At 43.1% G+C, this 72,089-nt stretch overlaps 4 protein-coding genes across 6 annotated transcripts; 1 reads left to right on the top strand and 3 right to left on the bottom strand.

Moving 5' to 3' along the window:
• Window positions 1-3,314: 3,314 nt before the first annotated feature.
• Window positions 3,315-5,844, bottom strand: LOC123725222 (deoxynucleoside triphosphate triphosphohydrolase SAMHD1). 2 transcript variants are annotated; one of them, XM_045690333.1, is made up of 7 exons: window positions 5,822-5,844; window positions 5,565-5,680; window positions 5,151-5,290; window positions 4,929-5,024; window positions 4,662-4,766; window positions 4,427-4,564; window positions 3,315-4,230 (listed from the first exon to the last, which is right to left on the bottom strand). In XM_045690333.1, the coding sequence occupies exons 1-7, from the start codon at window positions 5,827-5,829 to the stop codon at window positions 4,198-4,200; spliced, it is 636 nt and encodes a 211-aa protein (XP_045546289.1). In that variant the 5' UTR covers window positions 5,830-5,844; the 3' UTR covers window positions 3,315-4,197. The 2 variants fall into 2 exon arrangements, with proteins under 2 accessions (XP_045546289.1, XP_045546290.1); XM_045690334.1 differs by having other exon boundaries at window positions 5,172-5,290.
• A 13,586-nt stretch (window positions 5,845-19,430) lies between these two features.
• Window positions 19,431-21,957, bottom strand: LOC123725221 (deoxynucleoside triphosphate triphosphohydrolase SAMHD1). 2 transcript variants are annotated; one of them, XM_045690331.1, is made up of 7 exons: window positions 21,935-21,957; window positions 21,678-21,793; window positions 21,266-21,405; window positions 21,046-21,141; window positions 20,779-20,883; window positions 20,544-20,681; window positions 19,431-20,348 (listed from the first exon to the last, which is right to left on the bottom strand). In XM_045690331.1, exons 1-7 carry the CDS (start codon window positions 21,940-21,942, stop codon window positions 20,316-20,318), a joined length of 636 nt encoding a protein of 211 aa, XP_045546287.1. In that variant the 5' UTR covers window positions 21,943-21,957; the 3' UTR covers window positions 19,431-20,315. The 2 variants fall into 2 exon arrangements, with proteins under 2 accessions (XP_045546287.1, XP_045546288.1); XM_045690332.1 differs by having other exon boundaries at window positions 21,287-21,405.
• A 7,141-nt stretch (window positions 21,958-29,098) lies between these two features.
• Window positions 29,099-31,766, top strand: LOC123725123 (uncharacterized; the record flags this gene model as incomplete). Its single annotated transcript, XM_045688927.1, has 2 exons — window positions 29,099-30,054; window positions 31,577-31,766. Coding segments are annotated over 2 exons (1,146 nt in total), but the record flags the coding sequence as incomplete, so codon positions are not given.
• Window positions 31,767-35,569: 3,803 nt separating this feature from the next.
• Window positions 35,570-60,996, bottom strand: LOC123725220 (deoxynucleoside triphosphate triphosphohydrolase SAMHD1-like). The gene is given in 12 exon segments (XM_045690330.1): window positions 35,570-36,485; window positions 36,681-36,818; window positions 36,916-37,020; window positions 37,183-37,278; window positions 37,405-37,544; window positions 37,819-37,934; window positions 43,852-43,943; window positions 44,086-44,194; window positions 58,850-58,899; window positions 58,901-58,924; window positions 58,926-58,952; window positions 60,852-60,996. Coding segments are annotated over 12 exon segments (1,047 nt in total). The 5' UTR covers window positions 60,969-60,996; the 3' UTR covers window positions 35,570-36,452.
• Between the last annotated feature and the right edge of the window lie 11,093 nt (window positions 60,997-72,089).

The raw sequence follows: 72,089 nt of genomic DNA, 5'->3' as shown, positions 1-72,089 counted from the left end.
GTTTTTCCATGAGAGAAGTGGTTCTTTGCTGCCCTTCGCCTTCTTCACAACAATTGAACCGCTCTCCTTGAAGTTCTTGATGATCCGATAAATGGTTGATTTAGGTGCAATCTTACTGGCAACAATATCCTTGCCTGTGAAGCCCTTTTTGTGCAAAGCAATGATGACGGCACGTGTTTCCTTGCAGTTAACCCTAGTTGACAAAGGAAGAACAATGATTCCAAGCACCAGCCTCCTTTTGAAGCTTCCAGTCTGTTATTCAAACTCAATCAGCATGAGAGAGTGATCTCCAGCCTTGTCCTCGTCAACACTCACACCTGTGTTAACGAGAGCATCACTGACATGATGTCAGCTGGTCCTTTTGTGGCAGGGCTGAAATGCAGTGGAATTTTGGGGGGAATTCAGTTCATTTGCATGGCAAAGAGGGACTTTGCAATTAATTGCAATTCATCTGATCACTCTTCATAACATTCTAGAGTACATGCAAATTGCCATCATACAAACTGAGGCAGCAGACTTTATGAAAATTTATATTTATGTCATTCTCAAAAGTTTTGGCCACAACTTTATATAGACCAACGAGTGGCCATTGCTGTGGTGGGAGAACTAGGAGATTCAGTTTCTATAATCTCCCTCTCTCTCTCTGCTCTGATAGAAACGAGCCTGCAACTCTTATCTCTCCAGCAGTTGCACTTAATCATTTATTTCCTTATAGAATCATAGCCCCGCAGGAAGGGTGCTTGAGTTGGTGCAGCACCCGATACATTAAAATACATTTGCCTAAGTGATAGATTACTTCTGTCTGTTCAGAAAGAAATGAAATCATTCAGATTACTACACCAGGAGTAGGCCTGTAATTTAGCCAGAGAGGATCAATAGCTTATTTAAAAAAATAGCTGTGGATTGTGTGTAGCCCAATCACAAGGCATGCCTACAAGTTGGGAACATGTGGCAAATCTGTCAGTGATGCAGCTACAACAGGGCTTTCGCAATATTTCAAATACAATTGCAGGTTGGAAAGCAAATGGATCCTGCTGAAAAGAGAAGATTATTCTGTCTGTAGGCTACCAAGTTATCAACTTCCAAATAGGCCTATTGAGCGAGCAGCATTGTTAAGGTAAGGGTTAAGGTTAGGGGTTAACCTCTATGGGACCGGCGGGACGAATTCGTCCCACCTACGTAACAGCCACTGCCAGCCTGTGGCGCGATTTTCAAAATCTTCAAAATCCTATTACTTCAATTTCTCAAACATATGACTATTTTACAGCCATTTAAAGATAAGACTCTCGTTAATCTAACCACACTGTCCGATTTCAAAAAGGCTTTACAACGAAAGCAAAACATTAGATTATGTCAGCAGAGTACCAAGCCAGAAATAATCAGACACCCATTTTTCAAGCCAGCATATAATGTCACCAAAACCCAGAAGACAGCTAAATGCAGCACTCACCTTTGATGATCTTCATCAGATGACAACCCTAGGACATTATGTTATACAATACATGCATGTTTTGTTCAATCAAGTTCATATTTATATCAAAAACCAGCTTTTTACATTAGCATGTGACGTTCAGAACTAGCATACCCCCGCAAACTTACGGGGAATTCGCTAACATTTTACTAAATTACTCACGATAAACGTTCACAAAAAGCATAACAATTATTTTAAGAATTATAGATACAGACCTCCTCTATGCACTCGATATGTCCGATTTTAAAATAGCTTTTTGGTGAAAGCACATTTTGCAATATTCTAAGTACATAGCCCAGGCATCACGGGCTCGCTTATTTAGACACCCGGCAAGTTTAGCACTCACCATAATCATATTTACTATTATAAAAATGTCATTACCTTTTGTTGTCTTCGTCAGAATGCACACCCAGGACGTCTACTTCAATAACAAATGTTGGTTTGGTCCAAAATAATCCATCGTTATATCCGAATAGCGGCGTTTTGTTCGTGCGTTCCAGACACTATCCGAAATAGTAAAGAAGTGTCGCGCGCTTGACGCAATTCCTGACAATAAAATTCAAAGTATTCCATTGCCGTACGTCGAAGCATGTCAACCGCTGTTTAAAATCAATTTTTACGTCATTTTTCTCGTAGAAAAGCGATAATATTCCGACAGGGAATCTCCTTTTCGGCAAACAGAGGAAAAAAATCCCAAAGGCGGGGCGGTCGGGGTCACGCGCATAAGCTAGTGTCTCTTGATGGGCCACTTGAGAAAGGCGATAATGTGTTTCAGCCTGGGGCTGGAATGACGACATTCTCTTTTTTCCCGGGCTCTGAGAGCCTATGGAAGACGTGGGAAGTGTCACGTTAGAGCAGAGATCCTTAGTAAATGATAGAGATGGCAAAGAAGTTCCAGAAATGGTCAGACAGGCCACTTCCTGTAAAGGAATCTCTCAGGTTTTGACCTGCCATTTGAGTTCTGTTATACTCACAGACACCATTCAAACAGTTTTAGAAAATTTAGGGTGTTTTCTATCCATATGTAATAAGTATATGCATATTCTAGTTACTGAGTAGGAGTGGTAACCAGATTAAATCGGGTATGTTTTTATCCAGCCGTGTCAATGCTGCCCCCTAGCCCTAACAGGTTAAGGTTTAGGGTAGGAATGTCCCAAGGAACCCAGACAGCACTGACCCTCTCACAACGGGATGGAATGCATAGTATAACCTAAGATGAACGACTCAAGCCGTTTACCATAGACCCCCCCCCCAAGGTCTCGGTCTGTGTAAGTGTTAGCACACAGGGATACCTCTGCGGGTCAGGGGCAATAAGCAGACCAGAGTGGCCCCGCCCCGATCAGAAAACATTGAGTCGGATGTCTCAGCTTCCTCTTCCGTCTCTGGTATAAGGAGCAGCAGTAATTCCACTGAGGAATAATAACTGGAAACTGCGTCCAAGATGCCTGACCATTGTTTTCAAGGTAATCTACTCACTTTCGCATGCCGATTTATGGAACGTCTATATCCAGGTTACATCTGGTTTACGGCTGAGAGTTTCCTTTTGTGAGGTGGAGACTTCGCAAACCGGAACTCCCAATTTCTAATAGGTATGGACCCAGAACTAAATCACGCAGCTGATCAAATAACGCAAGATTTTTGTTCTGGGTTAACCGAGATTTGTTTTCTGTTCACCCCTATAATGGTTAAATTGAGGATTCAGGATGCTAGAGCTGTCTTCTACACAAAGTTCTAAGGAAACAGAACTCAGATAGCCAGGCAGAGAAGAGGGTTGTATTTCGCAGATGTGGCCGGTTACATTCTGTATTACAAAACCCTTCAAAAAGTGAGACTCTCCACCTCATTAGTCTTTCATTCAAAATTATATTATTTATTTAAAACAAAGTGCATAACTTAAATCAACAAACATGTCTGTCTGATCAACAGCTGTGGGCTCATCGAGGCAGACTTTAGGGTAATCATTGTGTTCATGTTGCTTAAATGAAGATAACGAGACTCCCAAATGATACCAAACACTAGACAGATAGCTGCTTGCCTCAGTAGGGTACATGGATGAAAACAAAGATAATATGATAACTTAACATTGTTTGTCAGTTAAAGTGGTGTCTTTTCGGAAGATAATTAAGCTACATTGTACCCTGATCTTTGATCTGTATGTGCTTAGCCAACTCCTACTTTAGTCTAGATACTGTAGATATGCATGACCAGGCTAACTATGGTAGCTGGGTATATAACAACTAAAACAGCGTAGAAACCATGCATAAAAGAAAGACAATGCCCTGAAACACAAACAACGGTTACCTGTTTGTTTGCATGTTGATCAATATAACACCAAGGATAAGTTCCCATTCAGCTTTGGGAGTATTACAAGGTAAAGCATGATTGTCCAAAGAGTAACTTCCACCAGGATGGATAAATATGTAAAAGTCGTTGCTTGGCTATCTGAAAGAGCCATGTGTGATAGTGGCACGTCAACATGCATAGCCTGGGAGAACAGGTATGTATACTCACATACTCCTACACTTCTCTTACCATGAAATAGCATAACGTTAAGATAACCAAACCTAAAATGTACGCTTGAAATAAAACATCAAAAGTAAATAAAAGAAAGACTACATGATCTAATCCCTGGAAAACTGAATCAGAGTGAACAGAACCCTGAGTAAAGAGACTTCTTCTGAAAGCCTGACTCATTTTCTTGAGGTGGTGGTCACCAACCCCTGGTCCTAGGTGAGCTCTGGTGTAATCACATCTCCATCCTAAACAAATGTGAACACAAACACACAGGGATACCAGTGTCAATTTTAAACATAGGAAAAATACTCTGTGTGGTGCAGGTAAGATAGTGATAGCTAGCTGGCTTGGCCTTGCACTGTCATCTTCCCCACACAATGTAAAAAACGCTAAAAGCTTGAGATAAAATGATATATAAAGGAAAGAGCGAGGCCTCCTGACCTGAGGTTTGGAGAAGTTCATATCCATACACCACTGGGCAAAGTTCTTCTTAGCTGCCTCCATGGTCCTCTCATCAGTCTTCTTACAGTAGACCCTGATAAGCTGCTCAGCAAACCTTTCTGGCAGCAGCTTGGACACCTACAGGAACAACAATTGCCTTATATCATGTTTCCAAGCTCCAAAAATGATTGGATAATTCTAAAATAGGTATACGTAAGTGCATTGAAGTAGTGACCTGGTCCTTGCTGATCTGGTAAGCTTTGGTTGGGTCGTTCTTACAGTAGAAACGCATGTTGTTGATGGGGTTCTTCTCCTTCATACCCCAGTCCATGTTGATGATCTGATGGAGAGAAAGATAGGGGGTAGAGATGGACATGCAAAGAGATACCTATTTTCAACAGAGCAACTGGTAACAAAGGGTTACCTATAGAGAAGGCGGGGGGGCTATGGTAAAATGTATTCAATCAGTTCCCTGATTGAGGTGAAAAGACTGGACACTCACATGGACAACAAAGTCCTCTGGCTGCAGAGTAACATGTTTAAGGTCATTCCGAGGCCTGGACCTCGCCACACAGCCTGCCCACTCCAGGAGCTTTTTCTGGGGGAAGAGAAGACGAGGATGAGAGGCACATAATATGAATCTCGTAGAAAGCTCTGCTAGTAAGCCCTGGAAGGATATCCTCTCTCCAAACACACGCACACACACGCACACGCACACACACACCTGTGAAACCTCCACGCGCACCTCAGTCTGGGTCTGTCCCACACACTTGTAGAGGCGTCTGCAGGTGATGTTTTGAAGGATCTCTCTGGCCTCAGCCAGCTTAGAGGACGACGAGTACAGAATCTGCTCAAACATATTGTCTACAGGGGAAGGGAGGAGAAAGGGAGAGAGACAGGTGAGAGGGAGAGACAAGGTGATAAGGAGCGTGGGAAGATGAGAGGTAATCATGCAAACCAAACCCAGCAGTAATTGTATGGACAGGAATGTACCACACAAAAAAAACAGGTATGGCAAACCCAGCCTGTTTGGACAGCCTTGACGCCTGGCATAAAACTCTCAAAGCTCTGGTTGTCTGGGTAAGTAGAACAGACCAGAGCCATTGTACACTTTATATTTCTATGGGGTTGAACGGACCAGTGAGTTTAGTGTAGGCCTCCATGTCGTCTATTGCTGCGGAGATGGTGAACATCTTTCCCCCTGAACCTTGAATCTGGATGTGGGGGTTCGCCTTGATAAAGGCCTCTGTGATCCTGAAAAAAGACAATATAACATCTCATTTTCAACATATAACATACAGCAGAAAAAAAACTCAATTTCTGAGAACCTGTATGAATGAATAAAAGATAGGAAATAAAACAGATACACAGTACCAGTCAAAAGTTTGGACAAACCTACTCATTCCAGGGTTTTTCCCTTTGTTTTCTACTTTGTAGAATGATAATGAAGACATCAAAATTAAGAAATGTTAAACAAATCAAAATATATTTTATATTTGAGATTCTTCAAAGTAGCCGCCCTTTGCCTTGATGACAGCTTTGCACACTCTTGGATCCTGGGGTAAACGTTGAACATTGTTATACTCAGAGTATAGGAACATTAGTTACAAAGGAGACATGAGGGATGCCATAATGAAGCTTGGGAGGGACTGAGTGCAGGGAAACCAACCGTGACAGTACTGACAAGGGTAGAAACCGCTGAAGGTTCATATGACTTAGTTCCCTGCTTAGCGAGAATGACGCAATGTTTAGAGATGAGGAGGAGACTCCACCCAAAGTGGGGTCTGAATACCACCACGGGGGAAGCCATGTCTGTGTCTGAATTACAGCTGTAACGACCCTTTGGGGAGAATTCAACTTGGTTAAGCTTCTCTAGTGTCCGTGAGTTACTTACTCTGAAAAATTAGAACCTAACAGTAGTCACCTAGACTGCATTTCAAATAAAAAAGGTGTGCCTTGTTAAAAGTTCATTTGTGGAATTTCTTTCCTTAATGCGTTTGAGCCAATCAGTTGTGTTGTGACAAGGTAGGGGTGGTATACAGAAGATAGCCCTTTTTGGTAAAATACCAAGTCCATATTATGGCAAGAACAGCTCAAATAAGCAAAGAGAAACGACAGTCCATCATTACTTTAAGACATGAAGGTCAGTCCATCATTACTTTAAGACATGAAGGTCAGTCCATCATTACTTTAAGACATGAAGGTCAGTTCATCATTACTTTAAGACATGAAAGTCAGTCAATATGGAAAATGTCAACAACTTCAAAAGTTTAACCGTCAAGCGCTATGATGAAACTGGCTCTCATGAGGACCGCCACAGGAAAGGAAGACCCAGAGTTACCTCTTCTGCAGAGGATAAGTTCATTAGAGTTAACTGCACCTCAGATTGCAGCCCAAATAAATGCTTCACAGAGTTCAACATCAACAGTTCAGAGGAGACAGCGTGAATCAGGCCTTCATGGTCTAAGCGCTGCAAAGAAACCCCTACTAAAGGACACCAATAAGAAGAAGAGACTTGCTTGGGCCAAGAAACACGAGCAATGGACATTAGACCGGTGGAAATCTGTCCTTTGGTCTGATGAGTCCAAATTTAAGATTTTTGGTTCCAACTGCCATGTCTTTGTGAGACGCAGAGTAGGTGAATGGATGATCTCCTCATGTGTATTTCCCACCATGAAGCATGGAGGAGGAGGTGTGATGGTGCTTTGCTGGTGACACTGTCTGTGATTTATTTAGAATTCAAGGCACACTTAACCAGCATGGCTACCACAGCGATATGCCATCCCATCTGGTTTACGCTTAGTGGGATTATCATTTGATCTTCAGCAGGACAATGATCCAACACACCTCCAGGCTGTGTATGGGCTATTTGACCAAGAAGGAGAGTGATGGAGTGCTGTATCAGATGACCTGGCCTCCACAATCACCCGACCTCAACCCAATTGAGATGGTTTGGGATGAGTTGGACCACAGAGTGATGGAAAAGCAGCTAACAAGTGCTCAGCATATGTGGGAACTTCTTCAAGATAGTTGGAAATGCATTCCAGGTGAAGCTGGTTGAGAGAATGCCAAACGTGTGCAACGCTATTATCAAGGCAAATGGTGACTACTTTGAAGAATCTAAAATATATTTTGATTTGTTTTACCATTGTTTGGTTACTACATGATTCCATATGTGTTATTTCATAGTTTTGATGTCTTCACTATTATTCTACAATGTAGAAATAGTAAAAAACCCTTGAATGAGTTGGTGTGTCCAAACTTTTGACTGGTACTGTAGGGCTCCCGAGTGGCGCAGCAGTCTAATGCACTACATCTCAGTGCTAGAGGCGTCACTACAGACCCTGGTTCGATTCCAGGCTGTATCACAACCGGACGTGATTGGGAGTCCCATAGGGCGTCGGGCAATTGGCCCAGAGTCGTCTGGGTTTGGCCGGGGGTAGGCAGTCATTGTAAAGAAGAATTTGTTCTTAACTTAAAAAAACGTACAAAGTTATGGAAACTCGAGTAAAGTGTATTTAACCTCTTAGGGCTAGGGGGCAGTATTTACACCGCCGGATAAAAAACGTACCCGATTTAATCTGGTTACTACTCCTACCCAGTAACTAGAATATGCATATACTTATTAGATATGGATAGAAAACACCCTAAAGTTTCTAAAACTGTTTGAATGGTGTCTGTGAGTATAACAGAACTCATATGGCAGGCAAAAACCTGAGAGATTCCTTTACAGGAAGTGGCCTGTCTGACCATTTATTGGCTTTCTTTGACATCTCTTTCCAAAACAAAGGATCTCTGCGGTAACGTGACACTTCCCACGGCTCCCATAGGCTCTCAGAGCCCGGGAAAAAGCTGAATGTCGTCATTCCAGCCCCAGGCTGAAACACATTATCGCCTTTGTCAAGTGGCCGATCAGGGGACAGTGGGCTTAGGGGCGTGCACTGGTCGCCCCCATCTTTCTTTTTTTTCCTCTGTTTACCGAAACGCAGATTCCCGGTCGGAATATTATCGCTTTTTTACGAGATAAATTGCATAAAAATTGATTTTAAACAGCGGTTGACATGCTTCGAAGTACGGTAATGGAATATTTAGAATTTTTTTGTCACGAAATGCGCCATGCTCGTAACCCTGATTTACCATTTCGGATAGTGTCTTGAACGCACGAACAAAACGCCGCTGTTTGGATATAACGATGGATTATTTGGGACCAAACCAACATTTGTCATTGAAGTAGAAGTCCTGGGAGTGCATTCTGACGAAGAACAGGAAAGGTAATAACATTTTTGTTATAGTAAATCTGATTTTGGTGAAGGCTAAACTTGCTGGGTGTCTAAATAGCTAGCCCGTGATGGCTGGGCTATGTACTTAGAATATTGCAAAATGTGCTTTCACCAAAAAGCTATTTTAAAATCGGACATATCGAGTGCATAGAGGAGTTCTGTATCTATAATTCTTAAAATAATTGTTATGCTTTTTGTGAACGTTTATCGTGAGTAATTTAGTAAATTGTTAGTAAATTCCCCGGAAGTTTGCGGGGGGTATGCTAGTTCTGAACGTCACATGCTAATGTAAAAAAGCTGTTTTTTGATATAAATATGAACTTGATTGAACAAAACATGCATGTATTGTATAACATAATGTCCTAGGGTTGTCATCTGATGAAGATCATCAAAGGTTAGTGCTGCATTTAGCTGTGGTTTGGGTTTATGTGACATTATATGCTAGCTTGAAAAATGGGTGTCTGATTATTTCTGGCTGGGTACTCTGCAAACATAATCTAATGTTTTTCTTTCGTTGTAAAGCCTTTTTGAAATCGGACAGTGTGGTTAGATAAAGGAGAGTCCTGTCTTTAAAATGGTGTAAAATAGTTATATGTTTGAGAAATTGAAGTAATAGCATTTTTAAGGTATTTGAATATCGCGCCACGGGATTAGACTGGCTGTTGCGTAGGTGGGACGATTTGGTGCCACCTACCCTAGAGAGGTTAAAGCAGGTGCTTCCACACAGGTGTGGTTTCTGAGTTAATTAAGCAACAAACATGCTGGGCAGGCCATTATTTTGGCTACCATGACTATGTCCCTTTAGGATAACAATGCCTACTCGGCTCCATCATTCATTGAATCAGATGACTAATTTATCACAAAACCCACTGATATTGACAACTACTTTCATTTATTTTTCATTGGCAAGATGAACAAACTTAGGGGTGACATGCCAGCAACAAACGCTGACACTACACATCCAAGTATATGTGACAAATTATGAAAGACAAGAATTATACTTTTGAATTCCTTAAAGTGAGTGTGGAAGAGGTGAACAAATTATTGTTGTCTATCAACAATGACAAGCCACTGAGGTCTGACAACTTGGATGGAAGATTACTGTGGATAACAGCGGATGATGTTGCCACATCTTCAATTTAAGCCTACTAGAAAGTGTGTGCCCTTAGGCCTGGAGGGAAGTTAAAGTCCTTCCGCTTCCTAAGAATAGTAAAGCCCCCTTTACTGGCTAAAATAGCCGACCAATCAGCCTGTTACCAACCCTTAGTAAACTTCTGTAAAAATAGTGTTTGACCTGATACGTCCCACCTAGCCCATAGAGGTTAACGTCTCTATCTTAGTACATACATTTCACACTTACTTCAGTAACCAGTTAGGGTATAAAGAAATAAAGACAGGTGTTCATATTTAATATAAGCAATATTTAGTATACTTATCGATGTTATGGATGAGCGCGGTTGTTTGTTCTGTTCCTCTCTCTCTCCATCTCTGTAGCTTCCAGGTATGCTGGATAAGGACCCGAGCTAAGGGAATTGGGCTTACTTTGTAGTGCCTGTCCGGAATGGCTCATTAATGTAAACGGGCATATTGGAAGACACTGTCAGTAGTGATGTAATTTTGTAAATGTTATATTGTGATGTTGTTTCATAAACGTGTTGCAATGTATATATTTTGGTATGTTTAGATAAATGGAAACTGTATGTTGAATAGGTAATTGCTTAATTAATTAGTGTTAATTGTTCTGAGGGGAGGGGCTACCCCTACAAAAGGAGCCTCTCTTTCAGTTCATGGGGAGGCATTTTGGATTGAGCTGTGGGTGGGGCAGCTTTGTTTTTAAGCTGTCCCATAAGGTATATGTTTGATGGCAGTACTGTTGTTTTGTTCCGGAATCACTATGTAAATAAACACCTTTGCACAGAAGAACTTTTGCGGCTCCGCCATCTTTTTATTTTTTATAGAGGTTAGGTTTTCCAGTTTAGCCTTCTGGCCTACTCTACGTGACATATGGTGGCAGCAGTGGGATGGCGCACCGCAAATCAGTGAATTCCAACAAGAGAGGTAAAGGAATGCGTACAGGATTGCGTTCACAGCAGCAGCATCAACTGTCATAAAAGGTAATTGAAGTTGAAACTGGGTGGAATACCATGGAATCTTCTGGTGAAGAGGTTAATTATGAGAAACTAGGAGCCCGACCAAGGGGCCAAACACAACCAGAACTGTTTGAACTACCGGTTGAGAAGAGGGACGAAGACCTCAAGCAGGAGTTTCGGGGCCTACGCCAATCTATCCTCACAGCTCCTCACCAAGCGGAACTCGTCAGTGAGAGCCCAAGATTGGGTCTGCCAACACCAGGACGACAAAGGCTCGACGCAGCAGGGACTTCAACTCCACAGCAGGATCCCCAAGCAGTAATGAGGCCAGCCCCAGCACCAGGAGACCAGTCCAGCAGTGTTAACCTCTTGGGGCTAGGTGGGACGCTAGCGTGCCACCCGTGGTGCACTCCATCAACAGCAGGTGCATTTCAAGAGCGGCAAATTTGAATCCAAATAAATGTCAAAATTCAAATTTTTCAAAAATACAACTATGTTACACCATTTGAAAGATAAACATCTCCTTAATCTAACCACGTTTTACGATTTCAAAAAGGTTTTACGGCGAAAGCATAAATTTAGAGTATGTTAGGACAGTACATTTACAAGAGTTGTGTGTAATGTTTTGTCAAGTCAAAGACAGGGTCACCAAAACCATAAAACCAGCTAAAATGATGCACTAACCTTTTACAATCTCCATCAGATGACACTCCTAGGACATTATGTTAGACAATGCATGCATTTTTAGTTCTATCAAGTTCATTTTTATATCCAAAAACAGCGTTTTACTATGGCATTGATGTTGAGGAAATCGTTTCCCTCCAATAACCGGCAGTCAAGTCAGCGTCACAAATTAAATAATTAAAATTAGAAAACATTGTTAAAATATTATATTGTCATTTAAAGAATTATAGATTTACATCTCTTGAACGCAATCAACTTGCCAGATTTAAAAATAACCTTACTGGGAAATCACACTTTGCAATAATCTGAGCACTGCGCCCAGAAATATACGCGTTGCGATACAGACTAGACGTCATGTTGGGGAGATCTAAAATCGAAAATACTATGTAAATAATCCATTACCTTTGATTCTCTTCATCAGATGTCAATTCCAGGTATCACAGGTCCATAACGAATGTAGTTTTGTTCAAAAAAGCTCATCATTTATGTCCAAAAATCTCCGTCTCGTTAGCACATGATGTAAGCCAGCCGGACTTCTCGTCATGAACGAGGGGAAAAAATATATTTCCGTTCGTTCAAACATGTCAAACGTTGTATAGCATAAATCATTAGGGCCTTTTTTAACCAGAACATGAATAATATTCAAGGTGGACGAATGCATACTCTTATATAACGTATTGGAACGAGGGTACCCAACATGAAGTAGAGCGCCAGGTGTCTAATGGGACATCACCGTTCCATGGCTCTTGTTCGGTCAGATCTCCCTCCAGAAGACTCAAAACACTTTGTAAAGGCTGGTGACATCTAGTGGAAGCAATAGGAAGTGCCAAAATATTCCTAAACCCCTGTGTTTTTCAATGGGATAGGTTTAAAGTCAATACAACACATCAGGTATCCACTTCCTGTCAGAAAATGTCTCAGGGTTTTGCCTGCCAAATGAGTTCTGTTATACTCACAGACACCATTAAAACAGTTTTGGAAACTTTAGAGTGTTTTCTATCCATATATAATAAGTATATGCATATTCTAGTTACTGGGTAGGATTAGGTAACCAGACCAACAGGTTAACCTGTTAGGGCTAGGGGGGCAGCATTTACACGGCTGGATAAAAAACGTACCCGATTTAATCTGGTTACCACTCCTACTCAGTAACTAGAATATGCATATACTTATTACATATGGATAGAAAACACCCTAAAGTTTCTAAAACTGTTTGAATGGTGTCTGTGAGTATAACAGAACTCAAATGGCAGGTCAAAACCTGAGAGATTCCTTTACAGGAAGTGGCCTGTCTGACCATTTGTTGAACTTCTTTTCCATCTCTATCATTTACTAAGGATCTCTGCTCTAACGTGACACTTCCCACGTCTTCCATAGGCGCTCAGAGCCCGGGAAAAAACAGAATGTCGTCATTCCAGCCCCAGGCTGAAACACATTATCGCCTTTCTCAAGTGGCCGATCAAGAGACACTGGCTTATGCGCGTGACCCCGACCGCCCCCGCCTTTGGGATTTTTTTCCTCTGTTTGCCGAAAAGGAGATTCCCTGTCGGAATATTATCGCTTTTCTACGAGAAAAATGTTGTAAAAATTGATTTTAAACAGCGGTTGACATGCTTCGAAGTACGGTAATGGAATACTTAGAATTTTATTGTCACGAATTGCGCCAAGCGCGTGACACTTCTTTACTATTTCGGATAGCGTCTGGAACGCACGAACAAAACGCCGCTATTCGGATATAACGATGGATTATTTTGGACCAAACCAACATTTGTTATTGAAGTAGCTGTCCTGGGTGTGTATTCTGACGAAGACAACAAAAGGTAATGAAATTTTTATAATAGTAAATATGATTATGGTGAGTGCTAAACTTGCCGGGTGTCTAAATAGCGAGCCCGTGATGCCTGGGCTATGTACTTAGAATATTGCAAAATGTGCTTTCACCAAAAAGCTATTTTAAAATCGGACATATCGAGTGCATAGAGGAGGTCTGTATCTATAATTCTTAAAATAATTGTTATGCTTTTTGTGAACGTTTATCGTGAGTAATTTAGTAAAATGTTAGCGAATTCCCCGGAAGTTTGCGGGGGTATGCTAGTTCTGAACGTCACATGCTAATGTAAAAAGCTGGTTTTTGATATAAATATGAACTTGATTGAACAAAACATGCATGTATTGTATAACATAATGTCCTAGGGTTGTCATCTGATGAAGATCATCAAAGGTGAGTGCTGCATTTAGCTGTCTTCTGGGTTTTGGTGACATTATATGCTGGCTTGAAAAATGGGTGTCTGATTATTTCTGGCTTGGTACTCTGCTGACATAATCTAATGTTTTGCTTTCGTTGTAAAGCCTTTTTGAAATCGGACAGTGTGGTTAGATTAACGAGAGTCTTATCTTTAAATGGCTGTAAAATAGTCATATGTTTGAGAAATTGAAGTAATAGGATTTTTTAAGGTTTTGAAAATCGCGCCACAGGATAGCCGTGGCTGTTACGTAGGTGGGACGAATTCGTCCCGCCTAGCCTAGAGAGGTTAACGTTCATCTTCCAGCATTCCTGAGGAAGGAGCCAAAGATGCCCTCATACCAGCAGGGGGAGGACATTGAAAACTACTTGCTGAGGTTTGAGCGAATGGCCAAGACGTGGCAGTGGCCGGAGGTAGAGTGGGCCTGCAGGCTTGTCCCATTGCTCACGGGCAAGGCCTTAGAGGCTTACACAGCAATGGATGAGGGGCTGTCCAACGTCTACAAGGGCTTGAAGGAAGCGCTGCTGGTGAAGTTCGACATCTCCTCGGAGACCTACCGTCAACGCTTTAGAGCTGCATCGACGCCATCGGGTGAGTCACCGACAGAGACGTACCACCGCCTCAAGGGTCTCTACCGATGATGGGTTCAACCAGAGGAGAAGACACAGGACGAGATCGGTGAGGTCATCATCCTCGAGCAACTTCTACAAGTTCTACCACACGACATTCGAACCTGGGTTCGAGAGCACGAGCCCAAGGACGGGCTTATGGCGGCCAAGCTTGCGCTGCAGTACCATAATGCACGTAAAGGGGGCCCACCACGACCTGCAGCACCCGCTCCAAGGAGTCTCCGAGACACAAGGGACATCAGAGATACCCGAGATGGTGGAGGTAACTCTGGGGGTTATGTGTCTGGGAGGAGGGAGGTAAGGGATTATGCAGTTCGCTCTGATGGGAGGGGTCTGACCTGTTTTTACTGCCGACAGCAGGGGCACAAGGCTTCAATGTGTCCGCTACGTAAATCCAAGCTCTCAGGTTACTGTTATGTGCCCAGAGAGGGGGATGGTGTTCAGAATAGACAGACTGGGGAAGGGTCAGTCTTGGTACCTGTAAAAGTGAATGGTAAAAGTCTTACTGCAATGATTGACACCGGCAGTTCCCTGTCGTTGATCAGAAAATGTAATGTACCTGTTAATGACATTGATTACGGTCACCAGACACTGATCCAATGTGTCCATGGTGACCAGTCACAGCAGCCCACAGCTGAACTCACAGTGGAGATTCAGGGTCAGAAATACCTCCTCAAAGTTGGGGTAATGGAGAAGCTACCTTTTGAGATGATTTTGGGGAGGGATGTGCCTGTACTCTCTGATCTGTTGGGAAGTGTGGGGGGTCAGCTATATGAGCAGTCAGTTTGCCAGTCTGATGTTCAGGTGTCATGTTCAGTTGTCACTCGTGCACAGGCCAAAGCTGGTTTACAACCTCTGCCTGACTTGTGTGATAGTCTGTGTGAGGGGGGAACCAAAGGGCCCAGAAAGTCACGCCGCCAGCGGCGTCTTGAGAAGTATGTGGGAACCCCTGTACCTGTTGCTGATGTGTCTGGGTTAGAAGTGCAATGGGAAGTTCCACAAAATTTTGCTACACTGCAGAAGTCTGATGCAACCTTGAAAGGTTTATTTGATAAGGCCTTAGCTGGGGACAGCCAATCTTCATGTGGGGGAATATACACAGTAGACAACCACATACTCTACCTTGGGTCAGAAGCAGATAGCAGGAAGTTAGTGGTGCCATCTACATGTAGACCACTTGTTCTCAACCTTGCACATACAGTTCCATGGGCAGGCCATCTAGGGCAACATAAGACCTATCTTAGGCTAGGCTCCCGTTTCTTTTGGCCCTCCATGTATACTGATGTACAAACATACTGCAAAACATGCCCCACGTGACAGAAAACCAGTGCTGTCCGTAGGTCTGACCGGGCTCCTCTATGTTCACTGCCAGTTATCTCTACCCCATTCAAGAGAATTGCAATGGACATTGTTGGACCCGTGGGAAAGAGTAGTGCAGGTTACCAGTATATATTGGTGATCTGTGACTATGCCACCCGGTTCCCAGAAGCCTTCCCACTCCGTTCCATAACCACTCCAAAAATAATCAGTGCTCTTGTTCAGCTCTTTTCTCGTGTAGGAATCCCAGATGAAATCCTGACGGACCAAGGCACAAACTTCACTTCACGACTGATGGTTCAACTCCACCGACAGCTGGGCATTAAAGGCTTGAGGACCACTCCCTACCATCCCCAAACGGATGGGCTTGTAGAGAGATTCAATCAAACGCTCAAGAATATGCTGAGGAAGTTTGTGGCTGACACTGGTAAAGACTGGGATAAGTGGTTACCCTTTCTGCTTTTTGCTTACAGGGAGGTGCCTCAGGCATCGACAGGTTTCTCACCATTCGAACTCCTCTATGGATGGCCAGTGCAGGGACCACTGGACCTGCTGAAGAAGTGCTGGGAAGGTTCCCCAGTAGCTACCTCAGGACAGGGGATTGTCCAGTACGTTCTCCAGATGCGGGACAGGCTGGAGCGGTACCGAGAGGAGGCTAGGGCAAACCACCAGAGGGGGACCGCAATGATGATACACAACCAGGACATCCCGTGGTCATTTTTATGGTGGGTTGCAACTTGCAGAATCCTTCCAAGGTTGAACCCACCAGATGGGGACTGTCATGACTCTCCTGACAGTGGAACATTATGACTGCTGAATATTTTTTGAAGGTAAGATGGACCCCTAAGCTCCACTCTACGTTTAATTCAAAATGCCTATTTCTTTCTAAATCAATTTTTTCAAGTATACATTCTTTCCATTGCAGGACAAGGATTGTCCTCACTTTCAAAAATTCCCAAATTGCTTCAACTTGCATTTCTGATTGACTGGCAAGTTTCACCATCCAATTATTTTAGATCTATAGGAGTGCAAGTTTCACCATCCAATTATTTCAGATCTACAGGAGTGCAAGTTTCACCATCCAATTATTTCAGATCTATAGGAGTGCTAGTTTCACCATGGGGTGAACTAGCCTAGGCAGCCGATAGCAGTGCTTCATTTTTGCTGGATCCTGCCAGCACAGGATCCAGCAGCACAGGATCCAGCAGCACAGGATCTTGTCAGCACAGGATCTTGTCAGCACAGGATCTTGTCAGCACAGGATCTTGTCAGCACAGGATCCAGCAGCACAGGATCCAGCAGCACAGGATCCAGCAGCACAGGATCCAGCAGCACAGGATCCAGCAGCACAGGATCCTGCCAGCACAGGATCCAGCACCTCTCAGTTTTGGACTGATTCGTTCCGGAAACCATTTGCCAGGATTTGCCTCTTGAGCATTGACCACAAGTTCTCAATGGGATTAAGGTCTGGGGAGTTTCCGTGCCATGGACCCAAAATATCGATGTTTTGTTCTCCGAGACACTTAGTTATCACTTATGCCTTATGGCAAGGTGCTCCATCATGCTGGAAAAGGCATTGTTCGTCACCAAACTGTTCCTGGATGGTTGGGAGAAGTTGCTCTCGGAGGATGTGTTGGTATCATTCTTTATTCATGGCTGTGTTCTTAGGAAAAATTGTGAGTGAGCCCACTCCCTTGGCTGAGAAACAACCCCACACATGAATGGTCTCAGGATGCTTTACTGTTGGCATGACACAGGACTGATGGTAGCGCTCACCTTGTCTTCTCCAGACAAGCTTTTTTCCGGATGCCCCAAACAATCGGAAAGGAGATTCATCAGAGAAAATGACTTTACCTCAGTTCTCAGCAGTCCAATCCCTGTACCTTTTGCAGAATATCAGTCTGTCCCTGATGTTTTTCCATGAGAGAAGTGGTTCTTTGCTGCCCTTCGCCTTCTTCACAACAATTGAACCGCTCTCCTTGAAGTTCTTGATGATCCGATAAATGGTTGATTTAGGTGCAATCTTACTGGCAACAATATCCTTGCCTGTGAAGCCCTTTTTGTGCAAAGCAATGATGACGGCACGTGTTTCCTTGCAGTTAACCCTAGTTGACAAAGGAAGAACAATGATTCCAAGCACCAGCCTCCTTTTGAAGCTTCCAGTCTGTTATTCAAACTCAATCAGCATGAGAGAGTGATCTCCAGCCTTGTCCTCGTCAACACTCACACCTGTGTTAACGAGAGCATCACTGACATGATGTCAGCTGGTCCTTTTGTGGCAGGGCTGAAATGCAGTGGAATTTTGGGGGGGAATTCAGTTCATTTGCATGGCAAAGAGGGACTTTGCAATTAATTGCAATTCATCTGATCACTCTTCATAACATTCTAGAGTACATGCAAATTGCCATCATACAAACTGAGGCAGCAGACTTTATGAAAATGTATATTTATGTCATTCTCAAAAGTTTTGGCCACAACTTTATATAGACCAAGGAGTGGCCATTGCTGTGGTGGGAGAACTAGGAGATTCAGTTTCTATAATCTCCCTCTCTCTCTCTGCTCTGATAGAAACGAGCCTGCAACTCTTATCTCTCCAGCAGTTGCACTTAATCATTTATTTCCTTATAGAATCATAGCCCCGCAGGAAGGGTGCTTGAGTTGGTGCAGCACCCGATACATTAAAATACATTTGCCTAAGTGATAGATTACTTCTGTCTGTTCAGAAAGAAATGAAATCATTCAGATTACTACACCAGGAGTAGGCCTGTAATTTAGCCAGAGAGGATCAATAGCTTATTTAAAAAAATAGCTGTGGATTGTGTGTAGCCCAATCACAAGGCATGCCTACAAGTTGGGAACATGTGGCAAATCTGTCAGTGATGCAGCTACAACAGGGCTTTCGCAATATTTCAAATACAATTGCAGGTTGGAAAGCAAATGGATCCTGCTGAAAAGAGAAGATTATTCTGTCTGTAGGCTACCAAGTTATCAACTTCCAAATAGGCCTATTGAGCGAGCAGCATTGTTAAGGTAAGGGTTAAGGTTAGGGGTTAAGGTTTAGGGTAGGAATGTCCCAAGGAACCCAGACAGCACTGACCCTCTCACAACGGGATGGAATGCATAGTATAACCTAAGATGAACGACTCAAGCCGTTTACCATAGACCCCCCCCAAGGTCTCGGTCTGTGTAAGTGTTAGCACACAGGGATACCTCTGCGGGTCAGGGGCAATAAGCAGACCAGAGTGGCCCCGCCCCGATCAGAAAACATTGAGTCGGATGTCTCAGCTTCCTCTTCCGTCTCTGGTATAAGGAGCAGCAGTAATTCCACTGAGGAATAATAACTGGAAACTGCGTCCAAGATGCCTGACCATTGTTTTCAAGGTAATCTACTCACTTTCGCATGCCGATTTATGGAACGTCTATATCCAGGTTACATCTGGTTTACGGCTGAGAGTTTCCTTTTGTGAGGTGGAGACTTCGCAAACCGGAACTCCCAATTTCTAATAGGTATGGACCCAGAACTAAATCACGCAGCTGATCAAATAACGCAAGATTTTTGTTCTGGGTTAACCGAGATTTGTTTTCTGTTCACCCCTATAATGGTTAAATTGAGGATTCAGGATGCTAGAGCTGTCTTCTACACAAAGTTCTAAGGAAACAGAACTCAGATAGCCAGGCAGAGAAGAGGGTTGTATTTCGCAGATGTGGCCGGTTACATTCTGTATTACAAAACCCTTCAAAAAGTGAGACTCTCCACCTCATTAGTCTTTCATTCAAAATTATATTATTTATTTAAAACAAAGTGCATAACTTAAATCAACAAACATGTCTGTCTGATCAACAGCTGTGGGCTCATCGAGGCAGACTTTAGGGTAAACATTGTGTTCATGTTGTTTAAATGAAGATAACGAGACTCCCAAATGATACCAAACACTAGACAGATAGCTGCTTGCCTCAGTAGGGTACATGGATGAAAACAAAGATAATATGATAACTTAACATTGTTTGTCAGTTAAAGTGGTGTCTTTTCGGAAGATAATTAAGCTACATTGTACCCTGATCTTTGATCTGTATGTGCTTAGCCAACTCCTACTTTAGTCTAGATACTGTAGATATGCATGACCAGGCTAACTATGGTAGCTGGGTATATAACAACTAAAACAGCGTAGAAACCATGCATAAAAGAAAGACAATGCCCTGAAACACAAACAACGGTTACCTGTTTGTTTGCATGTTGATCAATATAACACCAAGGATAAGTTCCCATTCAGCTTTGGGAGTATTACAAGGTAAAGCATGATTGTCCAAAGAGTAACTTCCACCAGGATGGATAAATATGTAAAAGTCGTTGCTTGGCTATCTGAAAGAGCCATGTGTGATAGTGGCACGTCAACATGCATAGCCTGGGAGAACAGGTATGTATACTCACATACTCCTACACTTCTCTTACCATGAAATAGCATAACGTTAAGATAACCAAACCTAAAATGTACGCTTGAAATAAAACATCAAAAGTAAATAAAAGAAAGACTACATGATCTAATCCCTGGAAAACTGAATCAGAGTGAACAGAACCCTGAGTAAAGTGACTTCTTTCGAAAGCCTGACTCACATTTTCTTGAGGTGGTGGTCACCAACCCCTGGTCCTAGGTGACCTCTGGTGTAATCACATCTCCATCCTAAACAAATGTGAACACAAACACACAGGGATACCAGTGTCAATTTTAAACATAGGAAAAATACTCTGTGTGGTGCAGGTAAGATAGTGATAGCTAGCTGGCTTGGCCTTGCACTGTCATCTTCCCCACACAATGTAAAAACGCTAAAAGCTTGAGATAAAATGATATATAAAGGAAAGAGCGAGGCCTCCTGACCTGAGGTTTGGAGAAGTTCATATCCATACACCACTGGGCAAAGTTCTTCTTAGCTGCCTCCATGGTCCTCTCATCAGTCTTCTTACAGTAGACCCTGATAAGCTGCTCAGCAAACCTTTCTGGCAGCAGCTTGGACACCTACAGGAACAACAATTGCCTTATATCATGTTTCCAAGCTCCAAAAATGATTGGATAATTCTAAAATAGGTATACGTAAGTGCATTGAAGTAGTGACCTGGTCCTTGCTGATCTGGTAAGCTTTGGTTGGGTCGTTCTTACAGTAGAAACGCATGTTGTTGATGGGGTTCTTCTCCTTCATACCCCAGTCCATGTTGATGATCTGATGGAGAGAAAGATAGGGGGTAGAGATGGACATGCAAAGAGATACCTATTTTCAACAGAGCAACTGGTAACAAAGGGTTACCTATAGAGAAGGCGGGGGGGCTATGGTAAAATGTATTCAATCAGTTCCCTGATTGAGGTGAAAAGACTGGACACTCACATGGACAACAAAGTCCTCTGGCTGCAGAGTAACATGTTTAAGGTCATTCCGAGGCCTGGACCTCGCCACACAGCCTGCCCACTCCAGGAGCTTTTTCTGGGGGAAGAGAAGACGAGGATGAGAGGCACATAATATGAATCTCGTAGAAAGCTCTGCTAGTAAGCCCTGGAAGGATATCCTCTCTCCAAACACACACACACACGCACACGCACACACACACCTGTGAAACCTCCACGCGCACCTCAGTCTGGGTCTGTCCCACACACTTGTAGAGGCGTCTGCAGGTGATGTTTTGAAGGATCTCTCTGGCCTCAGCCAGCTTAGAGGACGACGAGTACAGAATCTGCTCAAACATATTGTCTACAGGGGAAGGGAGGAGAAAGGGAGAGAGACAGGTGAGAGGGAGAGACAAGGTGATAAGGAGCGTGGGAAGATGAGAGGTAATCATGCAAACCAAACCCAGCAGTAATTGTATGGACAGGAATGTACCACACAAAAAAAACAGGTATGGCAAACCCAGCCTGTTTGGACAGCCTTGACATGGCATAAAACTCTCAAAGCTCTGGTTGTCTGGGTAAGTAGAACAGACCAGAGCCATTGTACACTTTATATTTCTATGGGGTTGAACGGACCAGTGAGTTTAGTGTAGGCCTCCATGTCGTCTATTGCTGCGGAGATGGTGAACATCTTTCCCCCTGAACCTTGAATCTGGATGTGGGGGTTCGCCTTGATAAAGGCCTCTGTGATCCTGAAAAAAGACAATATAACATCTCATTTTCAACATATAACATACAGCAGAAAAAAAACTCAATTTCTGAGAACCTGTATGAATGAATAAAAGATAGGAAATAAAACAGATACACAGTACCAGTCAAAAGTTTGGACAAACCTACTCATTCCAGGGTTTTTCCCTTTGTTTTCTACTTTGTAGAATGATAATGAAGACATCAAAATTAAGAAATGTTAAACAAATCAAAATATATTTTATATTTGAGATTCTTCAAAGTAGCCGCCCTTTGCCTTGATGACAGCTTTGCACACTCTTGGATCCTGGGGTAAACGTTGAACATTGTTATACTCAGAGTATAGGAACATTAGTTACAAAGGAGACATGAGGGATGCCATAATGAAGCTTGGGAGGGACTGAGTGCAGGGAAACCAACCGTGACAGTACTGACAAGGGAAGAAACCGCTGAAGGTTCATATGACTTAGTTCCCTGCTTAGCGAGAATGACGCAATGTTTAGAGATGAGGAGGAGACTCCACCCAAAGTGGGGTCTGAATACCACCACGGGGGAAGCCATGTCTGTGTCTGAATTACAGCTGTAACGACCCTTTGGGGAGAATTCAACTTGGTTAAGCTTCTCTAGTGTCCGTGAGTTACTTACTCTGAAAAATTAGAACCTAACAGTAGTCACCTGGACTGCATTTCAAATAAAAAAGGTGTGCCTTGTTAAAAGTTCATTTGTGGAATTTCTTTCCTTAATGCGTTTGAGCCAATCAGTTGTGTTGTGACAAGGTAGGGGTGGTATACAGAAGATAGCCCTTTTTGGTAAAATACCAAGTCCATATTATGGCAAGAACAGCTCAAATAAGCAAAGAGAAACGACAGTCCATCATTACTTTAAGACATGAAGGTCAGTCCATCATTACTTTAAGACATGAAGGTCAGTCCATCATTACTTTAAGACATGAAGGTCAGTTCATCATTACTTTAAGACATGAAAGTCAGTCAATATGGAAAATGTCAACAACTTCAAAAGTTTAACCGTCAAGCGCTATGATGAAACTGGCTCTCATGAGGACCGCCACAGGAAAGGAAGACCCAGAGTTACCTCTTCTGCAGAGGATAAGTTCATTAGAGTTAACTGCACCTCAGATTGCAGCCCAAATAAATGCTTCACAGAGTTCAACATCAACAGTTCAGAGGAGACAGCGTGAATCAGGCCTTCATGGTCTAAGCGCTGCAAAGAAACCCCTACTAAAGGACACCAATAAGAAGAAGAGACTTGCTTGGGCCAAGAAACACGAGCAATGGACATTAGACCGGTGGAAATCTGTCCTTTGGTCTGATGAGTCCAAATTTAAGATTTTTGGTTCCAACTGCCATGTCTTTGTGAGACGCAGAGTAGGTGAATGGATGATCTCCTCATGTGTATTTCCCACCATGAAGCATGGAGGAGGAGGTGTGATGGTGCTTTGCTGGTGACACTGTCTGTGATTTATTTAGAATTCAAGGCACACTTAACCAGCATGGCTACCACAGCGATATGCCATCCCATCTGGTTTACGCTTAGTGGGATTATCATTTGATCTTCAGCAGGACAATGATCCAACACACCTCCAGGCTGTGTATGGGCTATTTGACCAAGAAGGAGAGTGATGGAGTGCTGTATCAGATGACCTGGCCTCCACAATCACCCGACCTCAACCCAATTGAGATGGTTTGGGATGAGTTGGACCACAGAGTGATGGAAAAGCAGCTAACAAGTGCTCAGCATATGTGGGAACTTCTTCAAGATAGTTGGAAATGCATTCCAGGTGAAGCTGGTTGAGAGAATGCCAAACGTGTGCAACGCTATTATCAAGGCAAATGGTGACTACTTTGAAGAATCTAAAATATATTTTGATTTGTTTTACCATTGTTTGGTTACTACATGATTCCATATGTGTTATTTCATAGTTTTGATGTCTTCACTATTATTCTACAATGTAGAAATAGTAAAAAACCCTTGAATGAGTTGGTGTGTCCAAACTTTTGACTGGTACTGTAGGGCTCCCGAGTGGCGCAGCAGTCTAATGCACTACATCTCAGTGCTAGAGGCGTCACTACAGACCCTGGTTCGATTCCAGGTTGTATCACAACCGGACGTGATTGGGAGTCCCATAGGGCGTCGGGCAATTGGCCCAGAGTCGTCTGGGTTTGGCCGGGGGTAGGCAGTCATTGTAAATAAGAATTTGTTCTTAACTTAAAAAAACGTACAAAGTTATGGAAACTCGAGTAAAGTGTATTTAACCTCTTAGGGCTAGGGGGCAGTATTTACACCGCCGGATAAAAAACGTACCCGATTTAATCTGGTTACTACTCCTACCCAGTAACTAGAATATGCATATACTTATTAGATATGGATAGAAAACACCCTAAAGTTTCTAAAACTGTTTGAATGGTGTCTGTGAGTATAACAGAACTCATATGGCAGGCAAAAACCTGAGAGATTCCTTTACAGGAAGTGGCCTGTCTGACCATTTATTGGCTTTCTTTGACATCTCTTTCCAAAACAAAGGATCTCTGCGGTAACGTGACACTTCCCACGGCTCCCATAGGCTCTCAGAGCCCGGGAAAAAGCTGAATGTCGTCATTCCAGCCCCAGGCTGAAACACATTATCGCCTTTGTCAAGTGGCCGATCAGGGGACAGTGGGCTTAGGGGCGTGCACTGGTCGCCCCCATCTTTCTTTTTTTTCCTCTGTTTACCGAAACGCAGATTCCCGGTCGGAATATTATCGCTTTTTTACGAGATAAATTGCATAAAAATTGATTTTAAACAGCGGTTGACATGCTTCGAAGTACGGTAATGGAATATTTAGAATTTTTTTGTCACGAAATGCGCCATGCTCGTAACCCTGATTTACCATTTCGGATAGTGTCTTGAACGCACGAACAAAACGCCGCTGTTTGGATATAACGATGGATTATTTGGGACCAAACCAACATTTGTCATTGAAGTAGAAGTCCTGGGAGTGCATTCTGACGAAGAACAGGAAAGGTAATAACATTTTTGTTATAGTAAATCTGATTTTGGTGAAGGCTAAACTTGCTGGGTGTCTAAATAGCTAGCCCGTGATGGCTGGGCTATGTACTTAGAATATTGCAAAATGTGCTTTCACCAAAAAGCTATTTTAAAATCGGACATATCGAGTGCATAGAGGAGTTCTGTATCTATAATTCTTAAAATAATTGTTATGCTTTTTGTGAACGTTTATCGTGAGTAATTTAGTAAATTGTTAGTAAATTCCCCGGAAGTTTGCGGGGGGTATGCTAGTTCTGAACGTCACATGCTAATGTAAAAAGCTGTTTTTTGATATAAATATGAACTTGATTGAACAAAACATGCATGTATTGTATAACATAATGTCCTAGGGTTGTCATCTGATGAAGATCATCAAAGGTTAGTGCTGCATTTAGCTGTGGTTTGGGTTTATGTGACATTATATGCTAGCTTGAAAAATGGGTGTCTGATTATTTCTGGCTGGGTACTCTGCAAACATAATCTAATGTTTTTCTTTCGTTGTAAAGCCTTTTTGAAATCGGACAGTGTGGTTAGATAAAGGAGAGTCCTGTCTTTAAAATGGTGTAAAATAGTTATATGTTTGAGAAATTGAAGTAATAGCATTTTTAAGGTATTTGAATATCGCGCCACGGGATTAGACTGGCTGTTGCGTAGGTGGGACGATTTGGTGCCACCTACCCTAGAGAGGTTAAAGCAGGTGCTTCCACACAGGTGTGGTTTCTGAGTTAATTAAGCAACAAACATGCTGGGCAGGCCATTATTTTGGCTACCATGACTATGTCCCTTTAGGATAACAATGCCTACTCGGCTCCATCATTCATTGAATCAGATGACTAATTTATCACAAAACCCACTGATATTGACAACTACTTTCATTTATTTTTCATTGGCAAGATGAACAAACTTAGGGGTGACATGCCAGCAACAAACGCTGACACTACACATCCAAGTATATGTGACAAATTATGAAAGACAAGAATTATACTTTTGAATTCCTTAAAGTGAGTGTGGAAGAGGTGAACAAATTATTGTTGTCTATCAACAATGACAAGCCACTGAGGTCTGACAACTTGGATGGAAGATTACTGTGGATAACAGCGGATGATGTTGCCACATCTTCAATTTAAGCCTACTAGAAAGTGTGTGCCCTTAGGCCTGGAGGGAAGTTAAAGTCCTTCCGCTTCCTAAGAATAGTAAAGCCCCCTTTACTGGCTAAAATAGCCGACCAATCAGCCTGTTACCAACCCTTAGTAAACTTCTGTAAAAATAGTGTTTGACCTGATACGTCCCACCTAGCCCATAGAGGTTAACGTCTCTATCTTAGTACATACATTTCACACTTACTTCAGTAACCAGTTAGGGTATAAAGAAATAAAGACAGGTGTTCATATTTAATATAAGCAATATTTAGTATACTTATCGATGTTATGGATGAGCGCGGTTGTTTGTTCTGTTCCTCTCTCTCTCCATCTCTGTAGCTTCCAGGTATGCTGGATAAGGACCCGAGCTAAGGGAATTGGGCTTACTTTGTAGTGCCTGTCCGGAATGGCTCATTAATGTAAACGGGCATATTGGAAGACACTGTCAGTAGTGATGTAATTTTGTAAATGTTATATTGTGATGTTGTTTCATAAACGTGTTGCAATGTATATATTTTGGTATGTTTAGATAAATGGAAACTGTATGTTGAATAGGTAATTGCTTAATTAATTAGTGTTAATTGTTCTGAGGGGAGGGGCTACCCCTACAAAAGGAGCCTCTCTTTCAGTTCATGGGGAGGCATTTTGGATTGAGCTGTGGGTGGGGCAGCTTTGTTTTTAAGCTGTCCCATAAGGTATATGTTTGATGGCAGTACTGTTGTTTTGTTCCGGAATCACTATGTAAATAAACACCTTTGCACAGAAGAACTTTTTGCGGCTCCGCCATCTTTTTATTTTTTATAGAGGTTAGGTTTTCCAGTTTAGCCTTCTGGCCTACTCTACGTGACATATGGTGGCAGCAGTGGGATGGCGCACCGCAAATCAGTGAATTCCAACAAGAGAGGTAAAGGAATGCGTACAGGATTGCGTTCACAGCAGCAGCATCAACTGTCATAAAAGGTAATTGAAGTTGAAACTGGGTGGAATACCATGGAATCTTCTGGTGAAGAGGTTAATTATGAGAAACTAGGAGCCCGACCAAGGGGCCAAACACAACCAGAACTGTTTGAACTACCGGTTGAGAAGAGGGACGAAGACCTCAAGCAGGAGTTTCGGGGCCTACGCCAATCTATCCTCACAGCTCCTCACCAAGCGGAACTCGTCAGTGAGAGCCCAAGATTGGGTCTGCCAACACCAGGACGACAAAGGCTCGACGCAGCAGGGACTTCAACTCCACAGCAGGATCCCCAAGCAGTAATGAGGCCAGCCCCAGCACCAGGAGACCAGTCCAGCAGTGTTAACCTGTTAGGGCTAGGGGGCAGCATTGACACGGCTGGATAAAAAACATACCCGATTTAATCTGGTTACCACTCCTACTCAGTAACTAGAATATGCATATACTTATTACATATGGATAGAAAACACCCTAAATTTTCTAAAACTGTTTGAATGGTGTCTGTGAGTATAACAGAACTCAAATGGCAGGTCAAAACCTGAGAGATTCCTTTACAGGAAGTGGCCTGTCTGACCATTTGTTGAACTTGTTTTCCATCTCTATCATTTACTAAGGATCTCTGCTCTAACGTGACACTTCCCACGTCTTCCATAGGCTCTCAGAGCCCGGGAAAAAACAGAATGTCGTCATTCCAGCCCCAGGCTGAAACACATTATCGCCTTTCTCAAGTGGCCGATCAAGAGACACTGGCTTATGCGCGTGACCCCGACCGCCCCGCCTTTGGGATTTTTTTCCTCTGTTTGCCGAAAAGGAGATTCCCTGTCGGAATATTATCGCTTTTCTACGAGAAAAATGTTGTAAAAATTGATTTTAAACAGCGGTTGACATGCTTCGAAGTACGGTAATGGAATACTTAGAATTTTATTGTCACGAATTGCGCCAAGCGCGTGACACTTCTTTACTATTTCGGATAGCGTCTGGAACGCATACGAACAAAAACGCCGCTATTCGGATATAACGATGGATTATTTTGGACCAAACCAACATTTGTTATTGAAGTAGCTGTCCTGGGTGTGTATTCTGACGAAGACAACAAAAGGTAATGAAATTTTTATAATAGTAAATATGATTATGGTGAGTGCTAAACTTGCCGGGTGTCTAAATAGCGAGCCCGTGATGCCTGGGCTATGTACTTAGAATATTGCAAAATGTGCTTTCACCAAAAAGCTATTTTAAAATCGGACATATCGAGTGCATAGAGGAGGTCTGTATCTATAATTCTTAAAATAATTGTTATGCTTTTTGTGAACGTTTATCGTGAGTAATTTAGTAAAATGTTAGCGAATTCCCCGGAAGTTTGCGGGGGGTATGCTAGTTCTGAACGTCACATGCTAATGTAAAAAGCTGGTTTTTTGATATAAATATGAACTTGATTGAACAAAACATGCATGTATTGTATAACATAATGTCCTAGGGTTGTCATCTGATGAAGATCATCAAAGGTGAGTGCTGCATTTAGCTGTCTTCTGGGTTTTGGTGACATTATATGCTGGCTTGAAAAATGGGTGTCTGATTATTTCTGGCTTGGTACTCTGCTGACATAATCTAATGTTTTGCTTTCGTTGTAAAGCCTTTTTGAAATCGGACAGTGTGGTTAGATTAACGAGAGTCTTATCTTTAAATGGCTGTAAAATAGTCATATGTTTGAGAAATTGAAGTAATAGGATTTTTAAGGTTTTGAAAATCGCGCCACAGGATAGCCGTGGCTGTTACGTAGGTGGGACGAATTCGTCCCGCCTAGCCTAGAGAGGTTAACGTTCATCTTCCAGCATTCCTGAGGAAGGAGCCAAAGATGCCCTCATACCAGCAGGGGGAGGACATTGAAAACTACTTGCTGAGGTTTGAGCGAATGGCCAAGACGTGGCAGTGGCCGGAGGTAGAGTGGGCCTGCAGGCTTGTCCCATTGCTCACGGGCAAGGCCTTAGAGGCTTACACAGCAATGGATGAGGGGCTGTCCAACGTCTACAAGGGCTTGAAGGAAGCGCTGCTGGTGAAGTTCGACATCTCCTCGGAGACCTACCGTCAACGCTTTAGAGCTGCATCGACGCCATCGGGTGAGTCACCGACAGAGACGTACCACCGCCTCAAGGGTCTCTACCGATGATGGGTTCAACCAGAGGAGAAGACACAGGACGAGATCGGTGAGGTCATCATCCTCGAGCAACTTCTACAAGTTCTACCACACGACATTCGAACCTGGGTTCGAGAGCACGAGCCCAAGGACGGGCTTATGGCGGCCAAGCTTGCGCTGCAGTACCATAATGCACGTAAAGGGGGCCCACCACGACCTGCAGCACCCGCTCCAAGGAGTCTCCGAGACACAAGGGACATCAGAGATACCCGAGATGGTGGAGGTAACTCTGGGGGTTATGTGTCTGGGAGGAGGGAGGTAAGGGATTATGCAGTTCGCTCTGATGGGAGGGGTCTGACCTGTTTTTACTGCCGACAGCAGGGGCACAAGGCTTCAATGTGTCCGCTACGTAAATCCAAGCTCTCAGGTTACTGTTATGTGCCCAGAGAGGGGGATGGTGTTCAGAATAGACAGACTGGGGAAGGGTCAGTCTTGGTACCTGTAAAAGTGAATGGTAAAAGTCTTACTGCAATGATTGACACCGGCAGTTCCCTGTCGTTGATCAGAAAATGTAATGTACCTGTTAATGACATTGATTACGGTCACCAGACACTGATCCAATGTGTCCATGGTGACCAGTCACAGCAGCCCACAGCTGAACTCACAGTGGAGATTCAGGGTCAGAAATACCTCCTCAAAGTTGGGGTAATGGAGAAGCTACCTTTTGAGATGATTTTGGGGAGGGATGTGCCTGTACTCTCTGATCTGTTGGGAAGTGTGGGGGGTCAGCTATATGAGCAGTCAGTTTGCCAGTCTGATGTTCAGGTGTCATGTTCAGTTGTCACTCGTGCACAGGCCAAAGCTGGTTTACAACCTCTGCCTGACTTGTGTGATAGTCTGTGTGAGGGGGGAAACAAAGGGCCCAGAAAGTCACGCCGCCAGCGGCGTCTTGAGAAGTATGTGGGAACCCCTGTACCTGTTGCTGATGTGTCTGGGTTAGAAGTGCAATGGGAAGTTCCACAAAATTTTGCTACACTGCAGAAGTCTGATGCAACCTTGAAAGGTTTATTTGATAAGGCCTTAGCTGGGGACAGCCAATCTTCATGTGGGGGAATATACACAGTAGACAACCACATACTCTACCTTGGGTCAGAAGCAGATAGCAGGAAGTTAGTGGTGCCATCTACATGTAGACCACTTGTTCTCAACCTTGCACATACAGTTCCATGGGCAGGCCATCTAGGGCAACATAAGACCTATCTTAGGCTAGGCTCCCGTTTCTTTTGGCCCTCCATGTATACTGATGTACAAACATACTGCAAAACATGCCCCACGTGACAGAAAACCAGTGCTGTCCGTAGGTCTGACCGGGCTCCTCTATGTTCACTGCCAGTTATCTCTACCCCATTCAAGAGAATTGCAATGGACATTGTTGGACCCTTGGAGAAGAGTAGTGCAGGTTACCAGTATATATTGGTGATCTGTGACTATGCCACCCGGTTCCCAGAAGCCTTCCCACTCCGTTCCATAACCACTCCAAAAATAATCAGTGCTCTTGTTCAGCTCTTTTCTCGTGTAGGAATCCCAGATGAAATCCTGACGGACCAAGGCACAAACTTCACTTCACGACTGATGGTTCAACTCCACCGACAGCTGGGCATTAAAGGCTTGAGGACCACTCCCTACCATCCCCAAACGGATGGGCTTGTAGAGAGATTCAATCAAACGCTCAAGAATATGCTGAGGAAGTTTGTGGCTGACACTGGTAAAGACTGGGATAAGTGGTTACCCTTTCTGCTTTTTGCTTACAGGGAGGTGCCTCAGGCATCGACAGGTTTCTCACCATTCGAACTCCTCTATGGATGGCCAGTGCAGGGACCACTGGACCTGCTGAAGAAGTGCTGGGAAGGTTCCCCAGTAGCTACCTCAGGACAGGGGATTGTCCAGTACGTTCTCCAGATGCGAGACAGGCTGGAGCGGTACCGAGAGGAGGCTAGGGCAAACCACCAGAGGGGGACCGCAATGATGATACACAACCAGGACATCCCGTGGTCATTTTTATGGTGGGTTGCAACTTGCAGAATCCTTCCAAGGTTGAACCCACCAGATGGGGACTGTCATGACTCTCCTGACAGTGGAACATTATGACTGCTGAATATTTTTTGAAGGTAAGATGGACCCCTAAGCTCCACTCTACGTTTAATTCAAAATGCCTATTTCTTTCTAAATCAATTTTTTCAAGTATACATTCTTTCCATTGCAGGACAAGGATTGTCCTCACTTTCAAAAATTCCCAAATTGCTTCAACTTGCATTTCTGATTGACTGGCAAGTTTCACCATCCAATTATTTTAGATCTATAGGAGTGCAAGTTTCACCATCCAATTATTTCAGATCTACAGGAGTGCAAGTTTCACCATCCAATTATTTCAGATCTATAGGAGTGCTAGTTTCACCATGGGGTGAACTAGCCTAGGCAGCCGATAGCAGTGCTTCATTTTTGCTGGATCCTGCCCAGCACAGGATCTTGTCAGCACAGGATCTTGTCAGCACAGGATCTTGTCAGCACAGGATCTTGTCAGCACAGGATCCAGCAGCACAGGATCCAGCAGCACAGGATCCAGCAGCACAGGATCCTGCCAGCACAGGATCCTGCCAGCACAGGATCCTGCCAGCACAGGATCCAGCACCTCTCAGTTTTGGACTGATTCGTTCCGGAAACCATTTGCCAGGATTTGCCTCTTGAGCATTGACCACAAGTTCTCAATGGGATTAAGGTCTGGGGAGTTTCCGTGCCATGGACCCAAAATATCGATGTTTTGTTCTCCGAGACACTTAGTTATCACTTATGCCTTATGGCAAGGTGCTCCATCATGCTGGAAAAGGCATTGTTCGTCACCAAACTGTTCCTGGATGGTTGGGAGAAGTTGCTCTCGGAGGATGTGTTGGTATCATTCTTTATTCATGGCTGTGTTCTTAGGAAAAATTGTGAGTGAGCCCACTCCCTTGGCTGAGAAACAACCCCACACATGAATGGTCTCAGGATGCTTTACTGTTGGCATGACACAGGACTGATGGTAGCGCTCACCTTGTCTTCTCCAGACAAGCTTTTTTCCGGATGCCCCAAACAATCGGAAAGGAGATTCATCAGAGAAAATGACTTTACCTCAGTTCTCAGCAGTCCAATCCCTGTACCTTTTGCAGAATATCAGTCTGTCCCTGATGTTTTTCCATGAGAGAAGTGGTTCTTTGCTGCCCTTCGCCTTCTTCACAACAATTGAACCGCTCTCCTTGAAGTTCTTGATGATCCGATAAATGGTTGATTTAGGTGCAATCTTACTGGCAACAATATCCTTGCCTGTGAAGCCCTTTTTGTGCAAAGCAATGATGACGGCACGTGTTTCCTTGCAGTTAACCCTAGTTGACAAAGGAAGAACAATGATTCCAAGCACCAGCCTCCTTTTGAAGCTTCCAGTCTGTTATTCAAACTCAATCAGCATGAGAGAGTGATCTCCAGCCTTGTCCTCGTCAACACTCACACCTGTGTTAACGAGAGCATCACTGACATGATGTCAGCTGGTCCTTTTGTGGCAGGGCTGAAATGCAGTGGAATTTTGGGGGGGGAATTCAGTTCATTTGCATGGCAAAGAGGGACTTTGCAATTAATTGCAATTCATCTGATCACTCTTCATAACATTCTAGAGTACATGCAAATTGCCATCATACAAACTGAGGCAGCAGACTTTATGAAAATGTATATTTATGTCATTCTCAAAAGTTTTGGCCACAACTTTATATAGACCAAGGAGTGGCCATTGCTGTGGTGGGAGAACTAGGAGATTCAGTTTCTATAATCTCCCTCTCTCTCTCTGCTCTGATAGAAACGAGCCTGCAACTCTTATCTCTCCAGCAGTTGCACTTAATCATTTATTTCCTTATAGAATCATAGCCCCGCAGGAAGGGTGCTTGAGTTGGTGCAGCACCCGATACATTAAAATACATTTGCCTAAGTGATAGATTACTTCTGTCTGTTCAGAAAGAAATGAAATCATTCAGATTACTACACCAGGAGTAGGCCTGTAATTTAGCCAGAGAGGATCAATAGCTTATTTAAAAAAATAGCTGTGGATTGTGTGTAGCCCAATCACAAGGCATGCCTACAAGTTGGGAACATGTGGCAAATCTGTCAGTGATGCAGCTACAACAGGGCTTTCGCAATATTTCAAATACAATTGCAGGTTGGAAAGCAAATGGATCCTGCTGAAAAGAGAAGATTATTCTGTCTGTAGGCTACCAAGTTATCAACTTCCAAATAGGCCTATTGAGCGAGCAGCATTGTTAACCTCTTGGGGCTAGGTGGGACGCTAGCGTGCCACCTGTGGTGCACTCCATCAACAGCAGGTGCATTTCAAGAGCGGCAAATTTGAATCCAAATAAATGTCAAAATTCAAATTTTTCAAAAATACAACTATGTTACACCATTTGAAAGATAAACATCTCCTTAATCTAACCACGTTTTACGATTTCAAAAAGGTTTTACGGCGAAAGCATAAATTTAGAGTATGTTAGGACAGTACATTTACAAGAGTTGTGTGTAATGTTTTGTCAAGTCAAAGACAGGGTCACCAAAACCATAAAACCAGCTAAAATGATACACTAACCTTTTACAATCTCCATCAGATGACACTCCTAGGACATTATGTTAGACAATGCATGCATTTTTAGTTCTATCAAGTTCATATTTATATACAAAAACAGCGTTTTACTATGGCATTGATGTTGAGGAAATCGTTTCCCTCCAATAACCGGCAGTCAAGTCAGCGTCAGAAATTAAATAATTAAAATTAGAAAACATTGGTAAAATATTATATTGTCATTTAAAGAATTATAGATTTACATCTTTTGAACGCAATCAACTTGCCAGATTTAAAAATAACCTTACTGGGAAATCACACTTTGCAATAATCTGAGCACTGTGCCCAGAAAAATACGCGTTGCGATACAGACTAGACGTCATGTTGGGGAGATCTAAAATCGAAAATACTATGTAAATAATCCATTACCTTTGATTCTCTTCATCAGATGTCACTTCCAGGTATCACAGGTCCATAACGAATGTAGTTTTGTTCAAAAAAGCTCATCATTTATGTCCAAAAATCTCCGTCTCGTTAGCACATGATGTAAGCCAGCCGGACTTCTCGTCATGAACGAGGGGAAAAAATATATTTCCGTTCGTTCAAACATGTCAAACGTTGTATAGCATAAATCATTAGGGCCTTTTTTAACCAGAACATGAATAATATTCAAGGTGGACGAATGCATAGCCTTTTATAACGTATTGGAACGAGGGTACCCAACATGAAGTAGCGCGCCAGGTGTCTAATGGGACATCACCGTTCCATGGCTCTTGTTCGGTCAGATCTCCCTCCAGAAGACTCAAAACACTTTGTAAAGGCTGGTGACATCTAGTGGAAGCAATAGGAAGTGCCAAAATATTCCTAAACCCCTGTGTTTTTCAATGGGAGAGGTTTAAAGTCAATACAACACATCAGGTATCCACTTCCTGTCAGAAAATGTCTCAGGGTTTTGCCTGCCAAATGAGTTCTGTTATACTCACAGACACCATTCAAACAGTTTTGGAAACTTTAGAGTGTTTTCTATCCATATATAATAAGTATATGCATATTCTAGTTACTGGGTAGGATTAGTAACCAGATTAAATCGGGTACATTTTTTTTATCCAGACGTGCAAATGCTGCCCCCTAGACCCAACAGGTTAAGGTAAGGGTTAAGGTTAGGGGTTAAGGTTTAGGGTAGGAATGTCCCAAGGAACCCAGACAGCACTGACCCTCTCACAACGGGATGGAATGCATAGTATAACCTAAGATGAACGACTCAAGCCGTTTACCATAGACCCCCCCAAGGTCTCGGTCTGTGTAAGTGTTAGCACACAGGGATACCTCTGCGGGTCAGGGGCAATAAGCAGACCAGAGTGGCCCCGCCCCGATCAGAAAACATTGAGTCGGATGTCTCAGCTTCCTCTTCCGTCTCTGGTATAAGGAGCAGCAGTAATTCCACTGAGGAATAATAACTGGAAACTGCGTCCAAGATGCCTGACCATTGTTTTCAAGGTAATCTACTCACTTTCGCATGCCGATTTATGGAACGTCTATATCCAGGTTACATCTGGTTTACGGCTGAGAGTTTCCTTTTGTGAGGTGGAGACTTCGCAAACCGGAACTCCCAATTTCTAATAGGTATGGACCCAGAACTAAATCACGCAGCTGATCAAATAACGCAAGATTTTTGTTCTGGGTTAACCGAGATTTGTTTTCTGTTCACCCCTATAATGGTTAAATTGAGGATTCAGGATGCTAGAGCTGTCTTCTACACAAAGTTCTAAGGAAACAGAACTCAGATAGCCAGGCAGAGAAGAGGGTTGTATTTCGCAGATGTGGCCGGTTACATTCTGTATTACAAAACCCTTCAAAAAGTGAGACTCTCCACCTCATTAGTCTTTCATTCAAAATTATATTATTTATTTAAAACAAAGTGCATAACTTAAATCAACAAACATGTCTGTCTGATCAACAGCTGTGGGCTCATCGAGGCAGACTTTAGGGTAAACATTGTGTTCATGTTGTTTAAATGAAGATAACGAGACTCCCAAATGATACCAAACACTAGACAGATAGCTGCTTGCCTCAGTAGGGTACATGGATGAAAACAAAGATAATATGATAACTTAACATTGTTTGTCAGTTAAAGTGGTGTCTTTTCGGAAGATAATTAAGCTACATTGTACCCTGATCTTTGATCTGTATGTGCTTAGCCAACTCCTACTTTAGTCTAGATACTGTAGATATGCATGACCAGGCTAACTATGGTAGCTGGGTATATAACAACTAAAACAGCGTAGAAACCATGCATAAAAGAAAGACAATGCCCTGAAACACAAACAACGGTTACCTGTTTGTTTGCATGTTGATCAATATAACACCAAGGATAAGTTCCCATTCAGCTTTGGGAGTATTACAAGGTAAAGCATGATTGTCCAAAGAGTAACTTCCACCAGGATGGATAAATATGTAAAAGTCGTTGCTTGGCTATCTGAAAGAGCCATGTGTGATAGTGGCACGTCAACATGCATAGCCTGGGAGAACAGGTATGTATACTCACATACTCCTACACTTCTCTTACCATGAAATAGCATAACGTTAAGATAACCAAACCTAAAATGTACGCTTGAAATAAAACATCAAAAGTAAATAAAAGAAAGACTACATGATCTAATCCCTGGAAAACTGAATCAGAGTGAACAGAACCCTGAGTAAAGAGACTTCTTCTGAAAGCCTGACTCATTTTCTTGAGGTGGTGGTCACCAACCCCTGGTCCTAGGTGACCTCTGGTGTAATCACATCTCCATCCTAAACAAATGTGAACACAAACACACAGGGATACCAGTGTCAATTTTAAACATAGGAAAAATACTCTGTGTGGTGCAGGTAAGATAGTGATAGCTAGCTGGCTTGGCCTTGCACTGTCATCTTCCCCACACAATGTAAAAACGCTAAAAGCTTGAGATAAAATGATATATAAAGGAAAGAGCGAGGCCTCCTGACCTGAGGTTTGGAGAAGTTCATATCCATACACCACTGGGCAAAGTTCTTCTTAGCTGCCTCCATGGTCCTCTCATCAGTCTTCTTACAGTAGACCCTGATAAGCTGCTCAGCAAACCTTTCTGGCAGCAGCTTGGACACCTACAGGAACAACAATTGCCTTATATCATGTTTCCAAGCTCCAAAAATGATTGGATAATTCTAAAATAGGTATACGTAAGTGCATTGAAGTAGTGACCTGGTCCTTGCTGATCTGGTAAGCTTTGGTTGGGTCGTTCTTACAGTAGAAACGCATGTTGTTGATGGGGTTCTTCTCCTTCATACCCCAGTCCATGTTGATGATCTGATGGAGAGAAAGATAGGGGGGAGAGATGGACATGCAAAGAGATACCTATTTTCAACAGAGCAACTGGTAACAAAGGGTTACCTATAGAGAAGGCGGGGGGGCTATGGTAAAATGTATTCAATCAGTTCCCTGATTGAGGTGAAAAGACTGGACACTCACATGGACAACAAAGTCCTCTGGCTGCAGAGTAACATGTTTAAGGTCATTCCGAGGCCTGGACCTCGCCACACAGCCTGCCCACTCCAGGAGCTTTTTCTGGGGGAAGAGAAGACGAGGATGAGAGGCACATAATATGAATCTCGTAGAAAGCTCTGCTAGTAAGCCCTGGAAGGATATCCTCTCTCCAAACACACGCACACACACGCACACGCACACACACACCTGTGAAACCTCCACGCGCACCTCAGTCTGGGTCTGTCCCACACACTTGTAGAGGCGTCTGCAGGTGATGTTTTGAAGGATCTCTCTGGCCTCAGCCAGCTTAGAGGACGACGAGTACAGAATCTGCTCAAACATATTGTCTACAGGGGAAGGGAGGAGAAAGGGAGAGAGACAGGTGAGAGGGAGAGACAAGGTGATAAGGAGCGTGGGAAGATGAGAGGTAATCATGCAAACCAAACCCAGCAGTAATTGTATGGACAGGAATGTACCACACAAAAAAAACAGGTATGGCAAACCCAGCCTGTTTGGACAGCCTTGACGCCTGGCATAAAACTCTCAAAGCTCTGGTTGTCTGGGTAAGTAGAACAGACCAGAGCCATTGTACACTTTATATTTCTATGGGGTTGAACGGACCAGTGAGTTTAGTGTAGGCCTCCATGTCGTCTATTGCTGCGGAGATGGTGAACATCTTTCCCCCTGAACCTTGAATCTGGATGTGGGGGTTCGCCTTGATAAAGGCCTCTGTGATCCTGAAAAAAGACAATATAACATCTCATTTTCAACATATAACATACAGCAGAAAAAAAACTCAATTTCTGAGAACCTGTATGAATGAATAAAAGATAGGAAATAAAACAGATACACAGTACCAGTCAAAAGTTTGGACAAACCTACTCATTCCAGGGTTTTTCCCTTTGTTTTCTACTTTGTAGAATGATAATGAAGACATCAAAATTAAGAAATGTTAAACAAATCAAAATATATTTTATATTTGAGATTCTTCAAAGTAGCCGCCCTTTGCCTTGATGACAGCTTTGCACACTCTTGGATCCTGGGGTAAACGTTGAACATTGTTATACTCAGAGTATAGGAACATTAGTTACAAAGGAGACATGAGGGATGCCATAATGAAGCTTGGGAGGGACTGAGTGCAGGGAAACCAACCGTGACAGTACTGACAAGGGAAGAAACCGCTGAAGGTTCATATGACTTAGTTCCCTGCTTAGCGAGAATGACGCAATGTTTAGAGATGAGGAGGAGACTCCACCCAAAGTGGGGTCTGAATACCACCACGGGGGAAGCCATGTCTGTGTCTGAATTACAGCTGTAACGACCCTTTGGGGAGAATTCAACTTGGTTAAGCTTCTCTAGTGTCCGTGAGTTACTTACTCTGAAAAATTAGAACCTAACAGTAGTCACCTGGACTGCATTTCAAATAAAAAAGGTGTGCCTTGTTAAAAGTTCATTTGTGGAATTTCTTTCCTTAATGCGTTTGAGCCAATCAGTTGTGTTGTGACAAGGTAGGGGTGGTATACAGAAGATAGCCCTTTTTGGTAAAATACCAAGTCCATATTATGGCAAGAACAGCTCAAATAAGCAAAGAGAAACGACAGTCCATCATTACTTTAAGACATGAAGGTCAGTCCATCATTACTTTAAGACATGAAGGTCAGTCCATCATTACTTTAAGACATGAAGGTCAGTTCATCATTACTTTAAGACATGAAAGTCAGTCAATATGGAAAATGTCAACAACTTCAAAAGTTTAACCGTCAAGCGCTATGATGAAACTGGCTCTCATGAGGACCGCCACAGGAAAGGAAGACCCAGAGTTACCTCTTCTGCAGAGGATAAGTTCATTAGAGTTAACTGCACCTCAGATTGCAGCCCAAATAAATGCTTCACAGAGTTCAACATCAACAGTTCAGAGGAGACAGCGTGAATCAGGCCTTCATGGTCTAAGCGCTGCAAAGAAACCCCTACTAAAGGACACCAATAAGAAGAAGAGACTTGCTTGGGCCAAGAAACACGAGCAATGGACATTAGACCGGTGGAAATCTGTCCTTTGGTCTGATGAGTCCAAATTTAAGATTTTTGGTTCCAACTGCCATGTCTTTGTGAGACGCAGAGTAGGTGAATGGATGATCTCCTCATGTGTATTTCCCACCATGAAGCATGGAGGAGGAGGTGTGATGGTGCTTTGCTGGTGACACTGTCTGTGATTTATTTAGAATTCAAGGCACACTTAACCAGCATGGCTACCACAGCGATATGCCATCCCATCTGGTTTACGCTTAGTGGGATTATCATTTGATCTTCAGCAGGACAATGATCCAACACACCTCCAGGCTGTGTATGGGCTATTTGACCAAGAAGGAGAGTGATGGAGTGCTGTATCAGATGACCTGGCCTCCACAATCACCCGACCTCAACCCAATTGAGATGGTTTGGGATGAGTTGGACCACAGAGTGATGGAAAAGCAGCTAACAAGTGCTCAGCATATGTGGGAACTTCTTCAAGATAGTTGGAAATGCATTCCAGGTGAAGCTGGTTGAGAGAATGCCAAACGTGTGCAACGCTATTATCAAGGCAAATGGTGACTACTTTGAAGAATCTAAAATATATTTTGATTTGTTTTACCATTGTTTGGTTACTACATGATTCCATATGTGTTATTTCATAGTTTTGATGTCTTCACTATTATTCTACAATGTAGAAATAGTAAAAAACCCTTGAATGAGTTGGTGTGTCCAAACTTTTGACTGGTACTGTAGGGCTCCCGAGTGGCGCAGCAGTCTAATGCACTACATCTCAGTGCTAGAGGCGTCACTACAGACCCTGGTTCGATTCCAGGCTGTATCACAACCGGACGTGATTGGGAGTCCCATAGGGCGTCGGGCAATTGGCCCAGAGTCGTCTGGGTTTGGCCGGGGGTAGGCAGTCATTGTAAATAAGAATTTGTTCTTAACTTAAAAAAACGTACAAAGTTATGGAAACTCGAGTAAAGTGTATTTAACCTCTTAGGGCTAGGGGGCAGTATTTACACCGCCGGATAAAAAACGTACCCGATTTAATCTGGTTACTACTCCTACCCAGTAACTAGAATATGCATATACTTATTAGATATGGATAGAAAACACCCTAAAGTTTCTAAAACTGTTTGAATGGTGTCTGTGAGTATAACAGAACTCATATGGCAGGCAAAAACCTGAGAGATTCCTTTACAGGAAGTGGCCTGTCTGACCATTTATTGGCTTTCTTTGACATCTCTTTCCAAAACAAAGGATCTCTGCGGTAACGTGACACTTCCCACGGCTCCCATAGGCTCTCAGAGCCCGGGAAAAAGCTGAATGTCGTCATTCCAGCCCCAGGCTGAAACACATTATCGCCTTTGTCAAGTGGCCGATCAGGGGACAGTGGGCTTAGGGGCGTGCACTGGTCGCCCCCATCTTTCTTTTTTTTCCTCTGTTTACCGAAACGCAGATTCCCGGTCGGAATATTATCGCTTTTTTGACGAGATAAATTGCATAAAAATTGATTTTAAACAGCGGTTGACATGCTTCGAAGTACGGTAATGGAATATTTAGAATTTTTTTGTCACGAAATGCGCCATGCTCGTAACCCTGATTTACCATTTCGGATAGTGTCTTGAACGCACGAACAAAACGCCGCTGTTTGGATATAACGATGGATTATTTGGGACCAAACCAACATTTGTCATTGAAGTAGAAGTCCTGGGAGTGCATTCTGACGAAGAACAGGAAAGGTAATAACATTTTTGTTATAGTAAATCTGATTTTGGTGAAGGCTAAACTTGCTGGGTGTCTAAATAGCTAGCCCGTGATGGCTGGGCTATGTACTTAGAATATTGCAAAATGTGCTTTCACCAAAAAGCTATTTTAAAATCGGACATATCGAGTGCATAGAGGAGTTCTGTATCTATAATTCTTAAAATAATTGTTATGCTTTTTGTGAACGTTTATCGTGAGTAATTTAGTAAATTGTTAGTAAATTCCCCGGAAGTTTGCGGGGGGTATGCTAGTTCTGAACGTCACATGCTAATGTAAAAAAGCTGTTTTTTGATATAAATATGAACTTGATTGAACAAAACATGCATGTATTGTATAACATAATGTCCTAGGGTTGTCATCTGATGAAGATCATCAAAGGTTAGTGCTGCATTTAGCTGTGGTTTGGGTTTATGTGACATTATATGCTAGCTTGAAAAATGGGTGTCTGATTATTTCTGGCTGGGTACTCTGCAAACATAATCTAATGTTTTTCTTTCGTTGTAAAGCCTTTTTGAAATCGGACAGTGTGGTTAGATAAAGGAGAGTCCTGTCTTTAAAATGGTGTAAAATAGTTATATGTTTGAGAAATTGAAGTAATAGCATTTTTAAGGTATTTGAATATCGCGCCACGGGATTAGACTGGCTGTTGCGTAGGTGGGACGATTTGGTGCCACCTACCCTAGAGAGGTTAAAGCAGGTGCTTCCACACAGGTGTGGTTTCTGAGTTAATTAAGCAACAAACATGCTGGGCAGGCCATTATTTTGGCTACCATGACTATGTCCCTTTAGGATAACAATGCCTACTCGGCTCCATCATTCATTGAATCAGATGACTAATTTATCACAAAACCCACTGATATTGACAACTACTTTCATTTATTTTTCATTGGCAAGATGAACAAACTTAGGGGTGACATGCCAGCAACAAACGCTGACACTACACATCCAAGTATATGTGACAAATTATGAAAGACAAGAATTATACTTTTGAATTCCTTAAAGTGAGTGTGGAAGAGGTGAACAAATTATTGTTGTCTATCAACAATGACAAGCCACTGAGGTCTGACAACTTGGATGGAAGATTACTGTGGATAACAGCGGATGATGTTGCCACATCTTCAATTTAAGCCTACTAGAAAGTGTGTGCCCTTAGGCCTGGAGGGAAGTTAAAGTCCTTCCGCTTCCTAAGAATAGTAAAGCCCCCTTTACTGGCTAAAATAGCCGACCAATCAGCCTGTTACCAACCCTTAGTAAACTTCTGTAAAAATAGTGTTTGACCTGATACGGTGCTATTTCACAGTAAACAAATTGACAGACTTTCAGCACGCTTATACGGACACTCAACAAGCACAGCACTTACACAAATGACTGATGATTGGCTGAGAGAAATTGATGAGGAAATGATTGTGTAAAGGGTTAGGGTTAGGCTTTGAGTAAAGGGTTAGGGTTAGGCTTTGAGTAAAGGGTCAGGGTTAGGGTTAGGCTTTGAGTAAAGGGTTAGGGTTAGGATTAGGCTTTGAGTAAAGGGTTAGGATTAGGCTTTGAGTAAAGGGTCAGGGTTAGGGTTAGGCTTTGAGTAAAGGGTTAGGGTTAGGCTTTGAGTAAAGGGTTAGGGTTAGGCTTTGAGTAAAGGGTTAGGGTTAGGCTTTGAGTAAAGGGTTAGGGTTAGGCTTTGAGTAAAGGGTTAGGGTTAGGCTTTGAGTAAAGGGTTAGGGTTAGACTTTGAGTAAAGGCAGTGGCATGCTGTTAATAAAGATTGAAAAAACAGCCCCCCGCACCTCTTCGATTCAGAGGGGTTGGGTTAAATGCGAAAGACACATTTTAGTTGAATGCATTCAGTTGTACAACTGACTAGGTATCCCCTGGTTTTGTCGCACCTGACTACTGTTCAGTCGTGTGGTCAGGTGCCACAAAGAGGGACTTAGGAAAATTGCAGTTGGCTCAGAACAGAGCAGCACGGCTGGCACTTGAATGTACACAGAGAGCTAAAATTAATGACATGCATGTCTCTCTCATGGAAGAGAGATTGACTTCCTAATTACTTGTTTTTGTAAGAGGTGTTGACAAGCTGAAGGTACCGAGCTGTCTGTTTAACTACTAGCAGACAGCTCAGACACCCATGCATACCCCACAAGACATGCCACCAGAGGTCTCTTCCCAGTCCCCAAGTCCAGAACAGACTATGGGTGGTGCACAGTACTACATAGAGCCATGACTACATGGAACTCTATTCCACATCAGGTAACTGATGCAGCAGGAGAATCAGATTTAAACAGCTGATAAAAAACACACCTTATGGAACAGCGGGGAGTGTGAAGTAACAAACATAGGCACATACACAAGATAACATACACACAGATTTTTCGTTGTAGATGTGTAGTGGTGGAGTAAAGGCCTGAGGCCTGAACACTCAGTGTGAATTCTGTAACGAATGTATTGTAATGTTTTGAAGATTGTATAACTGCCTTCATTTTGCCAGACCCCAGGAAGAGTAGCCGCCACCTTGGATCCATAATAAATACAAGATACAAATGCCCCCACACACACGGCATGAGTGGTCACTGAATGGTTTGATGAGCATGAACATGATGTAAACCATATGCCATGGCTGTCTCAGTCACCAGATCTCAACCCAATTGAACACTTATGGGATATTCCACCACAATCAACAAAACAACAAATGATAGAATTTATTGTGGAAGAATGGTGTCGCATCCCTCCAATTGACTTCCAGACACTTAGAAACTATGCCAAGGTGCATTGAAGCTGTTCTGGCTCATAGTGGCCCAACAGCCTATTAAGATACTGTGTTGGTGTTTACTCTATTTTGGCAGTTACCTATATTAAAACACCTGCTGAGGTGAGAGTACTTACATTGTCTCTATGATGTTGCCCACCTTGTGCTGGTAGGCTCTTCTATGCAGGCAGTTGCGTGTGTGGAACATGTCATACAGATTACCCACTTCCTGTATGTGGACAACACACATGGATATCACCACTAAACTAGGCTAATCCCTAACTACTTTACCAATAATGAAAAGTTGAAGGAAAACATAAATGAAGGGAATGAATGGGAGGTGTAATCGAGGGCCAAGCTGAAGCATTTACCTTGTCTCGGGTGCAGATCTGCTTCTTCCCGTCCACCTCACACACACGGGCAAACTTGAGAAAGCGACGGTAGTCAAAGTTATTTTGGATACCCAGGTGGAAGCAGTCCCTGTGGGGTGAGAAAGTGAGGGAGTCTCTGTTGGTTTTGTCTGGGTTTTCCTTTACCTGTCAAACTGTTTTTGATGTATCCATTATGTTAAAATGTTGTTTAAAAATAAAAATAAATAATAATTTCAATGTTGTTGTTGTCATTTATGTAAAAAAAGGATCTCACTAAACAAAATGTAAATGTTAATTTCCTCTGCAAAGGGTCGGAAACTTTCCCGGAAATTTTCCATGGGAAGTTAAGCCCGGGAATTTTGCTTAAATTCATCAAAAAAAGTTCTTATAACAGTGAACCTTTTTTATGGGATACACATTAGGCAATTCTAGGTCTTGTGGCATATTTTGGTTAAACTATCCCCAATTCAATGGAAATGCAACCCTCTGCATGCACAGTGCATTCTTCCCTCACATGTACAGCTGATTCTCAAGATCTGGCACACTAATGAGATGCTATTGAACCCACACTACTACACTGTCTGAGCCAAGGACTACATGCTTTCTGCTAAGTTTTGATTACAATACTGGGTGGGGTGAATATATTTTATGACAGATGATTTTTGGTTAACTAGTAAATAGTAGCCTACATCAAAGTGTGTTTAAATCATTTCTAACTTGTTAACAATTTCTGCTAGTTAGTTATTGCTACTATGTGGGTTTTAGCTTGCTTGAGCCTGTTAATTCAGCTGTTTTCATACATGTTCAATTTTAAAACATTTATCTTACAAATTAGTTGTTTAATCTAACTACTTAATTATTTATCTGTATATGGAATTGTATTTGTTGTTCTTTTACTCATGTTTTTCTAATCTTCACAGGAAAAGGCCACAGGCACTATCTGATGTGTGGAGACATTTCACTGCAGCTAATGTAGAAGGACAAGCTGTGTACATTTGCAAATACTGTGCCAAATCAGATGTGAAGAATGCAACAAAGATGCAGAATCATCTGGCCAAGTGCATAAAGTTCCCTCAGCGCTCACAACAAGCAACCTCTGACAAAAGTCCCACTACTTCTATTGGAGGTGAAAATGATGAATCAGACACCTTATCGATAGCAACAGCTCATGGTCCTCCTGGAATCAGAAGTTTTTTTGACTCAATGGAGGAACGTAGTCAGAGAAATGCTGATGAATGTCTTGCTCGAGCTGTGTATGCAACTGGTTCACCTCTGACGCTCACAGGCAATGTGTATTGGAAGAGATTTCTGAATGTTCTTCGCCCAGCATACACCCCCTCCAACCAGACATGCTTCATCAACTCATTTGCTGGATGCAGAATTCAACAGAGTTCAAGTGATGGTCAAGCAAATCATAGAGATAGCAGACTGTATTGCAATCATCTCTAATGGGCGGTCGAATGTTCGTGGGCAAGGAATAATTAGATACATCTCCACCTATGGGGATTTTCCGGTGCATGTGTTGTGCATCTCGGAGTGGTGAGCACAATCAGTGTGGGCTTAAGGGAGGCCATTGCCTGGTCCTGTGGGTGACTGGGCCATGGTGGAGGGAGGCCATTGCCTGGTCCTGTGGGTGTCTGGGCCATTGTGGGCTTGAGGGAGGCCATTGCCTGGTCCTGTGGGTGTCTGGGCCATTGTGGGCTTGAGGGAGGCCATTGCCTGGTCCTGTGGGTGACTGGGCCATGGTGGAGGGAGGCCATTGCCTGGTCCTGTGGGTGTCTGGGCCATTGTGGGCTTGAGGGAGGCCATTGCCTGGTCCTGTGGGTGTCTGGGCCATTGTGGGCTTGAGGGAGGCCATTGCCTGGTCCTGTGGGTGTCTGGGCCATTGTGGGCTTGAGGGAGGCCATTGCCTGGTCCTGTGGGTGTCTGGGCCATTGTGGGCTTGAGGGAGGCCATTGCCTGGTCCTGTGGATGTCCTTGGACATGCACCTGCATTATGAATGAATGTCTGTATTATTTTTTGTATCATTGCTATGGTTACGACACCAATATAATCTATGCCCTGAAGTATGTGCCAAGAAGGGGAGGAAAAACCAAGTAAAGATGGTCGTAGACAGACGAGAAGTAAGATTAGAAACAAGATGTGGATCATATACATAAAGAGGAGTGACTATGTATGTTGTGTCAAACTGAAACTGTATATAAAGTGATCTCTGAGTCTGGGACTGGCAGTTGCTCCATGGATCAGCTCGGCTTGTTACTTTGTAATGAAGTCTATATTGAATTCACAAGCTACGAGGTATTTTCAAGAAGTATTTCCATGACACACCCCTCAACCAGTATTCTACCAGAGCACAGACACAAGGGACAACAGACACACCGGTCTCTACATTGCCGATGAGCTGAAGGCAGTCATCAATGACCTTGGACCACAGAAGGTATATGCACTGGTGACAGACAATGCTGCGAACATGAAGGCTGCTTGGTCTAAAGTGGAGGAGTCCTACCCTCACACCTATTGGCTGTGATGCTCATGCATTGAATCTGCTCCTCAAGGACATCATGGCACTGAAAACAATGGATACACTTTACAAGAGAGCCAAGGAAATGGTTAGGTATGTGAAGGGTCATCAAGTTATAGCAGCAATCTACCTCACCAAGCAAAGTGAGAAGAATAAGAGCACGACATTGAAGCTGCCCAGCAACACCCGTTGGGGTGATGTTGTCATCAGGTTTGACAGTCTCCTGGAGGGGAAGGAGTCTCTCCAAGAAATGGCCATACCACAGTCTGCCGATATGGACAGCCCCATCAAGAGGATCCTCCTGGATGATGTATTTTGGGACAGAGTGGTAAGCAGCCTGAAACCCCTGAAACCTATAGCAGTAGCCATTTGCTCTCGGAGCGTACACTTGACGCTCAGACTGATGATTTATTTACCTCTGGATAACATGAAACAGCCTAACCAACAATTTTATTATGCTTTTTTGCATACGTTTAATGACACCGGCCATATTCAACGGGTGTTGTACACACGCCACATAACGCTAGCTAACAAGTCAGCCAGCTAACGTTAGCTAGTTAAACAACAATGAACAAAGTGCCAACAATGAACAAAGTGCCAACAATGCCTAACATTAGGCTCTAACTAAAAAAGCAAACAGCTCTGGGAAACAAATAATAACGTTAGCTAGCTAGCAGTACACTTTAGCTTAAGACATATAGCTAGCTAGGTAAGCAACGATTAAGATCACTGTTACGTTCCCCAGTTTCTGTGTTGTAGTTTGTGTATTTGTGATGTGTTTCAGGTAATGGCTTCCTGAAGTTCTCCAAGCAGCTGATTGGTCAGCCCCATTGCTGATTGGAGAGCTGATCCCGCCCCTCGTCAGGACACAGCTGTCTCCAATTAACAACCCCACCTAAAGCTATATAAGCCAGTGTTCTGTTGCACAGAGAGGGGAGATGATTGCTGAGAGAGGAAGCGAATGGCTGAGAGAGGAAGCGAATGGCTGAGAGAGGAAGCGAATGGCTGAGAGAGGAAGCGAATGGCTGAGAGAGGAAGCGAATGGCTGAGAGAGGAAGCGAATGGCTGAGGGTTGTTGCTAAGACATTTGGTATGTACTGTGTTAGTTGTTGCTTAGAGAGCTGATTGTAATGTTCTGTGTTTGTTGCTCAGAGAGCTTCTTTGATGTCCTGAGTTTTAGTTCTCAGTTTTGTTGTGAAATTGTTTGTTTTTCTGTTTCCTTTGTTCCCAGGGGGAAGGGGAAGGCACCTAGGGAGTGTTTAGGCAAGAGGCCCGCGGGCATACATTACCCGTAGTAGTTTGCTGTCTATGCACACTAGGTAAGACCTTTCTTTTACGTCATTTAGCAGACGCTCTTATCCAGAGCGACTTACAGTAGTGAATGCATTCATTTCACACATTTGTTTTGTACTGGCCCCCCGTGGGAATTGAACCCACAACCCTGGCGTTGCGCACACCATGCTGGCGTTGCAAACACCATGCTCTACCAACTGAGCCACAGGGAAGACGAGTTGGACTGGTTATAGCATGTTGGTTGTTGCTAAGACATTTGGTATGTATTGTTAGTTGTTGCTTAGAGCTGATTGTAATGTTCTGTGTTTGTTGCTCAGAGAGTTTCTTTGCTATCCTGAGTTTTTGTTCTGTTGTGAAATTGTTTGTTTTTCTGTTTCCTTTGTTCCCAGGGGGGAAGGGGAAGGCACCTAGGGAGTGTTTAGGCAAGAGGCCCGCGGGTATACATTACCTGTAGTAGTTTGCTGTCTATGCACACTAGGTAAGACCTGGGCGGACCATCCCCTGTATTTTGGTTAGTGCACCAGGTGGTGCTAGTTAGGTAAGTAGTGGGTAGGCAGATAAGGTAGGAGAGGGGGCTTTGAAATCTACTTTCTTTGCTTTGGTTCTGTCCAGCCCCTTTTCCCAACTTACAGTGCGAAGGAATAAATTCCCTGTAAATGGTATTCTCTGCCTTTTTGTCATCCTTGCTTACACCTACACTTCCATACCTCTTTCACACCACGGAGAGTTAAGTTGTAGCAGGGTGGTGCGTTCCCTCTTTCTAGAGGCGTGTGTAACAATCTCACACGTCACATAATGTTAGCTAGTTAAACAACAATAAACACAGTGCCTACAATGCTGGGAGCTAACCAACCAGGTCCGATGTTAGCTAGCTAACATTAGGCTCTAACTAGAAAAGCAAATGGCTCTGGGAAACAAATAACGTTAGCTAACAGTACACTTTAGCTTGAAATGAAACCACTTACTGTCAAAATTAGAAACGTGTAATATCTCAATGTAGCTAGCTAACGCTAGACTCATATTTTTAATTTAACTAAGCAAGTCAGTTAAGAACAAATTCTTATTTAATGATGGCCTAGGAACAGTTCAGGGGCAGAACAAAATATTTTTACCTTGTCAGCTCGGGGATTTTACCTGTACATCATCATACATGATGGACGCATCTCCCTGTCAGGAATGCCATACCACTGTTGCCCTTAGTTTAAAGATGTAATCCGGAGACAGGTGTTTCCTCCATCTCTTTAGCTATCATACTCTAATTCCACTGATTTCAAAACTTGATCCTCCAAATAGTGGAGAGCAACACTTAAGCAGCTACACAATACATTTTTTTTTAAGTTGCGTTCGACAGGATTGCAAACACAGACTGACGAGCTGAAATGGACAGCAGCCTTCAATATGGCAGACCAATCCGAAATCCTCGCTCAACATGTCCGGCCAACTCATTATCTCAGCCGTACATTGCTAATGGGAAGGTTTGCTGACTTTCTATGGCTTAACCAACAAGGCTCGTAATTTAACAAATGTGTACATATTTACAGATGGCATACAAGTTTGTTGTTAAGGCACATGAAAGTTCACATGTTCGAGAAGGCATTTGTGCCACAAAAAAGCATTTTGTTCAAAAGGCTCTCTTGTGAAGTTGTGACTTGCGAAATACCCAATTCAGGAAACAAAGCATCACATATATCACTAATCTTCTGGTTAGCAACAGAGGTGTATTGGCTGTTCAGATGTACGGAGGGGCTCAGCATAGGAGAAAGGGTTAAATACCAGTGCTTGTGAGTATGTTCTGTCTGTGCAGCTGTATGATCCAATAGGTGAATTAACTTGGTTTTACTAATTGTCTGAAATTTAGAACCAAACACTATATTTAGCACTTAAATAGGCACTTATAGCATTTATTTTATTTAACCTCTTGAAAATGGGAAACCGTGTTTGTTTTTATTAATTTGAACATGTGCTCTTTATAACAATTTTAAAATTAGGTGAAATCAAACGTTTTCTTTTACCAAGTTACACTTCTCAAAAGGCACTGAATTGGTGGAACAACCCAAAAGATATTTGAAAGAGGGAGAGAAAAGATTATCAGGGCATAAAATGTACTTTTTGGTCCAGCTATTAGACTACAAAAGGGAAGCGCAGTCACGAGCTGCCCAGTGACACGAACCTACCAGACGAGCTAAATTACTTCTATGCTCGCTTTTGAGGCAAGTAAAACTGAAACATGCATGAGAGCATCAGCTTTTCCGGATGACTGTTCCTCACGCTCTCCCTAGCCGATGTAAGACCTTTTAAACAGGTCAACATTCACAAGGCCGCAGGGCCAGACGGATTACCAAGACATGTACTGCGAGCATTCGCTGACCAACTGGCAAGTGTCTTCACTGACATTTTCAACCTGTCCCTGACCGAGTCTGTAATACCAACATGTTTCAAGCAGAACACTAAGGTAACCTGCCTAAATGACTACCGACCCGTAGCACTCACATATGTAGCCATGAAGTGCTTTGAAAGGCTGGTCATGGCTCACATCAACACCATTATCACAGAAACCCTAGACCCACTCCAATTTCCATACTGCCCAAACAGAGCCAATGATGAACTCAACACTGCCCTTTCCCACCTGGACAAAAGGAACACCTACACTACCATTCAAAAGTTTGGGGTCACTTAGAAATGTCCTTGTTTTCCATGAGAACATTCATGAAATTAATTGCAAAATGAATAGGAAATGTTGACAAGGTTATAAATAATGATTAATTGAAATAATAAAATTGTCCTTCAAACTTTGCTTTAGTCAAAGAAACCTCCATTTGCAGCAATTGCAGACCTTTGGCATTCTAGTTGTCAATTTGTTGAGGTAATCTGAAGAGATTTCACCCCATGCTTCCTGAAGCACCTCACACAAGTTGGATTGGCTTGATGGGCACTTCTTACGTACCATACGGTCAAACTGCTCCCACAACAGCTCAATAGGGTTGAGATCCGGTGACTCTGCAGGCCACTCCGTTATAGACAGAATACCAGCTGACTGCTTCTTCCCTAAATAGTTCTTGCATACTTTGGAGCTGTGTTCAAATTAAGCGCTGTCCATAGGGCATGGCATTGAAAAATGGAGTGATGGATCTTGAAGGGAGATTCTTTTACCCTGTACAAATCTCCCACTTTACCACCACCAAAGCATCCCCAGACCATCACATTGCCACCACCATGCTTGATAGATGGCGTCAAGCACTCCTCCAGCATTTTTTTTCATTTTTTTCTGTGTCTCACGAATGTTCTTCCTTGTGATCCGAACATCTCAAACTTAGATTAGTATGTCCATAACACTTTTTCCAGTCTTCCTCTGTGGTCTTTATCCCATCTTAATTTCTTATTGGCCAGGAGATATGGCTTTTTCTTTGCTAGAAGGCTAGCATCCCGGAGTCGCCTCTTCACCGTTGACGTTAAGACTGGTGTTTTGCAGGTAATATTTAATGAAGCTGCCAGTTGAGGACTTGTGAGGCATCTGTTTCTCAAACTAGACACTAACGTACTTGTCCTCTTGCTCAGTTGTGCACCGGGGCCTCCCACTCCACTTTCTATTCTGGTTAGAGCCAGTTTGTGCTGTTCTGTGAAGGGTATGCTGTTGTGCTGTGCTGTTCAGTTTCTTGGCAATATCTTGCATGGAATAGCCTTAGACTGATGACTTTCAGAAGAAAGGTCTTTGTTTCTGGCCATTTTGAACCTGTAATCGAATCCAAAAATGCTGATGCTGAGCAATCTGAGCAGCTAACCGATCGCTGCAGCTGTACATAGCCCATCTGTTTCCTGTTTCCTGTTTCCGGTCACAACTTGCAGACTTGTTTACGCTGCTGTGCGTTTTGTTGCCGATCTTACTTTGCTACCTGACGGTTTTTTACTTTTTCATTACCGTATATTTTTACTTTTTCCCTCACTCAACTTTTTTCATTCAACTTTTTCACCCCGGAGGTTTTACCTGGACATGGTTCGTCAGGACTTCAAACAGCCGAAGCTAAGTAACATTAACATGATGCCTTCTAATTGCAGTCGTTGTACTTATAATATACAGGAGAACAATCGCCTTACGGCAAGGATAGCTGTGCTGCAAGCCCAGCTTCAGACGCGATCGTTAGGCAAGGGTAATTTCAGTGTAGGAAAGGATGAAACAGCGTCTGTGCCACCAGTAAGTACAGATAGTAACGTTAGTATAAACCCCCTCGCACGGTCCCCGCAGTCGGACATCTTTCTCATGGCTTCTGGAGGGAAACGCTGTAGGAATGCTCAACCGGTGTCGCTTATTCAGCCGACAAACTTTCAACCGGTTCTCCCCATTAAGCGAGTCGGAGGCCAAGACTTCTCTGGTCTCTACTCCTCCCGTTGTGGGGTCTGAGACGCCGACGGCTCCCACCATTAGCTCTGACAAATTGAAAACCCTAGTCATTGGCGACTCCATTACCCGCAGTATTAGACTTAAAACTAATCATCCAGCGATCATACACTGTTTACCAGGGGGCAGGGCTACCGACGTTAAGGCTAATCTAAAGACGGTGCTGGCTAAAGCTAAAACTGGCGAGTGTAGAGAGTATAGAGATATTGTTATCCATGTCGGCACCAACGATGTTAGGATGAAACAGTCAGAGGTCACCAAGCGCAACATAGCTTCAGCGTGTAAATCAGCTAGAAAGATGTGTCGGCATCGATTACTTGTCTCTGGCCCCCTCCCAGTTAGGGGGAGTGATGAGCTCTACAGCAGAGTCTCACAACTCAATCGCTGGTTGAAAACTGTTTTCTGCCCCTCCCAAAAGATAGAATTTGTAGATAATTGGCCCTCTTTCTGGGACTCACCCACAAACAGGACCAAGCCTGGCCTGTTGAGGAGTGATGGACTCCATCCTAGCTGGAGGGGTGCTCTCATCTTATCTACAAACATAGACAGGGCTCTAACTCCTCTAGCTCCACAATGAAATAGGGTGCAGGCCAGGCAGCAGGCTGTTAGCCAGCCTGCCAGCTTAGTAGAGTCTGCCACTAGCACAGTCAGCGTAGTCAGCTCAGCTTTCCCCATTGAGACCGTGTCTGTGCCTCGATCTAGGTTGGGCAAAATTAAAAATGGCGGTGTTCGCTTTAGCAATCTCACTAGTATAAAGACCTCCTCCATTCCTGCCATTATTGAAAGAGATTGTGATACCTCACATCTCAAAATTGGGTTACTTAATGTTAGATCCCTCACTTCCAAGGCAGTTATAGTCAATGAACTAATCACTGATAATAATCTTGATGTGATTGGCCTGACTGAAACATGGCTTAAGCCTGATGAATTTACTGTGTTAAATGAGGCCTCACCCCCTGGTTACACTAGTGACCATACCCCCCGTGCATCCGGCAAAGGCGGAGGTGTTGCTAACATTTACGATAGCAAATTTCAATTTACAAAAAAAACAATGACGTTTTTGTCTTTTGAGCTTCTAGTCATGAAATCTATGCAGCTACTCACTCACTTTTTATAGCTACTGTTTACAGGCCTCCTGGGCCATATGCAGTGTTCCTCACTGAGTTCCCTGAATTCCTATCGGATCTTGTAGTCATAGCAGATAATATTCTAATTTTTGGTGACTTTAACATTCACATGGAAAAGTCCACAGACCCACTCCAAAAGGCTTTCGGAGCCATCATCGACTCAGTGGGTTTTGTCCAACATGTCTCTGGACCTACTCACTGCCACAGTCATACTCTGGACCTAGTTTTGTCCCATGGAATAAATGTTGTGGATCTTAATGTTTTTCCTCATAATCCTGGACTATCGGACCACCATTTTATTACGTTTGCAATTGCAACAAATAATCTCCTCAGACCCCAACCAAGGAGTATTAAAAGTCGTGCTATAAATTCTCAGACAACCCAAAGATTCCTTGATGCCCTTCCAGACTGCCTCTGCCTACCCAAGGACGTCAGAGGACAAAAAATCAGTTAACCACCTAACCGAGGAACTCAATTTAACCTTGCGCAATACCCTAGATGCAGTTGCACCCCTAAAAAACTAAAAATCTGTCATAAGAAACTAGCTCCCTGGTATACAGAAAATACACGAGCTCTGAAGCAAGCTTCCAGAAAATTGGAACGGAAATGGCGCCACACCAAACTGGAAGTCTTCCGACTAGCTTGGAAAGACAGTACCGTGCAGTATCGAAGAGCCCTCACTGCTGCTCGATCATCCTATTTTTCCAACTTAATTGAGGAAAATAAGAACAATCCGAAATTTCTTTTTGATACTGTCGCAAAGCTAACTAAAAAGCAGCCTTCGCAAATGGAGGATGGCTTTCACTTCAGCAGTAATACATTTATGAACTTCTTTGAGGAAAAGATCATGATCATTAGAAAGCAAATTACAGACTCCTCTTTAAATCTGGGTATTCCTCCAAAGCTCCATTGTCCTGAGTCTACACAACTCTGCCAGGACATAGGATCAAGGGAGATACTAAAGTGTTTTAGTACTATATCTCTTGACACAATGATGAAAATAATCATGGCCTCCAAACCCTCAAGCTGCATACTGGACCCTATTCCAACTAAACTACTGAAAGAGCTGCTTCCTGTGCTTGGCCCTCCTATGTTGAACATAATAAACGGCTCTCTATCCACCGGATGTGTACCAAGCTCACTAAAAGTGGCAGTAATAAAGCCTCTCTTGAAAAAAGCCGAATCTTGATCCAGAAATTATAAAAAACTAATCGGCCTATATCGAATCTTCCATTCCTCTCAAAAAATTTAGAAAAAGCTGTTGCACAGCAACTCACTGCCTTCCTGAAGACAAACAATGTATACGAAACGCTTCAGTCTGGTTTTAGACCCCATCATAGCACTGAGACTGCACTTGTGAAGGTGGTAAATGACCTTTTAATGACGTCAGACCGAGGCTCTGCATCTGTCCTCGTGCTCCTAGATCTTAGTGCCGCTTTTGATACCATCGATCACCACATTCTTTTGGAGAGATTGGAAACCCAAATTGGTCTACATGGACAAGTTCTGGCCTGGTTTAGATCTTATCTGTCGGAAAGATATCAGTTTGTCTCTGTGAATGGTTTGTCCTCTGACAAATCAATTGTACATTTCGGTGTTCCTCAAGGTTCCGTTTTAGGACCACTATTGTTTTCACTATATATTTTACCTCTTGGGGATGTCATTCGAAAACATAATGTTAAATTTCACTGCTATGCGGACGACACACAGCTGTACATGTCAATGAAACATGGTGAAGCCCCAAAATTGCCCTCGCTAGAAGCCTGTGTTTCAGACATAAAGAAGTGGATGGCTGCAAACTTTCTACTTTTAAACTCGGACAAAACAGAGATGCTTGTTCTAGGTCCCAAGAAACAAAGAGATCTTCTGTTGAATCTGACAATTAATCTGGATGGTTGTACAGTCGTCTCAAATAAAACTGTGAAGGACCTCGGCGTTACTCTGGACCCTGATCTCTCTTTTGAAGAACATATCAAGACTGTTTCAAGGACAGCTTTTTCCATCTACGTAACATTGCAAAAATCAGAAATTTTCTGTCCAAAAATGGCGCAGAAAAATTAATCCATGCTTTTGTTACTTCTAGGCTGGACTACTGCAATGCTCTACTTTCCGGCTACCCGGATAAAGCACTAAATAAAATTCAGTTAGTGCTAAATACGGCTGCTAGAATCCTGACTAGAACCAAAAATGTGATCATATTACTCCAGTACTAGCCTCCCTACACTGGCTTCCTGTTAAGGCAAGGGCTGATTTCAAGGTTTTACTGCTAACCTACAAAGCATTACATAGGCTTGCTCCTACCTATCTTTCCGATTTGGTCCCGCCGTACATACCTACATGTACGCTACGGTCACAAGACGAGGCCTCCTAATTGTCCCTAGAATTTCTAAGCAAACGGCTGGAGGTAGGGCTTTCTCCTATAGAGCTCAATTTTTATGGAATGGTCTGCCTACCAATGTGAGAGACGCAGACTCAGTCTCAACCTTTAAGTCTTTACTGAAGACTTATCTCTTCAGTAGGTCCTATGATTAAGTATAGTCTGGCCCAGGAGTGTGAAGGTGAACGGAAAGGCTGGAGCAACGAACCGCCCTTGCTGTCTCTGCCTTGCCGGTTCCCCTTTCCACTGGGATTCTCTGCCTCTAACCCTTTTACAGGGGCTGAGTCACTGGCTTACTGGTGTTCTTCCATGCCGTCCATGGGAGGGGTGCGTCACTTGAGTGGGGTTGGAGTCACTGACGTGGTCTTCCTGTCTGGGTTGGCGCCCCCCCCTTGGGTTGTGCCATGGCGAGAGATCGTTGTGGGCTATACTCGGCCTTGTCTTAGGACGGTAAGTTGGTGGTTGGAGACATCCCTCTAGTGGTGTGGGGCTGTGCTTTGGCAAAGTGGGTGGGGTTATAGCCTGCCTGTTTGGCCCTGTCCGGGGTATAATCGGATGGGGCCACAGTGTCTTCTGATCCCTCCTGTCTCAGCCTCCAGTATTTATGCTGCAGTAGTTTGTGTGGGGGGCTAGGGTCAGTCTGTTACATCTGGAGTATTTCTCTTGTCTTATCCGGTGTCCTGTGTGAATTTAAATATGCTCTCTCTAATTCTCTCTTTCTGTTGGAGGACCTGAGCCCTAGGACCATGCCTCAGGACTACCTGGTATGATGACTCCTTGCTGTCCCCAGTCCACCTGGCCGTGCTGCTCCAGTTTCAACTGTTCTGCCTGCGGCTATGGAACCCTGACCTGTTCAACAGACGTGCTTGTTGCACCCTCGACAACTACTATGATTATTATTATTTGACCATGCTGGTCATTTATGAACATTTTAACATCTTGACTATGTTCTGTTATAATATCCACCCTGCACAGCCAGAAGAGGACTGGCCACCCTCAAAGCCTGGTTCCTCTCTAGGTTTCTTCCTAGGTTTTTGGCCTTTCTAGGGAGTTTTTCCTAGGGAGTTTTTCCTAGCCACCGTGCTTCTTTCACATGCTTTGCTTGCTGTTTGGGGTTTTAGGCTGGGTTTCTGTACAGCACTTTGAGATATCAGCTGATGTACAAAGGGCTATATAAAAATAAATTTGATTTGATGCTCCAGATACTCAATTAGTCTAAAGAAGGCCAGTTTTATTGCTTCTTTAAATCAGAACATCAGTTTTCAGATGTGCTAACATAATTGCAAAAGGGTTTTCTAATGATCAATTAGCCTTTTAAAATGATAAACTTGGATTAGCTAACACAATGTGCCATTGGAACACAGGAGTGATGGTTGCTGATAATGGGCCTCTGTACACCTATGTAGATACTCCATAAAAATCTGCTGTTTCCAGCACAATAGTCATTTACAACATTAACAATGTCTATACTGTATTTCTGATCAATTTGATGTTATTTTGATGGACAATTTTGGGGGAGTTTTGTTTCAAAAACAAGGACATTTCTAAGTGACCCCAAACTTTCGAACGGTAGTGTGAGAATGCTATTCATTGACTACAGCTCGAGCGTTCAACACCATAGTGCCCTCGAAGCTCATCACAAAGCTAAGGACCATGGGACTAAACACCTCCCTCTGCAACTGGACCCGGACTTCGAGGCGCCCAGGGGTAAGGGTAGGGAACAACACATCCGCCACACTGATCCTCAACACGGGGCCTCAGGGGTGTGTGCTCAGTCCTCTCCTGTACTCCCTGTTCACTCATGAATGCATGGCCAGGCACGACTCCAACACAATCATCAAGTTTGCTGATGACGCCAGTGGTAGGCCTGACCACCGACAACGATGAGACAGCCTATGGGAGGAGGTCAGAGACCTGGCCATGTGGTGCCAGGACAACAACCTCTTCCTCAATGTGATCAAGACAAAGCAGATGATTGTGGACTACAGGAAAAGGAGGACCAGGCACGACCCCATTCTCATCGACGGGGCTGTCGTGGAACCGGTTGAGAGCTTCAAGTTCCTTGGTGTCAACATCACCAACAAACTATCATGGTCTAAACACACTAAGACAGTTGTGAAGAGGGCACGACAAAACCTACTCCCCTCAGGAGACTGAAAAGATTTGGTATGGGTCCTCAGATTCTCAAAAGGTTCTACAGCTGCACCATCGAGAGCATCCTGACTGGTTGCATCACTACCTGGTATGGCAACTGCTCGGCCTCCGACCGCAAGGCACTAGAGGGTAGTGCGAACGGCCCAGTACATCGGGGCCAAGCTTCCTGCCATCCAGGACCTTTATATCAGGCAGTGTCAGAGGAAGGCCTTAAAATTGTCAAAGACTCCAGCCACCCTAGTCATAGACTGTTCTCTTTGCTACAGAACGGCAAGCTGTACCAGAGCGCCAAGTCAAGGTCCAAAAGGCTTAACAGCTTCTACCCCCAAGCCATAAAACTCCTGAACAGCTAGTCAAAGGGCTACCCAGACCCCTCTTTACGCTGCTGCTACTCTCCATTTATAATCTATGCATAGTATACTTATTTCTCATTAAAATGCCATTCAATTTATAACATTTTTGACATGCGTTTTTCTGGATATTTTTGTTGTTATTCTGTCTCTCACTGTTCAAATAAACCTACCATTAAAATGATAGACTGATCATTTCTTTGTCAGCGGGCAATGTACAAAATCAGCAGGGGATCAAATACTTTTTCCCCCTCACTGTAAATGTGATCATTTTATTCACAAATGGAGTGAAATGCTCGCACTGTGGAGCCCTGCCCACCACCAACGTGGCTGGTGAAATAGACACTTACCTGCCAATGCCAAAATCTACCCACATTTGGCAGGTGTTCATTTTAAACCCCTGAAGATTATTTAAGAAAAGTTGCCCATAGTGCACTATTTTCCTAATATACTCCAATGGTCCTATGTATTAGTTACATCTCTAATATAGTTTACTCCAGAAATGATCATAGTTTCTAAAAGGGATAAACTCCAACTGGGGGACTCACCTGGCTAAGTAGTCCCACTTGTCCACATCGATGCCATTCCTTTTGTTGGCCCACAATCTCATAGAGGAAGGACTTTCCTCTGGCTTCGGCCCTTATATGGCCACTGTGAAGGGAAAAGAACAGACTCAGACTACAGACAGACGAATCCTTTGAGAACCGAGCATGAAACTCCAAATTAGTTTAAATTCAACCCGTAGACAATTAACCTGTTAGTGGCTAGGGGGCAGTATTTTCAGACGGATAAAAAACGTACCCGATTTAATCTGATTAGTACTCCTGCCCAGAAACTAGAATATGCATATAATTATTAGCTTTGGATAGAAAACACAAGTTTCTAAAACTGTTTGAATGGTGAGTATAACAGAACTCATTTGGCAGGCCAAAACCTGAGAAGATTCTGTACAGGAAGTACCCTGTCTGAGCATTTCTTGGCCTTGTTGATTATCTCCATCTATTACAGGGGATCTCTGCTCTTACGTGACACTTTCTACGGCTCATGGACTCTCAGAAGGGGGCAAAATGCTGAATCGTGGCTTTGCGAGGCCGGCCGAAACAAAGCAGCGTTGGATAGTGGCTGGTTACAGTACTGTGAGACTCAGGCTCGTGCTGCTCGACCGAAAGCTTTGTTTTCTTTCCTCTGTTTAGCTAAACGGAGATTCCGGTCGGAATATTATCGCTTTTTACGAAAATGGCATAAAAATTGATTTTAAACAGCGGTTGACATGCTTCCGAAGTACGGTAATGAAATATTTAGAAATCTTTGTCACGAATTGCGCCATGCTCGCGACCCTGATTTACCATTTCGGATAGTGTCTTGGAACGCATCGAACAAAACGCATAATTGGATATAACGATGGATTATTTTGGACCAAACCAACATTTGTTATTGAAGTAGCAGTCCTGGGAGTGCATTCTGACGAAGACAACAAAGGTAATGAAACTTTGTAATAGTAAATCGGAGTTTGATCAGGGCTAAACTTGGTCGGTGTCTAAATAGCTAGCCATGTGATGCCGGGCTATCTACTGAGAATATTGCAAAATGTGCTTTTCACCGAAAAGCTATTTTAAAATCGGACATACTCGAGTGCATAGAGGAGTTCTGTATCTATAATTCTTAAAATAATTGTTATGTTTTTTGTGAACGTTTATGTGAGTAATTTAGTAAATTCACCGGATGTTGCGGGGTATGCTAGTTCTGGAACGTCACATGCTAATGTAAAAGCGGTTTTTGATATAAATATGAACTTGATTGAACAAAACATGCATGCATTGTATAACATAATGTCCTAGGTTGTCATCTGATGAAGATCATCAAAGGTTAGTGCTGCATTTAGCTGTGGTTTTGTTTTTGTGCACATTATATGCTAGCTTGAAAAATGGGTGTCTGATTATTTCTGGCTGGGTACTCTGCTGATATAATCCAATGTTTTGCTTTCGTTGTAAAGCCTTTTTGAAATCGGACAGTAGTGGTTAGATTAACAAGAGTCTTGTCTTTAAAAATGCTGTAAAATAGTCATATGTTTGAAAAATTGACGTTTTCGGATTTTAGAGGAATTTGTATTTCGCGCCACGCCCATCATTGGATATTGAGCAGGTATTCCCGCTAGCGGAACGCCTAGATGTAAGAGGTTAACTGCTAGAAAGCATAAATAAATCATATTCATGAAGTAATATTGATTGATGTTTGTTGACTGATTGATGCTGATAGATGATTGTAACGTTTACGCCCCAGCGGTGAAGGTTTCAGTGAGGAGAGGCAACAAGGGTCAGAATGGCATGTTGTCGGATTTCAGGCGTTGATTGAGGTCTGGTTTCATTTGGGAGAGCTCTACTATGATTTGATTTATTCAGTTTACCCCCCAATTTATATTTTCTGTTTTGTTATCGCCATCTTTGGGCCTCTTCACCGAAACTTCTACCGCTCGGGCGGTCTCCGTACATCGGTGTCAGAAGTGGAAACGAACCCACGCTACATGATTCATAAATTGGTTGATTGACTAACCGGCTCACTGGCTGGCTGATTTACTCCCTGGCTGAGAAGGACAGTGTTCTGTGGTCCAGCAATCTGCTCCTTGATGAAGACCAGGTCATCAGGAAGGACCAGGCCATGCTCCTTCATCACCGGCTCTAAGGCGTTCTACGCACCAGGTGGTCAAACATTGCCAGGGACGCTCCTCGTGCTGCAACACACACAAGGTGAGCGTACACACAAATACAGGTGACCTGCACATTTTTGAGCAAACACAGGAAGATATAGACACAAACATCAGACATGGAGAGAGAAAAAGAAACAGAATGAGGAAAGAAAGGTCTTACCTTCCACTTAGATTCTGGACGCACTTTAGGGATGAACATCCCATCAAAACATATGGGAGAAAGGACCATGACCTGGAGAGTGAGAGATATCACATTTATGAGAAAGTACGATTTGAAAAAGTGTGTATATATTATTATTCTCCCTGTCCACCCATATTGTGTGTGTGTGTGACTCACCCAGGTCGTGACAGAGACCGGCGATCTGGACACACAATATGTCTCTACGGGAGATGAAGAGCTCTGGTTGTCTCTCATTCAACTCCTGGACCCAGACCTGCCAGGTAGCCCACCCTGAAACACACAACCACAACAACCATTTTCCAACTCATGAAACCTGCTAGGTAACCACTGGGAACTGAGAGCTTAAGGAAGAGGCTGAAGAGGAACCCGTTTCTGTTGTGCCTGTTCAAATCAATGACAAGCCAAATTTCTTCAGTCTCCTGAGGTTGAAGATTGTGCCTTCTTCACCACGCTGTCTGTGTGGGTGGACCATTTCAGTTTGTCCGTGATGTGTACGCCGAGGAACTTGAAACTTTCCACCTTCTCCACTACTGACCGTCGATGTGGATAGGTGGGACTGCTCCCTCTCTGTTTCCTGAAGTCCACGATCATCTTCCTTTTTGATGATGTTGAGTGTGAGATTATTTTCCTGACACCACACAAACACTTTGAATGCAGGGTAGGGCCTCTAAAACCACAGACTAAATCCCAATTCGCGCATTACACCCGCATCATGGATTTAAAAAGGTGTACACACCCTATAGGTCAAGCCCACACACTTTAAACTATGAAGTGCTCAGGCACCCACACTTGTACTCTATGCTAGTGCATACTTACACACACTCCTACATACCCTATGGAGTGTTCGAAGCAGTTGTGGGAGGCTCCAGGAAGACGAAGTATGTTCCTCCCAGCTGCTTAATGTGGCGGAGCCTCTGGAACTGAGGGGTGTCGATGATGCAGACTAACAGAGGATGCATCTCTATATATGTCCATGGATGGGGTCATTAAACACCTACAGGAGACAATAATACATCTTATTGCTGGATACTACTATTCCTCTATTGTTCCTCTGGAATAGAAAAAGGTGCATCTCTAGTTATGTGGCTGTGATAGAGTAGGGTCATTACACTTGCAATAGAATTGAAAAACATTATAAAACAGGGAGAACATGATGGAATAGAAAACAGCTATTACTCAGGATGTTTTACTTCTTTCATATATAATAAATAAATAAAATAAAATGAACTACAATATGGTTGAGGTGATTTTCTCTCCCATGGATTATTCTCTCTCTCCCGTCAATAAGTCTCTCTAGTGGGCTCGGAAAGTCAATGTTTCCCCTTTTGCTAATCATTTTCCGCAGGATGGTCAAACGTTTTCAGTGTAAACTTAAATGACTAAAACCAGATATAAAGTATGTAGAAAGAGACAGTGGAGCAATATTGTTTTTTAATAAGATCATATTTAAGAACTAAGAATCACCAAAATAAAAACTAGACAAATCTGGGAGAATCTGAAATGTTATGGCATGGGGCCTCCAAGTGTATTTTTTTGTTATAATGTTTGAGTCACTCAGATAGCATAAGAACAAGGTGGCATAATGTTAACTCCAGCCCCATGGCAAAGTGTGTAGAATTGAAGGATATTAACTTTGAAATCGCAACTTTTCTCTCAGCACAATGGACAAAATGTAGAATAAGCAGCAAATTAGCTTTAAACTTTAAAATCGGTATTTCTGACCCGTAGTAAAATGTGTAGAATTTCAAAATTCAGATGTAAAAGAGCAACACTTGGTCTCTGCAGCCAAGAGGCCTCAAAAACCTCTCTTGTGTTACCTTGGTCCCTGCTGCAATCTGCCACAGACTTCTCTAGGCAGTGGAATCTCCAGCCGTGTGCAAAGAGGCCTGAGGAGAGAGAGAGTCAAGTTCATAATCATGACACCAAAATCAGAACAGTCACAATCCTCAAGAAATTGACTAAGACAAATCAACCAAAATTAGAAGGTGCACATTGATTGGAACACGGAAATGACCCCACCCCGAACTGAAACCACACCACACATACCTTATGCCCATATTCTCCAGATGTGTCTAGTGAGGTATCGAACCCCCACTCTGTTATCTGTAGCTCTGTGTGGGGGAAAACCAAACAAAGGACAGATCATCTCCTGTTGAAGTCTACCAACCTTCTTTACATCAGGGATGAATTCAGTTATTTTGCTGGAACAACCTTGATGCTGGGCACTAACAGATACCATAGAGAAAGTAAGGAGGGTAGATTGTGAAGATTCTCCATATTTCTCTCTATTTGTTTGAACCTAGCTGTACTTCTACTCCCATTTTCACCCACTGGAATGTTGAAAATATTCTCTATGAGTTGACACACACACACACACACACACACACACACACACACACACACACACACACACACACACACAATATGAGCTTTGGACAAAAAAACTTCTCCAGAAATGTGCTGTGGTTGGAGATATTAGACTTTCTACCTGCCAATGCTAAAATGTAGCTTGGTGTCTATGTTAATTTCCACCTGCTTATAGTCCAAGGACCTTATATGTTCAGCTTAAAGGTCAATTCAGGCTGGAAGCCAAAACAGAAATATCCCATCCAAACGTAAATCAATTGGCCGATTGTACGGTTCTAGAAACATAAGAAGAAAGAGAACAGGAAGATGGAATAATAATGTATGCATTAGAAATAATTTACCTGTAAATCAAAAGTAACAATCATTGTAGATTATAAATGATAGGAATTAACGGTAAATGACTACGGATTTTTGTAATGGGGAATTGACATACACAAACAAAGGCAAACAATTGACACTTAAGTCTGCATTGGCAGTAACTTCACGAGCAGTGCAGAGCTGTTGTCACAGAAGTGGGTTTGTGTTGATACAGGATGTACACGCCTCCACCTACCATCAACCCACCATGTAAATACGCGGAGCAATTAGAGCCTCCGCATTGTTACACGATTTGGGAAACGCATGGCGTGCGTTACGGAGCTCGATCGGCCCTCTGAGGCACAGCAACACCCTCCATATGGAGCCTCCGACCACATTTTTCTTGGATCAAGCATCTAGCAGTGAGATACAACGCCTTAGACCCGTGCACCACTCGGAGCCCAATGGATTAGTTCACTGAGATGGGAACACAGGCAGTATATATATATATATATACATATATCACTGCTCAAAAAAAATAAAGGGAACACTTAAACAACACAATGTGACAGAAACCCAAGTCAATCTACACTTCCTTGGTGAAATCAAACTGTCCACTTAGAAAGCAACACTGATTGACAATAAATTTCACATGCTGTTGTGCAAAATGGAATAGACAACAGGTGGAAATTATAGGCAATTAGCAAGACATCCCAACAAAGGAGTGGTTCTGCAGGTGGAGACCACAGACCACTTCTCAGTTCCATGCTTCCTGGCTGATGTTTTGGTCACTTTTGAATGCGCGGTGTGCTTTCACTCTAGTGGTAGCATGAGACGGAGTCTACAACCCACACAAGTGGCTCAGATAGTGCAGCTCATCCAGGATGGCACATCAATGCGAGCTGTGGCAAGAAGGTTTGCTAAGTGTCGGCGTGAGCGCCCAGAGCATGGAGGCGCTAGTTTGTGAGACAGGCCAGTATACATCAGGAGACGTGGAGGAGGCGGTAGGAGGGCAATAACCCAGCAGCAGGACCGCTACCTCCACCTTGTGTTGCAGGATCGCAGCAGGGGAGAAGCACTGCCAGAGTTCCCGCAAAATGACCTCCAGGTTACAGGCCACAAATGTGCATGTGTCTGCTCAAACGGTTCGAGAAACAGACTCCATGAGGGGTGGAGATATGAGGGCCCCGACGTCCACAGGTAGGGGTTGGCTTCGCGCCCAACACCATGCAGGACGTTGGCATTTGCACGAGAACACTTAAGATTCGCCACTGGCGCCCTGTGCTCTTCACAGATGAAAGCAGGTTCACACTGAGCACGTGACAGACGTGACAGAGTCTGGAGACCACCCGTGGACAACGTTCTGCTGCCTGGCATCCTCCAGCATGACCCGGTTTTGGCGGTGGGTCAGTCATGGTGTGGGGTGGCATTTCTTTGGGGGCCGCACTTTAGCCCTCATATATGCTTCGGGAGTAGCCCTGAGCCATTAGGTGCTCGAGATGAGATCCTCAGACCCCTTGTGAGATTATATGCTGGGTAGCGGTTATCCTGGGTTCCTCTGGCTATGCAAGACAATGCGTTAGACCTCATGTGGCTGGAGGTGTCAGCAGTTCCCCAAAAGAGGAAGGCATTGATGCTATGGACTATTGCCCGCCGTTCCCCAGACCTGAAATCCAATCGAGCACATCTGGGACATCATGTCTCGCTCCATCCACCAAACACGTTTTCTGCATTAGACTGTCCAGGAGTTGGGCGGATGCTTTTAGGTCCAGGCCTCTGAGGAGATCCCTCAAGAGACCATCCGCCACCTCATCAGGAGCATGCCCACGTTGTAGGGAGGTTACAGCCACACACACTACTGAGCCTCATTTTGACTTGTTTTAAGGACATTACATCAAAAATTGGATCAGCCTGTAGTGTGGTTTTCACTTAATTTTGAGTGTGACTCCAAATCCAGACCTCCAGTGGGTTGATAAATTGGATTTCCATTGATTTATTTTTGTGTGATTTTGTTGTCAGCACATTCTACTATGTAAAGAAAAAGTATTTAAGTAAGATTATTTATTTCATTCAGATCTAGGATGTGTTGTTTAAGTGTTCCTTTATTTTTTGAGCAGTATATATAGACACACATGTATATGTAATTCGACCCTGGGATTATAAGTGCGGATATCGACAACTGCCGTCACGAGCATGCTCGGGGCAAGGGAGTGAATAGTGTACTGGACTTCGGGCTAGAAGGTCGAGGGTTCGAGACCTGCTCCTTGCCTGTTTCATTACATAAATATATTTAGTTACTGCTCAACTTAAAACAATCTTGGCTTCGAACCAACAGCCAAATCGACCAAACAATGACTCAGTCGACCAATTGGAGTTAGCCCCTACGTGGTATATCAGACGTGCACCACAGGTATGATAAAACATTTATTTTACCGCTCTAACTACACCAGTTCATATTTGCAACAAGGTACCTCGGGGTTTGTGATATATGGCCACTATACCACAGCTAAGAGCTGTGTCCAGGCACTCTGCATCGCGGCTTAATAACAGTCCTTAGCAGTGGTATACTGGCTTAACAAACCACCTCAGCCTTTTTGCTTAAACATAGAAGTCCAGTCTTCCGCTCTGTTTTCCATGGCCAGGTGGGAAACCCTATCCACAAACCTTTTTTAAACAATTATTTCTCCCTGATAGTGCTTCCAAAACCGTACCGGCAAGCGATGCATGTTGATGTTCAGACCAGTAGTATACTGGAGGGTGATGGATTAGTTATGTAGGAATTAATTTTTTTGCACCAAAGAAAACAAGTGGTCAACAACAACACAGATAAAAAATGAATAAATAAACAGTGTGCAGGTGTAGTTGGAAGCTCAGGGGCTTGTAAAAACCACACCACAAAAAACTGTATACAATACATAGAGTTGAAGCCGAAGTTTACATACACCTTAGCCAAATACATTTAAACTCAGTTTTTCACCATTCCTGACATTTAATCCTAGTAAAAATTCCCTGTCTTAGGTCAGTTAGGATCACCACTTTATTTAAAGAATGTAAAATGTCAGAATAATAGTAAAGAGAATGATTTATTTCATCACATTCCCAGTGGGTCGAAGTTTACATAAACTCAATTTGTATTTTGTAGCATTGCCTTTAAATTGTTTAACTTGGGTCAAACGTTTCTGGTAGCCTTCCACAAGCTTCCGCACAATAAATTGGGTGAATTTTGGCCCCATTCTCCCGACAGAGCTGGTGTAATGAGTCATGTTTGTAGGCCTCCCATGCTGCTTGCACAGCTTTTTCAGTTCTGCCCACAAATGTTCATTAGGAATGAGGTGGGGCTTTGTGATGGCCACTCCAATACCTTGACTTTGTGTCCTTGCAAGCCATTTTGCCACAACTTTGGAAGTATGCTTGGGATCATTGTCCATTTGGAAGACCCATTTGGACAAGCTTTAACTTCCTGACTGATGTCTTGAGATGTTGCTTCAATATATCCACATTTTCCTACCTCATGATGCCATCTATTTTGTGAAGGGTACCAGTCCCTCCTGCAGCAAATCACCCCCACAAAATGATGCTGCCACTTCCGTGCTTCACGGTTGATGGTGTTCTTCGGCTTGCAAGCCTCCCCTTTTCCTCCAAACATAACAGATGCTCATTATGACCGAAACAGTTCTATTATTGTTTCATCAAACCAGAGGACATTTCTCTAAAAAGTATGATCTTTGTCCCCATGTGAAGTTGCAAACTGTAGTCTGCTTTTTTATGGCGGTTGGAGCAGTGGCTTCTTCCTTGCTGAGCGGCCTTTCAGGTTATGTCGTGATTTGCACTTTTCGCACCAAAGGTACATTCATCTAGGAGACAAAACGTCGTCTCCTTCCTGAGCGGTGTATGACTTTGGCTGCGTGGTCCCATGGTGTTTATACTTTTGCATACTATTGTTTGCACAGATGAACGTGGTACCTTACAGGTGTTTGGAAATTGCTCCCAATGATGAACCGGACTTGTGGAGGTCTATACGGTTTTTTCTGAGGTCTTGGCTGAGTTTATTTGGATTTTTCCCATTATGTCGAAGCAAAGAGGCACGGAGTTTGAAGGTAGGCATTGAAATACATCCACAGGTACACCTCCAATTGACTCAAATTATGTCCAATTAGCCTATCAGAAGCTTCTAAAGCCATGACATCATTTTTCTGGAATTTTCCAAGCTGTTCAACTCTCTCGGGGAAAGTGGGACGTAATCGTTCCCACACTTATTCAACAGCCAGTGAAAAATCAGAGTTGTCACAAATTTAAAACCACAAAATGTCATATTTCAAAGTTCCCAAAACATAGGTCTATTTTATACCATTTTATAGATACACTTCTCCCGAATCGAACCACGTTGTCCGATTTCCAAAAGGCTTTACAGTGTAAAAGCAAAACATTAGATTGTTAGGAGAGTACATCGACACAATAACCACACAGCCATTTTCTTAGCAACTAGCATGCATCACAAATACCCAAAACACAGCTAAATGAAGCACTTCAACCTTTGACAATCTTCATCAGATGACACTCCTAGACATTATGTTATACAATACATGCATTTTTTGTTCGATAAAGTTCCATATTTATATATAAAAACAGCATTTTACATTACGTAGTGGGAAATATTTTGCCTCAAACTGCCGGTGAATTAAGCACTACGATTGAGAGAAATACTATTCAAAACCTAGATAAAATATTAAACCGTATTCAAAGAATTATAGATACACTTCTCCTGAATCAACCACGTTGTCCGATTTCAAAAAAGGCTTTACAGAGAAAGCAAAACATTACATTATGTTAGGATACCACCACAGCAACAGAGTAACAAAACAGCCATTTCCTTTTTAGCGTTTTCAAAGCAACGGGAAGCAAACGTCCGAAGTGAATGAGCACCACAATCTACAAAAATACTCAGTCGTTAAACATTCATAAAATATTATACTGTCAATCAAAGAATTATAGATTAACATCTCGTGAATGCAACCCATTGCCAGATTTCAAAATAACCACGGGGAAAGCGCACTTTGCAATAATCTGAGCACTGTGCTCAGAAAAACATTACTAGGGCTATACAGATAGCCGCCATGTGGGAGTCTTCCAAAATCATAAGTAGTAGCCAGAAATATTCACTTACCTTTGATGATCTTCATCAGAAGGCACTTCCAGGAATCGCAGGTACTCAACAAATGTTGTTTTGTTCGATAAAATCCATAATTTATGTCCAAAAGCTCCTTGTTGTTCGCGCGTTCAGCTACTCGGAAATGTCGGAAGCGCACCGAAAAATGTGACGATGAAAGTTTTTAATTTTTTTAAATTTACGTTCGCCTGAAACATGTCAAACGTTGTAAACATCAATCTTTAGGGCCTTTAGAACGTGAAGAATTCAGTAATATTTCAACCGGACGTTCCTGTGTCTTGAAAAAAGTTTTTGGAACGGAGTATCATCTCTCTCGTGAGCGCAACCCAATGAGGTGATGTCATTCCCTGGTCTACAAGTTCCATGCCTTCTCATTCGCCTCTGTTCATCGTGGGAGACGCTTCAAACAACTCCAAACAACTTCCTAAAGACTGTTGACATCTAGTGGAAGCCTTAGGAAGTGCAAAATGAACCCTAACTCAGTGTGTTCGAATGGGCCAATAACTTGAAAGGACAAGCACCAGAATTTCTCACTTCCTGCTTAGATTTTTCTCCATTTTGCCTGCCATATGAGTTCTGTTATACTCACAGACATCATTCAAACCGGTTTTAGAAACTTTAGAGTGTTTTCTATCCAAATCTACTAATAATATGCATATTCCAGTTCCACCTGGGCCCGGAGACAGCAGGCCGTTTAATTTGGGTACGTTTTCATCCGGCCGTGAAAATACTGCCCCCTACCCTAGAGAAGTTAAGGCACAGTCAACTTAGTGTATGTAAACATCTGACCCACTGGAATTGTGAGTACAGGAATTAATCTATAGTCTGTAATAAATTGTTGGAAAAAATGACTTGTGTCATGCACAAAGTAGATGTCCTAACCGACTTGCCAAAACTATAGTTTGTTAACAAGAAATTTGTAGGCGTGGTTGAAAAATTGGTTTTAATGACTCCAACCTAAGTGTATGTAAACTCTCCGACTTCAACTGTAGTTAGCCTAGCTTAGGGTTCTATAGTTCAAAGGACAATGTAAATTAGTCTTTAGAGAAAGTGAACGGCCCAGTACATCACCGGGGACAAGCTTCCTGCCATCCAGGACCTCTATACCAGGCAGTGTCAAAGGAAGGCCCTAAAAATGGTCAAAGACTCCAGCCTCCCGAGTCATAAATTGTTCTCTCTGCAACCACATGGAAAGAGGTACCGGAGTGCCACGTCGATCCAAGAGGCTTCTAAACAGCTTCTACCCCAAGACATAAGACTCCTGAACATCTAGTCAAATGGCTACCCAGACTATTCACATATGCCGCCCCCCTCCCCACCACTGCCACTCTGTTGTCATCTATGCCATAGCATAGTCACTTTACTCAACTAATCGGTGCCCCGCACATTAAATCTGTACCGGCACCCCCTGTATATATTGTTATTTTACTGCTCCTCTTTAATTACTTGTTACTTTTATCTCTTATTCTAATTCATATTTTTTTAACTGCATTGTCGGTTAGGGGCTTGTAAGTAAGCATTTCATTGTAAGGTCTACCTACACCTATTATATTCAGCATTTCATTGTAAGGTCTACTACACCTGTTGTATTCAGCATTTCACTGTAAGGTCTACCTACACCTGTTGTATTCAGCATTTCACTGTAAGGTCTACCTACACCTGTTGTATTCAGCATTTCACTGTAAGGTCTACCTACACCTGTTGTATTCAGCATTTCACTGTAAGGTCTACCTACACCTGTTGTATTCAGCATTTCACTGTAAGGTCTACCTACACCTGTTGTATTCAGCATTTCACTGTGAGGTCTACCTACACCTGTTGTATTCAGCATTTCACTGTAAGGTCTACCCACACCTGTTGTATTCAGCATTTCACTGTAAGGTCTACCTACACCTGTTGTATTCAGCATTTCACTAAGGTCTACTACACCTGTTGTATTCAGCATTTCACTGTAAGGTCTTACTACACCTGTTGTATTGATGCATTTCACTGTGAGGTCTACCTACACCTGTTGTATTCAGCATTTCACTGTAAGGTCTACCTACACCTGTTGTATTCAGCATTTCACTGTAAGGTCTACTACCTGTTGTATTCAGCATTTCACTGTAAGGTCTACCTACACCTGTTGTATTCAGCATTTCACTGTAAGGTCTACCTACACCTGTTGTATTCAGCATTTCACTGTAAGGTCTACCTACACCTGTTGTATTCAGCATTTCACTGTAAGGTCTACCTACACCTGTTGTATTCAGCATTTCACTGTAAGGTCTACCTACACCTGTTGTATTCAGCATTTCACTGTAAGGTCTACCTACACCTGTTGTATTCAGCATTTCACTGTAAGGTCTACCTACACCTGTTGTATTCAGCATTTCAAGGTCTACCTACACCTGTTGTATTCAGCATTTCACTGTAAGGTCTACTACACCTGTTGTATTCAGCATTTCACTGTAAGGTCTTACTACACCTGTTGTATTCAGCATTTCACTGTAAGGTCTACTACACCTGTTGTATTCAGGATTTCACTGTAAGGTCTACTACACCTGTTGTATTCCAGCATTTCACTGTGAGGTCTACCTACAACTGTCGTATTCGCAGCATGTCACTGTAAGGGGCTACCTACACCTGTCGTATTCGACATTTCACTGTAAGGTCTTACTTACACCTGTCGATTCAGCATTTCACTGCAAAGGTCTACTACACCTGTCGTATTCAGCATTTCACTGTGGAGGTCTACTACACCTGTCGTATTCAGCATTTCACTGTGGAGGTCTACCTACACCTGTTGTATCTCAGCATTTCAGCCTGTGGAAGGTCTACTACACCTGTTGTATTCAGCATTTCACTGTGGAAGGTCTACTACACCTGTAGTATTCAGCATTTCCCACTGTTTTTCAATTTGATTTGATTTGAGCAATTCCTCTGCTGCCAATTGAGAATTTTGGTCAGAAGCATCATGTATATGTAGCTAGTTAGAGAAGACAGAAAACAGTGATCACAACAATCGAACCTCTGAAATGCCGCCCCATGCCCGAGACCTTCCTGATGCAGGTATCTGCGGTGTCCTCGACA

This window comes from Salmo salar, chromosome ssa11, assembly GCF_905237065.1.
Source record: "Salmo salar chromosome ssa11, Ssal_v3.1, whole genome shotgun sequence".
Taxonomy (NCBI): Eukaryota; Metazoa; Chordata; class Actinopteri; order Salmoniformes; family Salmonidae; genus Salmo; species Salmo salar.
Note: the sequence above shows the minus strand (reverse complement) of the source record. Positions and strands in the feature narration are given on the sequence as shown.

Bases quoted from the DNA above. Each gene is read 5' to 3' on its own strand.
- LOC123725222 (XM_045690333.1), bottom strand. The intron at 4,767-4,928 runs GTGAGTGTCCAG...TCTCTCCATCAG, and splicing joins CAGAGGACTTTGTTGTCCAT to ATCATCAACATGGACTGGGG. The intron at 4,565-4,661 runs GTCACTACTTCA...TTGTTCCTGTAG, and splicing joins ACCAGATCAGCAAGGACCAG to GTGTCCAAGCTGCTGCCAGA.
- LOC123725221 (XM_045690331.1), bottom strand. The intron at 21,406-21,677 runs GTCCGTTCAACC...CTTCCCCTGTAG, and splicing joins GGCCTACACTAAACTCACTG to ACAATATGTTTGAGCAGATT. The intron at 21,142-21,265 runs GTGTGTGTGTGC...CTCTTCCCCCAG, and splicing joins TGCGCGTGGAGGTTTCACAG to AAAAAGCTCCTGGAGTGGGC.